The sequence below is a fragment of the Lactuca serriola genome, chromosome 4, assembly GCF_051521515.1.
Source record: "Lactuca serriola cultivar US96UC23 chromosome 4, Lser_US96UC23_V15, whole genome shotgun sequence".
NCBI lineage: Eukaryota > Viridiplantae > Streptophyta > Magnoliopsida > Asterales > Asteraceae > Lactuca > Lactuca serriola.
This window is the reverse complement of record NC_136411.1, coordinates 154839999-154912087: the sequence shown is the minus strand read 5'-3', so window position 1 is coordinate 154912087 and position 72089 is coordinate 154839999.

The following is a 72089-nucleotide window of genomic DNA, read 5'->3' as shown; positions in this document are numbered from 1 at the left end:
ACAAACGTAAATGCTCGGTCGGGCTAGGGCTAATTTGATTTGTTCAATTAGTCAGTCGTCATAAATCGGGAATTGAGATATAGTACAAAGAGAATGATTTGAAATCATATCTCATATGATATCTAGAATGGAGGAATATATGATCCCTTATCTAAGGACACGCGTATCTGATAGGATCAGAGTTGACAGCGGCTTTGGAAAGCTACGATTGCAGATCAGGATCTGAAGTCATACGCATAATAGTTGTTAGACTTATCCAAGTGGGAGACTGTTGGATTAGTGTCTAAGTCCATAACTATTTTGGTATGTACTTGACCCGATGGTGCATGGTCCTTTTGGGTTGCCTTCACCAAAGCAACTTGATTGGAGAAATAAATAGAGAGAGAGGTTATTATGATTTATTAATATGTTATAAGAATAATATATTAAAAGAGAAATCATATTTGTTTAATTAATATTGGTCAATAATTAATTAAGAATTAATTTTGTGATCAAGTGTAATTAATTAAACTAGAGGGGCTGAATTGTAATTATGTGATAGTTACAAAATAAGGTAAGGATTATCTTAAATATAGGGTGAACGAATTTAAGGTGATAATGCCTTAGAATTCGACTAGGATAAGGGTTTCTAAGACTTATCTTATGGTTACTTGGTGGGCAAGCAACTAGATAAGGATAAGGACTAAAACCCTAATCTTTACACCTATATAAACCCCCTAAGGCTCATGAATTCGTCTAAGCCTTCCCAAGAAGTCCTAAGGACGAATTCCTACCTCTCTCCTCTCTCTTTATACCTTCTCCACTTGCTTATGGTGTTTGTAAGCCATTAGAGGAGTGACACTTGTGACTCTAAGCCTTCCAAAGTCAATTCAAGGAGGAATTGGGATTGTTATTGCTACATAACAATCAAGGTAATATCCTAAACCTAATTATATGTTAATATCGATTTCCTATGCTAGAATTAGGGTTTATAGTCTTGGATTCATAGCATGTACAATAGAGAAACCTAGATCCAAGCATTAGGGTTTGTATGAGCACATAGGATGTCTTATGACCAAAACCCATCAATAAATAACCACATTCGCCTTCTTTAAACATTCACACCTTCTTCAATACCATTCCAATCTTCTTCTTTAGTTCCATTCTTTTTCTTTACAATTCCATTCCATTCAAAACATTTCAACAAAAATGAATCAAAACGTTTGACAAATAATAATGAAAGAAAATCCGTATGGTTAATCTTCAACCGACGAAGAACATATTGACGCTAAATTATGATATGCATTGTCTCGTGTAACGTCCGTGTTTCCTACTAGGCTTAGTTATCAAATATGTAACCATGTCGGTTAACTATTGTAAATTTTTTAGAATAAATAAAAGTAAATTATATATATATATATATATATATATATATATATATATATATATATATATATAGAGAGAGAGAGAGAGAGAAAGAGAGGTTCATTTGTTATAACTATCTATTGTGTGTATTGTAACATTCCAATATCAGGTATTTTTACATTTGCTTTTATCTTTATCAAAAGTAGCATAATTAGTCCCTTGAGGAAAAAGGCTTGCATTACGGACGTACGTAGGGCGTACTTAAGAGTACGCGCGACGCACTTAAGAGTATGCGCAGCGTACTCATGCAACATAGAATTGACCAGCTAGTACGTTGGACGTATGTATCGTACGCCAGGCGTATGAGCCCAGACTTCAAACACTAATATTAATGGTTTCTCCTTATTTAAACAACATTATGTCCCAATTTGATCATCCTTATTAGCCACCATTCCCTCCCCAAACCCTAATTTTGACTTTGAGTTGTTTGTGTGAGTTTTGTAAGCTTATTAAGTGTTGTGGGTGCATTTTGTTGAAGGAGTCAGGAGAAGAAGGAGAGAGTGCTTGCAAGCTTATAGATCCAAGAACCTTTTCTCTTGGTGCATCATTTTCTGGTATAAAGTTTATACCTTGATAAGTTTTACATTTGGTCTACATAGTTGAAGTTTTATGAACTTTTGTCCCCAAGATTGGACCTTTATGTGTTTGGAACACTCTATCGAAATCTGCTCCCATTTCCACATGGGAACCTCCAGTGGTTGCAACTTGTCATGCGGCCTCTGTTGCTCGACCTTGACCATCCTGCAGGTCAAGCACCTCTCAACATACCTAGCGATCTCTCTCTTCATGCACAGCCACCAATAACTTAGTCTCAGATCCCGATACATCTTGGTGGCCCCCAGATGGACAGAAAAGTGAGACTTATGAGCCTCCTCCAACACAACTTGTCTGACCCCACCAGACACAGGAACCTACACTCGACCGTAACGGGTCAAAAAAACCCCAGCTATCCGACACAAATATGGTGATCTCACCCCTGATCCTCTCAATCTTCCAATTCTCCTCTCGAACACCCTAAAACTGACCATCCCTAATCAAACCTACAAGCAGGGAATCCATATATATCCTCATACATGCCACCTCAACAAAAGGTGCAGCCAACATGCGGCTCAGGTCATCTGCCACCACATTTGCTTTACCCGGATGGTAAAGGATCTCGTAGTCATAATCATTGACCACGTCCAGCCATCTGTGTTGCCTCATATTCAGGTTCGGCTAATCCATAACATGTCTCAAACTATTATGATCCGTGTAGATAGTACAACGGAACCCCATAGAGATAATGCCTCCAAATCTTGAGAGCGAAAACCACCACTCCCAACTCAAGATCATGCATGGGATATCTTGTCTCATGCGACTTCAACTGTCGTGAAGCATAAGCTATCACTCGTCCTCTCTACATGAGGACTGCTCCCAAGCTGGTGATGGACGCATCACATAAAACCACAAAATCCTCAATTCCCACTGGACGGGTCAAGACTGGGGCCTCGCAAAGTCTATGCTAGGGATGAGCAAGGTGGGTACCCGCCTCAATTGGCGAGATCCGGAATTGGAATCGAAACCGGAACTGGCGGTTCTTAGAAAGTTATAATCGGAATCGAAACCGCTCTAGGCAGTTCTTAAATGTTTGGAACCAGTACCGAAACCGGCAGTTCCACTTCCGGGAGCGGGTAACCCGGTTATATTAATTTTGTTAACTTTTGTCGATAAAATCACAATTTAGGTCGATCTAAATCAAATCAATTTGGACCAAAAACAAACAAAATCAGACCCATATTTTCTAAACCGGTCTAAGTAACACACACATATTTATATGAAATACTAATATATATATATATATATATATATATATATATATATATATATACCAGTTCCGGCAGGTACCCAGCGGGTAGAGGTTCCAAAAAAATGAGAACTGGAACCGGAACCGCTTATGGCGGTTCCATAACTTTAGGAACCGGAACTGGAACCACATAAGGTGGTTCTAGTTCCAGAACCGGCAGTTCCGAAGTGGTGCTGGTTCCAAAAGTGGGTACCCGGTTCCGATGCTCATCCCTAGTCTCTACCAAAGTGTCTCAAATGTTGACTGGTGCTCAGGGCCCCACCAGAATTCTACCCCCTTCCTTGTCAGATGAGTGAGAGGTACTGCAATCTTGGAGAAATCTTGAATAAATCTCCGATAGTACCCTGCCAAACCCAAAAAAACTCCTGATATCTGAGGTAGATTTCAGAATCTCCTACTGCATCACCGTCTCGATTTTGGCCGGTTCGCCCAAAATCCATCTTGGTTAATGAGGTGTCCAAGGAATTGAACGTCTCGCAATGAAAACTCGTATTTCGAGAACTTAGCATAAAGCCATTCTCGCCTCAAAACCACCAGATGTAACATCCCAAGTCTTGTCATTTGTAGTTCCTAGGGATGGAAGGGTGAAGCCATGAAGAGCCTAAGGGCTAACTTGTAGTTATGGGACCAGGAGGAGTATGATGCGCATACATAAGGGTACGTAGGGCATACTAGGGCGTTCCCTAGTACATTGGGCGTACACTTATGTACGATGGGCGTACTCATAAAGGATGAAAACCCTAATATCCCGGGTTAGGGGCTATATAAACATCCTCATGGCTCATTTTCTCTTCTCCTTCTCAGCCTCCGTCTTCCAGAAACGTCCCCAAACCCTAGTTCTCGTGTGTGTGAGTGAGTTGGTGAGTATTTTGAGCTCTTGAAGGTGAAGCCATTACAACAAATAGTTGAAGAAGGAGATTGGCTGGTAGATCTGAGGTTGTGGTGTGCTCTAGAAACTCCAGAAGGTAAAAAGCTTCAAACTTTGTGCTTGTAGGTCATAGATCTAGCCTTTCTAGCATTATGGAACCATTTCATGTCCGAAAACCCCAATATGGTGCATGATGCATTTTGGATGAGATAAGTTGTCCTTTCTCGACCCTGAAGAGGTCTCAAGTGATAAAAATGAGGTCCCAATGGCTTAAGATGTCCCATGCATGATGTAGAAGGGTCTTAATGGATTAAGAGCTTCCTGGACGTCCAAAGTGATAAAGTTCGAGACTTTATGAGTCCTAGGCACATTTGGTCACTGGATCTGGAGTTTGGGCTTAAGTGCTTTAGTCATTAAGCACTTATTAAGGTTTTGGTGGACCCTTGCATACGCCCAACGTATGGTTCTGTACGCCCAGGGTACTAAGTCAATGGCCCGTTAATGCGAGACTCGTGTACACCCCGCGTAGCCTAAAGGTACGCCCAGCGTACGTCTTCTATGGACTTTTGGTGATTTGGGCTTTGGGTTTGGGCTACTTTTTGGGCTAGTAGGGTTTGGGCCTTGCTGAGCTTCTGACTAGATATGTCTTGGAGCAGTTTTGGTGATAGTGGATCATGGGGTTAAGCCTAATAAGGAAGTTGGGCCCAATTCAGTAAATTGGGCCAATAATGGGCCTTGCATAAAGACAATTAAAGTAATAGACTTGGAATTAGGCCTTGGCCCAATAAAAAGGAATGGACATGATGGATTGAGTGGACCCCTTTTTACCAATATTGTTATGTTGTGTAATGACTTGGTATTTATTATGTGATAGTTTGGAGTTTCCAGTGAGATAGCGGTTCAGGAACTCGTTTCTTCGGTTCAGATTAGCGTTGCGAGGTGAGTTATCCTCACTATATCACAGGGTCTAAGGCACCAAGGTCGGCCTTTTCTTGGATTGTATACTGGTTTGTTTGATTTGATTATTGATATGTTAGATCTGCATCTTGGTAGTTAGGATCGTATATTGTTAGTGACCGGTTAGGTCGGTATCCTGGTTAGGATGTTGCTATGCTATATGATATGTTAGATTAGTTTGTTTGTCTATGGATTGTTATGTGATTATTTGTTATATATGCACATGGTTGTTTGTTTGGGGTTGGGTTGAGGCGGGTCCTGCTTTGTGCTGTAGGCCAACATACCCAGGGCGGACTGGATAGACTGCAGACCCGAAAGGGGCACATAGTCAGACCGAAGTCCCAGCGAGAGGTCCAGATAGGCTAAAGGCCTGAGAGGGCGGTCCAGACGTGCCGAGGCTCGGAGAGTGGACCAGACAGACTGAAGGCCCGCTGCAGGCGGTCCAGTCATACTATAGACTCAGGGAGTGGACCAAGTGGACTCAAGGCCCGGTGCGGGCGGACCAGTCACACTGCAGACTCGAGTTGCATGGCTATTCTGTATTTGTTGATATGTTATGGTTATGGTATGGATGAGGTTGGTATTTTAGGGGTAACTCACTAAGCTTTCCGGCTTACAGTTTCAGGTTATTGTTTCAGGTTCAACGGATGACCGTGGGAAGGCAAAGGCATGACTGTACACTTCCTCGATTGATGATTATGATTTCTGGGAACTCTGATGTTTAAACTATTTTGAAAACAAATTGTAATAACTGAATGGTTTTATATGATTTAAAAAGTTTTAAATTTGCTTGAATTTTATGGATGTTACATCAGAAGCCCGCGAATGTGCTCCTCATGCTGCTCTCTGGTCTTGGAATATACCAAGATATCATCAATAAACACAATAACCGAGAGATCGAGCATCGGCTTGCATACCCGATTCATCAAATCCATGAATACTGCAGGCGCATTGGTGAGCCCAAATGGCACCACCTCGAACTCGTAATGCCCATAATGAGTCCGAAATGTGGTCTTCTCCACATCCTCCTCCCTCACCCAGACCTGATGGTATCCAAACCTCAGATCTATCATGGAGAACCAAGATGCTCCCTGCACATGATCAAAAATATCATCAAACCGTGGAAGGGGATAATGATTCTTCATTGTTAACTTGCTCGTCTCCTTATAATCGATGCACATCTGGTATGAACCATCCTTCTTCCTGAGAAATAAAACTGGAGCTCCATGTAACGCCCGGGTTTCAGTGCTAAGCATATTTGTCAATGTAATAGTCTAGGTCAACTCTTGTAACTCTTTTTGAAGTAATAAAGATGAAATATTTGAGTATTATGTGAATTATGTGTGTTTATGTGTTTATTATTTAATTATAAATGTATAATTAATAAAGAATAAAAATAAGCGTCAAAATTAAAGTATGAGATAAGCCCGATATCTTTATATAAAGTTGTAGTGGTCGAAACAAGGATTCCGGGGATATAAGGAACGCCGAAATCCGAGTTATAACGAAGAAGTTATGACCCGTCGAAGTTTCGCGACAGAACCAGCACGATACCGGGAAGCGTAAATAGTGAATTTACGATAGAGCGAGATTTAGCCTTAGCGATCTAAACGAAAGTCATAGAATATGTTAAACTAAGTGATGGGTTTTAGCCATAAGAACTTTCCTATGTGCGCATGCAAAACCCTAATGCTTGGATCTAGGCTTTCTAATAAGCATGCTTTGAATCCAAGACTTCTAATGACTAATTAGGTTAAATAACAACATTGAAACAGATCTAGAATCATACCTTTGAGTTCCTTGTTGATCTTGAGGTCTTGGAGCTTCTAGAGTCACAAATGTCACTCCTCTTATGGCTTACAAACACCAATAGCAAGGAAGATGATTTAGGAGAGAGGAGAGGGGAGGAAATCGGCCAGGGTTCTCTTGCTTTAGGAGAGGTGCCGATTTCCTTATGCCATGGGGTCTATTTATACTTGTAGACTCCTTAAGGGTTACAACCTAAACCCTAATTGGATATTCTTCTCTTAAGGCTATCCAAATCCATTCCTTAGATATCCATATGGACGATTTTGGCTATCCTAACACTCTTAGAATTCGTCCAAAGCATATCCCCAATGGATTTACAGTCTAAAGCTTAACTATCAAACAATTGACAGTTTATACCCCTTTATTTAATTAATCTCTTTAAGTCACCAAATTAATTCTAATTAATTCTATGACTTATATTAATCAAATAACAAATATATTATTCATTATATTATTCTCATAATATATTAATAATATTTACTCTCTCTTAATAAATCATCCTATCAAGTTGCTATGGTGAAGGCAACCCAAAAGGACCATGCACAACTGGGTCAAATACTTGCCTAATATAGTTGCAGCCTTAGACACTATTCCAACAGTCTCCCACTTGGATAAGTCTAGTAACTATATTCACAAGTACAATTCGGTTTGTAATCGTAGCTCTCAAAGACGCTGTCAACTCTGATCTAATCAATCTTGTCCTTTAGATAAGGGAACGTACAGTCCTCTGTTAGATATCATGCTGACAATCCTATGGAATGGTTAGTCAAGCATTTAGGTTTCTCGATCTCTGATTTATTTGACATAGAACTTAATCGAACACATCAATTCAGTTCTGACCGGGCCCGGCACATAAGTCAAATCAAATCATCGAGCGGCCGAGATATCGCTTTTACCTTCTTAGATAAAAGTTACAGATAAACTTCGACTTATATGCATTTACTTATTCATTAACCAATTATACACAACAATACGTTTTATAACACCGAGTTACTGATGCGTTTTCGTATTATCAATGTACAATCAATTAACAAATAACAAATCATATATCTAGGTTTTAAGACCATATGATATTATCGTCTTGCGATCACCTTTTATATCGTATTCCATAAGGTGATTCCAGCAAACGCGGGTTTATTCCAATGCTCAAAACTAGTTCATAAGCACTCATGAACGTTGCAACAATCCTTTGCTATGTCTAACACCATTTAGACATTCTACACACCAATTCATGAAAATCTTTATTCATATCTACTCCCAACATATGAACGATTGTGGACCATTTGAACAATTTCTATTATTCTTAATAATCTTAATTATTCTGGAAGTCAAAACATGCAAAATGAAACAATAGCTAAACAATTAACATAAGATAGTAACATTACTCATAAATAAAACTCCTTTATTTAATCATCAAATGTCAATTACATTTATCTATTACACGTTTCTAATACTATCTAATCTATGCTAATATCATCCTTCAGCCCAATACTCCTAGCATGCTGCAAGTGCTTAACCCTACTCAGTCCCTTCGTAAGCGGATCTGTTGGGTTATCTTCTGATGATATCCTCTTCACTACGAGTTGTCCTTCTTCTACACGATGTCTAATGAAGTGATACTTTCTGTCGATGTGTCTTAATCTACCATGATCCCTCGGTTCCTTGGTCAAGGCAACCGCGCCTTCGTTATCATAGAAAATCTCCATTGGCTCCTTTATGGCAGGTACAACTCCAAGATCACCGATGAAGTTCTTTAGCCATATTGCCTCCTTCGACGCTTCGCTCGCTGCAATGTACTCTGATTCGCACGTTGAATCAGCTACGGTTTCCTGCTTGGAACTATTCCATGTCACTGCTCCTCCATTTAGGGTAAAGACCCAGCCCGACTGCAAACGGTAGTTGTCCCTGTCGGTTTGAAAGTTGGCGTCACTATACCCTCGCACCTTCAAGTCATCACTCCCTCCGAGGACTAAGAACCATTCCTTCGTCCTCCGAAGGTACTTAAGGATGTTTTTCACCGCAATCCAATGTGCCTTGCCAGGATTCCCTTGATATCTGCTAACCATGCTCAAAGCGAAGGCTACATCAGGGCGAGTACAAGTCATAGCGTACATGATTGAGCCAACTGCGGAAGCGTATGGTACTCGGCTCATTTCTGCTATCTCAGCTTCGGTACTCGGACTTTGAGTCTTACTGAATTTGGCATTACTTTGTATCGGTAGTTCTCCCTTCTTTGAGTTTTCCATACTAAAACGTTTTAGTACCTTCTCTAAGTAAGTATGCTGACTAAGTCCAATTAGTCTCTTACTTCTTTCTCTTACTATCCTTATTCCCAAAATGTAAGAAGCCTCTCCGAGGTCCTTCATAGCGAAGCACTTCCCGAGCCAGGACTTAACCTCCTGCAGAGTCGGGATGTCGTTTCCTATGAGTAATATGTCATCGACATATAGAACGAGGAAGCTTACTATACTCCCACTGGCTTTGACATATACACAAGATTCGTCTTCGCTTCGTACAAAACCAAACTCTTTGACTTTCTCGTCGAAGCAAAGATTCCATCTGCGAGACGCTTGCTTAAGTCCATAAATGGACTTCTCAAGCTTACACACTCTATTCGGATGTTTTGGATCCACAAACCCCTCTGGCTGAGCCATGTAAACATCCTCAGCCAGCTTTCCGTTAAGGAAAGCGGTCTTGACATCCATTTGCCAAATCTCATAATCATGAAATGCGGCAATTGCTAGCATCACTCTAATAGATTTAATCTTCGCAACTGGTGAGAAGGTCTCATCATAGTCAACTCCGGGAGTTTGAGTAAAGCCCTTCGCGACCAATCGCGCTTTATATGTGTGTACATTTCCATCCACGTCGGTCTTCTTCTTGAAGATCCATTTGCACCCAACGGTCTTACGTCCGGGCACATAATCAACCAAATTCCAAACTTGGTTATCATACATGGATTGGATCTCGCTATCCATTGCCTCTTTCCACTTTGCAGACTCCGGGCCTGCCATAGCTTCCTTATAGCTATTAGGTTCATCAAGGTTTACTAGTGTACCATCACTAATATACGTGTCCCCTTCGGTAGTAATATGAAAGCCATAAAACTGGGGATGAACTCTAACTCTATCGGATCGTCTAAGAGGTAGGGATTCGTCAATCGGTTCAACCGGAGTTTCCTCCTTGGGTTGAATGCCAGCGGTAGAGGTTCCTTCATCTATCGATTCTTGAATCTCTTCAAGTTCGATTTGCCTCCCACTGTCTCCTTGGCTCATGAGTTCTCGCTCTCGGAAAACTCCTCTCCTCGCAACGAAGACAACATTGTCCTTCGGTCTGTAGAAGAAATATCCAAAGGATGTCTGCGGGTAGCCGATGAAAATACATCGCTCACTTCAAGGTTCGATCTTGTCGTGAGTATCTCGTCTTACGAAAGCCTCGCAACCCCAAACCTTGATATGTGCCAATGAGGGAGCTTTCCCTGTCCACATCTCGTGAGGTGTTTTGGCAACCTTCTTAGTAGGGACTCGGTTAAGGATGTGGGCGGCAGTCTCTAAGGCATACCCCCAAAAAGAGATAGGTAGTGAAGCACGACTCATCATAGAGCGAACCATATCTAATAAGGTTCGATTACGCCTTTCTGCCACACCATTTAACTGCGGTGTCCTAGGAGGCGTCAATTGTGAAACTATTCCACACTCCTTGAGATAATCGTGGAATTCAAGACTTAGGTACTCTCCTCCTCGATCGGATCGAAGCATCTTGATTTTCCTGCCCAATTGATTCTCCACTTCATTCTTGAACTCTTTGAACTTTTCAAAGGTGTCTGACTTTTGCTTGATTAAGTAGATATACCCATATCCACTATAGTCATTGGTAAAAGTCACATAGAAGCGGTTCCCATCCTTCGTGGTCGATCTAAACGGTCCACATACATCGGTATGTATTAGGTCCAATAGACCCTCGCCCCTTTCACATGTACTCGTGAAGGGTGACTTAGTCATCTTTCCAAGCAAACAAGACTCGCATGTGTCATCTTCCCTAAGGTCGAATGACTCCAACACTCCATCCTTTTGGAGTTGGGCTATGCGTTTCTTGTTGACATGTCCAAGACGACAATGCCACAAGGATGCTTTATCCATACTAGTGGAAGAATCAATATTTAAAACATCATTTCCTAAGTTATCAACAATCATAACGGTTTCATATATTCCATTACATGGTATAGCTTCAAAGTAAAAGACACCATTTAGATAAGCCAAAATAGAACCATTCTCATTATTAAAAGAAAATCTAAATCCTTGTCTATATAAACCATGAAATGAAATGATGTTTCTAGCCATTTCTGGCGAATAGCAACAATTGTTCAAATCCAAAACCAAACTATTCCTAAGCACTAAAGAATACACTCCAATCTTGGTCACAGGCGACGATCTTCTGTTCCCCATGATTAGATTGATCCTTCCTTGCTCCACATCCCTACTTCTTCTTAGTCCCTGCACATTAGAACAAATGTGATAACCACAACCGGTATCAAGAACCCAAGAAATAGCATGATTAGAATCGTTAGATTTGATTGTGTATATACCTGCGAAAGATGGCTTGATCTTTCCCTCTTTGATTGCTTGCAGGTAATCTGGGCAGCTTCTCTTCCAATGTCCTATCTTGTGGCAGTGGTGGCACTCTGCCTCCTTCGGGTTAGAGCAGGGCTTAGCGGGATCAACTTTGGTCCCACTAGAAGAGGCACCATCTCGGGCTTTCACCTTGCGATAGTTCTTCGATGAAGCTTTCCTCTTCTTTCCCTTTCCTTGTCCAATAGCCAAGACAGGAGCAGCGGGCGGATTGGGAGTAGGTGCAACAGACTTGTCCTTGAAGTTGCTCTCAACGACCCTCAAGAGACCTTGGAGTTTGCTTAGGGTGACCTCTTCTTTGTTCATGTGGTAGGTCATCCTAAATTGGTTGTACATCGGAGGCAAAGTGTGAAGCACCATGTCGATCGCCAAGTCCTCACCGAAGTCAACATTTAACTTGCGAAGGTGGTCGACATACCTTTGCATCTTTTGCAGGTGCACGGTAAGAGATTCTCCATGACCCATCTTAGCGGAAATCATGTTGGTGAAAATATCATAACGCTCTTGTCTCGCGTTTTGGTGGTATCTCTCCAATAAGTCTTAGTGCATCTCGTACGGGTACATGTCCTCGTAGGACTTTTGGAATTCGGAGTTCATGGTAGCGATCATGATGCAATGTACCTTCGTTGCATCTCGCTCATGAGTCTCAAAAGCGGTGATTTCGGCGGGAGTAGCAATTTCGGGGTTGATTTTCTCGAGCTTCTCATCGAGGACATACTCCTTATCCTCATAGCGAGCAATGGTGCGAATGTATCTTATCCATTCGCTAAAGTTCGTTCCATCGAAGGTGACCTTTTGGCAAAGGCTCATCAACGTGAAAGAACTAGCAGCAACGTTGTTTGCGTTCGACATCTACAATTAGAAAGGACAAAGATAGATTAGAATAAGAATCCCTAATTATCACCCAATAAGAAAAATTAGGGCTAGGGTCCAACAATAACATTTACATACTAGAAAAGGGATGTCGTAATCTAACATGCAAAAAAATTGAAGGTAAGTGAATGACGATTCACTAATTCTCCATCACAAAACTTAAACTATTAGTCCTAAGTGTTTTTGAGAATTCCTAGGTTCGGATGAGATTCATTGAAACTATTCAATGGCATGTTTAAATCTCAATATGCCCCTCTAGTTTGTGACTGGGATGCCGAGGATCACAAAGCGGGTGTGAATCACCATGCAAATTCACATGGTGCCTTCATTGTAACGATCACCTATTCGATGTGCCGGTAAACCACACACGCTCCATCGAACTATGATAAACAATGAATCACCCTTTTCCACCTTCGCTTAGAACCAATTAGTGTGCCGGTAAACCACACACGCTCCACTAACTTCTTAGCAAGGTGCAAAGTGTAATTTCATGGGATTGGATCAATTCACTTTTCCTAAAGTAACTAGGATTGGGAAATTTTTAAAATATGTGTAGTTACTTTATATTTCTTATTATACTTTTAATGAGAGGATGAGGTTGCCCTATCCTACCCGTTCGGCTAACGACCCTCCACCAATCAAGCAAGCGGTGGGTGTGAGTGTACACCCATTAAGCGCCATTTTATAGGCCGCAACCTTATACCCACCTCATAGATCGGCTTCGTGAATGAGGCCTACTAACGGTAAGACTAGCATTTAGTTATACATATATATTATTCTAGTAATATCATATTAGTATAGGGTTGTATTTTAAAACTTTTAAAAACTAGGGTTTGAAATTTAAGTTGTCTAAATTAAAACTTTTAATCACAAATATAAATTTCAAAACTTATGGGTAAGTTTTAAACATTTAAAACATGGAGGATCAAATAACAAATAATTCTAATTAACAATTAATATCCTAATTATCTATATTTGATTTTATTCAAGATTTCTTTGAAAGATAATTACCAAAATAATTAAAATAATTAATTAATTATCATATAAGGAAATTAAATATTTTATTAGTTGATAAATACCTTTAACTAGATCAAGATAATAGTCATATATATCAAAAAATCGGATTTAGATTGATCTATTATGATTAAGGTAAGTTTCCATAAGATAATTATGAAAAAATCCCGAATCTGGCCATTCCTGACGCCTGGACTCGCCGAGTGCACAAGGGGACTCGCCGAGTCAGGCCTACTCGCCGAGTCCACCTTGGAACTCGCCGAGTCCATGACTCAGAAACCTAAAAATCGAATTTTGCAGGTTTGTTTCAGTTAATCAAGCAACAATTTAAAGAAAACCAAGCTAGGCTCTGATACCACTGATGGGTTTTAGCCATAAGAACTTTCCTATGTGCGCATGCAAAACCCTAATGCTTGGATCTAGGCTTTCTAATAAACATGCTTTGAATCCAAGACTTCTAATGACTAATTAGGTTAAATAACAACATTGAAACAGATCTAGAATCATACCTTTGAGTTCCTTGTTGATCTTGAGGTCTTGGAGCTTCTAGAGTCACAAATGTCACTCCTCTTATGGCTTACAAACACCAATAGCAAGGAAGATGATTTAGGAGAGAGGAGAGGGGAGGAAATCGGCCAGGGTTCTCTTGCTTTAGGAGAGGTGTCGATTTCCTTATGCCATGGGGTCTATTTATACTTGTAGACTCCTTAAGGGTTACAACCTAAACCCTAATTGGATATTCTTCTCTTAAGGCTATCCAAATCCATTCCTTAGATATCCATATGGACGATTTTGGCTATCCTAACACTCTTAGAATTCGTCCAAAGCATATCCCCAATGGATTTACAGTCTAAAGCTTAACTATCAAACAATTGACAGTTTATACCCCTTTATTTAATTAATCTCTTTAAGTCACCAAATTAATTCTAATTAATTCTATGACTTATATTAATCAAATAACAAATATATTATTCATTATATTATTCTCATAATATATTAATAATATTTACTCTCTCTTAATAAATCATCCTATCAAGTTGCTATGGTGAAGGCAACCCAAAAGGACCATGCACAACCGGGTCAAATACTTGCCTAATATAGTTGCAGCCTTAGACACTATTCCAACACTAAGAACATCGATAAAAAGAACGCCCAAATCTGACTTCGTATGAAGAAGTTATGATTTTTTTTTCGAAGTTTCGAGTTAGCAGTGTACAGCCCGAAATTCGAATATTAGATCGAGCGGTTTTTAGCCGACATGACCTAAACGAGAATCGAAGATCTCGTTAAAAGTAGCGTAACAAGAAAAAGATAGGCGAAAACGGATGTCGGATGAAGAAGTTATGAGGATTTAACGGACCAATCCTGTCCCGGCCCGTTAATAATATAAAATTTAAAATCGAGTCAAAATTAGCCGACGAAATCTAAAAGAAAGTTGTAGAGTACGTTCCCACCTTCGCGTGGATATAAAGAATGTCAAAAATGGAGCTCGTATGTGGAAGATAAGAATTTTTGAAGTTGGGACTCGAAAATGCGAAACCTGGTGCGAGATTGATGACGTGGCTTAATCCTGACCGTCGCTTGCTGAACACGGTCCTCGCTTCAGATCTTGACACATGCCCTCGCTTTAGGCCCCGCGTCCGAAGTCGGTACGCCCCGCGTACCCTCGCCTTATCCGTCCGATGTATGAAGCCAGCTGTATCCGACCTGGAAGTCTTATCCGAACCATTACGCCCAACGTAGGTCCGAGGTACGCCCAGCGTACCCAGGCCTCGCAGGCTATATAAAGGGCCGAAGGCAGCTCCATTTTTCACACCTTTTTCACTTCTCTGTCTAATTACTTTCTCTCTCTACAACCCCAAACCCCCCCCCCCCCTAAACCCTAGATAAACCCCCTAGCACCCTAAGGAAGCCCCGAGGCTCCCGGAGTCCCGAGAAAAAGGAGTCTTTCGGTTTCGAAATGCTACTCCAATTAAGTTCCAGTTTTCGATAAAATTCGCTGTAAGTGTGCTACGCTTATGCAATTTTTAATATAGCTTTCAAATAATTATAGGAATGTTATTAGGTCCTTAAAAAAATTATTTGGGCTATTATTATGAGTTATATTGAGTGTTATTAACGCTTGTATAATAATAATAATAGTCAGACTATTAATTTGTCGCGGTTATCGTTAGACTAAACCCTAGTGGTATCGATACTAGGTTTTATCGAAGGAATATCATTTTGAGAGTATCGAAGAGCTGTCCGAGTGCTGAGTCACCACCTTTCAGGTGAGTGCATAGTTACTTTCAGCTTACACATAGATATGAAGTATTTTATATAAATTACGTGCTATGTGTGCATATTATCTGAATACTTGCTATCTATGCTGGATGAACATTGTTATACATGTTTTCAATGATTTAAAATGTATATGTATTTTATATCTACGAAAATGTTGGGGTAAAACATGGGTAGATGTAATAGGTGATGTGTGATAAAATGATGAGAGGCCTCGATGTTGATGTTGTTGATTCTGTCATCTAGCGGAGTATGGATGACGACCACGGACTCTTCTAGACAGTCCAGTGGAACACTAGCAGGCTCGCAACCTGTAGGTGTTTGTGAACAATGTGTTCACCGGTGTACTCCATCCCCCACATGGTTGCCTTTAGGACATTTTTTGCTGAGGAATCCCCTTAGCAGTGGTGCCCATCCCGATGATGATCCTTAGGCTAGATCCCTTATGATAGGTGTTTAGGGACGTAAAGTGAGGATAACGGGAATGGGTAATCGGGTTATTGTTGATTGATGAAATTAATAAACTTATTTATTGTGGGTTGAAAACCCTATGTGCTCACCAGGCTCTCAAGCCTGACCCACTCAGTTTTATGTATTACAGGTAGTGGCGCTTGAGCATAGATATGATGTTTGGACGAGGGATTACGGATATAGGCATGTAGATATGAAATAATGTAGTAAGGCTTATATTGTACTGTTTATGCTTTTGATATGTACGAACATGACATCCCAAGTCTTTTAATGAAATACATTTCTATGGAAATGCTTTTGATAAATCTATATCATATTTTGTTTTGGTACGAATTCTACAACACTTTTATTTAAAATGTTACTCTGATTTTTCAAACAAAGCATAAACAAAATCGGTCTTTTCTGGCCGCGAAAATGGGGATGTCACACTCCACATGGAGAACTGCTCGAATAGATGAACTGTTTGCCTAGCATCTCCTGCAGCTAAGATGATAGCTCCTGCATCTCAGGCAGTGCTAAAAAGTACGGGGCCTTGGCAATAGGGTTCGCACCTAGCTCAAGGTCGATCCTGAACTCGACCAGCCTCTCAGGAGGCACACCGGGTAACTCCTCCGGAAATAAATTAGCGAGCTCCCTAACAATCGGAACATGAACAACTGATACCTGATCCCCAACCCGTGTATCCATTACATAAGCCAAATAACCTGCACACCCGTGCTGAATATACTGTCGAGCCCTGGCTTCCGAACAAAACCCTGAACCTATTTTGGTACCCTCTCCATAAATAACTAGTTCTCCCCACTTGGGGTTCGAACTACCACATGCTGACCCTTGCAGCCGATCATGACACTGAATCGACTCAGCCACTCCATACCCACGATCACACAGACATCCCACATAGGAATCAGAATCAAATCAATCGGAAAGGACACCCCAAAGATCTCTAGAACACATCCTTCATAAACCGAAGAAGCAGAATCCCCATGTTCGTTGGCGACAGAAACTCGCAACAAACACTCCAACTCCCCCACGGTCAAAGAAACTCCCTACTGAAGGACTGAGAAACAAAGGACCGACTCGCACCCGAGTCAAACAACACTAAAGCAGGAAAACAGTTCACTAGGAATGGACCTAACATAGGTACAAACATATAAGCATAAAATAAACATAATCAATAAGATAAGGAATAGAATCATACCAGTCACAACATCAGGTGCTATCCGGGCCTCCTCGGCAGTAAGTTGGAAGGCGCGACCTCGAGCCCTCGGGGGCTTCGCCCTGCCCTGACTTCCGTCGGTGATCCTCAAAGTAGCCGACGTTGGAGCCTGTGCTGGTCTGGCAGCTAGAAGGGGAAACTGGACCTTCATATGGCCCACCTGCTCACAATGGTAACAAAGTATGATGCTAGAAGCTGGAGTCTGCTATCTACAATGTGGCCCTGCTTGCCACACTAGTGGCAACCTGAAGAAGACCGATAAACCCCATCATGCACCTTGCCGCACCCTCTGACTTCCCGATCTATAATCGGTGGCCTTGAACCGCTTCGGCGCCAGTTGCGATTGCAATGAGGTCTGCCTTTGCTCTCTCAATTGAAACTTTATCTCAAGCTCACGCTGCCTAGCGACCTCCTATAAGTAGAAACAAACTGTCTGATGTCTGCCTTGAGCATGCTCAGATAACGGGTTATCTGAGTCTGCTCTGAAGCAAACTCAGGAAAAACATTTTCCTCTCAGTAAACATCTGGGTGATCTCCATCACTAACTCTGATCCCTGCCTCACGTCTAAAAATTTTTGATTCAACCTCTGTCGCTCGACTCGAGGAATGTAGCGAGCGAGAAACATCTACCTGAACTGATCCCATGATACTGCAGCCCTCTGCTCATCTGAGTACAATCCCATAACAAGTCTCCACCAATCCTTCGCTCCAGACCTCAAAAGGTTTAGAGCGCACCTGACCTTCTGGTTAGCAGGGCATGAACACGTGAAGAAACACCCCTCCACATCAAATAGCCACCTCATGGCCACAATCGGGTCCTAGACTCCATAGAAATTCGAAGGCTTCTTATTATCGCAGTCCCAATACTAAAAGGCCTGACCTGTCCCAATACCTGCAGCTGTCACGGCTGCGGAGGCTGGAGCAGCAGCCGTCTCAGCAATGGCTTTATAGCGATCATCAAAGAACTCCATCATCACGATCTTGATAGACTCGAACATCTCCGGAATCTGACCCCGGACGATAGAAACCATCTCCTCACGGATGATCTCCCTGACACGGTCCTCTGCCAATGCTGGCTTACCTTGACTATCAGCTCCCGATCCCGACTAGGACCCGGTCTCGAATCGTCTCGTAACCACCATACTGAAAATACACCAGGAAGATATCAGATAATCCACATAGATAATAGGGAACCAACTCCCAACGAAGCCCTAGGGTTTGTTACTTTCTTGCTACGCATACGGGTCCTGTGCTTTCAGTAGTACGGACCCATACTACCTTCCACACATACCCGTGTTTGTCTCAAGGATCATCACAACACCCTAAAACTACTCATAAGTATAAACGAATGCGCAATTCTCACTTCTAGAGGAAAACTAAACGTCTCACTACTGGCCGACTGACTCCTCACGACTCATCCATGAAACTTCCACCAACCCTGCAGCACTCGTGTATAGCATCCATACATAACACTAACCCTATAGACATTCGAATATCTGATCCTACCCTAAGCCCTTCATCAAACAAGAACAAGAAATAAGGACAAACCAAACATTCTTAGGCTATAAGATCTTAGTTATATATAACCATGATGCATACACTAAGCAACTATAGTAATGATGTCAATTTCATAAAAGAAAGGCCCTAGGATATCAGGCATCATATAATCAGGAAATTCTATCATGCAATTTCTAAAGATCCCTAGCCTATCACTAGCATGTTGTTCTTACATATCACAATATCAAACAATAGTATAGTATTTTGGGGTCTACTTACTGGCTCTGGCTGATCGTACACATCACATCCTATTTTAGTATTTTGAAAACCGTTTGAAAATCATTTCCTTAGTTTGAGATTGGATTTACATGAGTGTTCCTCCAATTCACTCAAACCAAGGCTTTGATACCAACTTGTAACATCCATAAAATTTCGAAAATTCAAAAACTTTTACATAAACCCAAAAGCCATCATTTATTACATATTGTTTTCAAAATATGTTTCTCATAAGAGTTTTTTCCTAGAAATCATAACGTGAAATACGAGGAGGTGCACGATCAAGCCTTCGCCTATTTGCGATCATCTGAAGTACCTGAAACATAACCAAAAAATGTAAGCTCGTAGCTTAGTAAGTTCCCCCAAAATACCAATACAATAACAACACACATATAATAACATATTATGGGCCCAATCAACCATCGGGTTGGAATGCCAACATACTATGAGTCCAGTCAACCTTTGGGTTGGAATACCCCCGACCTCAACCATCGAGTTGGAATGCCAACATACTATGCATCCAATCATCCTCGGGATGGAATACCCTCGACCCTCAACCATCAAGTTGGAATGCCCCATCATGTTGGCTTATGCACAAAGCAGAAAAGCCTCAGCCACCAATCAAATATGTGCACATATTTGATTGGTGGCTGAGGTTTTTCCTGCTTTGTGTGTAAGCCAATAGGCTAGGGCATTCCTACCCGATGGTTGAGGGTCGAGGGTATTCCATCCTTAGGATGACTAGACCCATATTATGTTGGCATTCCAACCCGATGGTTGAGGGTCGGGGTGTAACACCCCGTTCCTGGTACATATTAGTTTAATTAATATTAATTTTTGTAAAAGCTACTCAATGAGTTAGTAGCCCTAACTCGTCGATTAGATGCCAGAAAGGACGTGGAGATTTAAATGGTCTACTCGACGAGTCCAAGCCTGGACTCGATGAGTAGGTTTGGCTGGAGGAAACCCTATTTTCGGGGTTTTGCACCCTATTTAAGCCACTTAAACCCCCTTTTGGGCCTCCCTCACCAGCCTCCCTATCCTCCAAAACCCTAATTCGTGTGAGCTTCATCCTTGAGAGATTATTGAGGTTTTGAGTGTGTTTTTGTGATATAGAAGAGAGTTAGAAGAGCTTGGAGCTATCAAGTTTGTGGAGAAGATCAAGATCCAAGATATCATGCATCTTTCACAGCCTTCTGAGGTAAAAAGTTCTTAGCTTGATAACCCATAGCTTAGATCTTCTTTAGTGTTGATTTATGGGTCTTTTTGACCCCTTTGAGAAGGATAAGTTACTCTCCATGGGTTGTATGCTAAGCAACCCCACTTTCCTGTGATATTTAGCCTCTAGAACCATAAAAGAGGTCTTGAACCTGTTTTTGTCCAAGCAATGGTCATGTTCATGGAAGTAGGTTGCTATAACTTGAGTTTGGGTCCATTTGAGGTGTGCAAAGCCATCAAGTCTCCAAATTTATAGAAATGGACCATGGAAACGATCCGGATCTATATTTTATAGCCTTAGAAGTGTGAAACCAGCTGTTTAGGTTAGATCTGCAAGGGACTCGACGAGTTTATATGGGAACTCGGCGAGTCCGATCAAGGATCCTCGATGATGTTCATGAAACTCGACGAGTTCGATATTTTTGTCCCTTTTCTGACTATGCTAGGACTCGGAGAGTCTGAGGACGACTCGACAAGTTAATTCGTCTAGTCGCAATGATGGGTAGCCTGGGAACTTGACGATTCATAGGTTGACTCGGCGAGCCGAGTCGCGATTCTAGGTTTCTGAGTTCTAGAACTCGACGAGTCACTAGGCTGACTTGGCGAGTTAGGTTAACCTGGAAAGTTGACTTTGACCAGAATGTTGACTTTGACCAAGGGTAAAAAGGGTCATTTTACCCTAAGAAGGATTATCAAATTTTGATTAGTGTTGTTATGGAGTTTATAGCCGGAGAGTCGCCGCAGCAGTGGACATGGATTCCTCACTCGAGTTTTTAGCAGTCAGCCTTGCGAGGTGAGTGTCCTTTCAGTAGGTACGGGTCGAAGGTTGTGACATCCCCAATTTCACGGCCAGAAAAGACCGATTTGTTTATGCTTTGTATTTAAAATCAGAGTAATCGTTTAAAGAAAATTGTTGCGGAATTTGTCCCAAAAACAAAATTTGATAACCATTTATCAAAATATTTCTCAAAAAGAATGTATTTTTATTAAATAATAAAACCTCGGGATGTCATGTTCCGATACAGATCAAAAGCATAAACAATATAAAATAGACCTTACAACAGTCATTTATAACCACTGATCTATAATCCAAAATCTCTCGTCAAGTCCACCAACTTATACTCTTGTGCCATTACCTGTAATGCAAAGAAAACTGAGTAGGTCAGGCTTGGTAGCCTGGTAAGCATATACTGTTTTCGACCCACAATAATATAATTATTATATTCAACCATCAAACAATCAACCCAATTACCCATCCCCATTATCTTCTTTATTTCTCAAGGTTTTACCCTAAGAATTCAACTATCATTCATTCATTCATTCCTAAGGATTGACCTAAGGAATTGACACAAAATCCATTGCTACATAAGGCGCATCTACCAACATCATCCTTTAAGCGCCTCTGCCAGGATTACGTCATACACTATGAGGCGCGACTGCCAGGTTTATGACATTCTCTTTTGGGCGCATCTGCCGACATTATCCTATAAGCGCATCTGCCAAGATTATCCTATAAACGCATCTGCTAGTATTATGATATTCTCTACTTGGTGCATCTACCAATATTATTCTTTAAGCATCTTACATACCTCGTCATTTACCTCATCATTTTATCACATACCAACTATCTCATCTACCCATGTTCTACCCAACATATTAGTAGATATAAAATACATATACGGTTTAACTCATTTAAAAACCATATAAAACATCCATTCCACACTTATCTCAAATAAACAATAGTATATAAACACATAACACGCATTTTAAAGCAAATACTTCATATTTATGTGTTAGAAGAAAGTAACCACACACTCACTCATATAAACAACAATATATATATACACATAACACGTATTTTATAAAATACTTCATATCTATGTGTAAGACGAAAGCGACTATACACTCACCTGATCAGAAGATAATCGGACAACACTACGACTTGTAGAAGTAGTATTCTTGGGTAGATCTGGAAGATCTTCACAAAAACTGGGCTCCTCGCGGGCAGAGCTTCGGCTTGAAAATTTCACTTCTCGGGATCTTCGGGGCTTCGGGACTTGCTTTGGGGCTCGGGAATGATACCGGGGCATCGGGATATTTCTTGTACGAAAATCGAGGCAAAAAGGGAGAGAGAAGAGAAAATGAGCAAAGAAAATGACTGATCTCGGTTTCTATTTATAGGTTGCTGGGTCTGGGATTACGCTGGGCATAATTTCCAAGTACGCAGGGCGTAATCTTAGTTACGCTGGGCGTACGCTTCGGATAAGCTTTGGTATGCGTGCCACGATCTTAAAAAATTCATAACTTTCGCATATGAGCTCTGTTTTCGACGTTCTTTATATCCACGCGTAGGTGAGATTATGCTCTACAACTTTCATTTAGACTCTATTGGCTAATTTTGACTTTATTTTTATTATATTATTTTTAGTAGGCCGGGACAGGAAAACTCCGTTATAAATTCATAACTTCTTCACCCGACGTCCGTTTTCATCTGTCTTTTTACCGTTGGACTAATATCAACAAGATCTTTGATTCTTGTTTAGATTGTTTCGGCTAAAAACCACTCGATCTCAAATCGAGTATTCGGGCTGCATACCGCTAAGTCGAAACTTAGAAAAATCATAACTTCCTCATACGAAGTCAGATTCGGACGTTCTTTTTATGTACGCTCATGGTTTAACGAACTCTACGCCTTTTGTTTAGATCGCTAAGGCTAAATATCAATCTAATGTAAATTCACTTTTTACGACATTCAGCGTCGTGCCGGTTCTGTCGCGAAACTTCAACAGGTCATAACTTATTCGTTATAACTCGGATTTCGGCGTTCTTTATATGCACGGAAACCTTGTGACATATACTACAACTTATTTAAGATTATTCATTCTAAATAATCTTCTATCAAAAATTCGTTTTTGACGCTTATCGTCTCTAAATTGACTAACCCTAATCTACGGGCGTTACTAAGGTGCCAAGGTCGGGCCATCAATGTGATATGTTAGTAGCTGAGTGAGGGCGGGGCCTGAATCTCATAGCAATCTAGTGTGGGCGGGGCCCGATTCTCATAGTATTATTCGAGTATAGATATGTCATTGTTTGGTAGATATACTTGTTTTCTGTGTGATACTTATATGCATGTTAGTAGCGGAGTGTGGGCGGGCCCAAATCTCCTAGACAACAGAGTGTGGGAGGGGCCCGAATCTCCATGAGAGTGGGCGGGGGCCGTATCTCCTAGTTGCATGTTATGTGTATGGTATAAGGTAGTTTGGGAAGACTCACTAAGCTTCGTGCTTATAATTTTCAGTTTTGGTTTCAGGTACTTCCGGTAGCAAGGGGAAGGGCTCGGGATGATCGCTTGGCATACACCACAGTTCCAGCCTAGAATGTTTAGACTCTTTTATTTCTCTCATATGACTTTGATACAGTACTTGTCACGATGTTTTGAGATACATGATACTTGATTTTCTTTATAACTACAGATGATTTGTGGTTTATTATTATGTTTCGAAACAAAATTTTTGGACCGTGTTTTTTGGGATGTTTCACGGGGGTATTCCAACCCGAAGGTTGACTGGAACCATAGTATGTTGGCATTCCAACCCGATGGTTGATTGGGCCCATAGTACGCTATTATTATATGTGTGTTGTTGTTTTATTGGTATTTTGAGAGAACTCACTAAGCTATGGGCTTATAGTTTTTGGTTATGTATCAGGTACTTCAAATGACCGTGGAAATACGAAGGCTTGATCGTGCACCTCTTCGTATTCCATGTTATGATTTCTGGGAAAAACTCTGATGCGAAATATATTTTGAAAACAATATGTAATAAATTATGGATTTTGAGTTTATGTAAAAGTTTTAAAATTTTCGAAATTTTATGGATGTTACACTAACGAAATGAAAGCATTTATGTGCTTCGTATATACTTCATGTCTTGACACTTTAGGCCAACGTACTTAGATATGACAAGTTATGATATGTAACCTAGTCAATTAAGATATAATAAGCGTTAAAAACAATTTTTTATAGAAGATTATCTAAAATAAATAATCTTAACCAAAGTAATACTTATGGTCAATAATTGTAACCTATTTGACGTAATAAAGAAGAATTATATGAATATTATCTGTTTCATGATTATTATAATATAATAATATAGGAAAAACCAGCCGAATTGTCCGTAAATCATAAAAGTAAGTTTGTCAAAACACACACACACACTGTCACACCCCCAAACCAGAACGGCGGACATGTTCGGGGGCGGAGGACGTCATATTCAGTATCATAACAGTTCATAGTAAGGAAAGTACACACCACCATACATATAAAGGTTTCAAAATGTTTACATAATTGTATTTGTTACATGTTCAAAAGATAAATACATAAACATCTTTCAAAAGAAGTAATTAACGTCAGAGCGTTAATCCCCAAAAGTTGGTTTCCAAACCTGCTTAGCGGTTCCCTGAGAATACAAGTTATTTCAAAGAAAAAGTGTCAACAATTAAGTTGGTGAGTTCATAAGCGGTTTTGAGAAAATGTATACCATTCCAAAGTTCGTGCGTTTTCCAAAAAAATCCCTTATTTCCTTATAAAAGTATGAAATGCATACGAATGTTCGTGTTGTGAATTGTAAATAGTTGTACCAAGAAAATCCCTTATTTTCCTAAAGTAACAGCCAGTTTCTAATGTCCAAGACCGAAAATCGCAAGCAACTGAAATGCTTAAAAGGTTGAGGCATAGTTTTATATAATAAAGCTATAAGAAGATCGCACTTGTTAGATAAAGAATAGTTTTAACAACTACTCGTTCATAAAATCAGAACACCATAATAATTGTCTATCTGATGAGGTTTATAACCATACTAAACATAATATGCCTATGGTGACGGTCTTCAGGCATCGAAACGTTATGACAAACTGTCACCCAAAGGACTGTAGCTAACAGCCAGGGCGCGGGATCATGATTTCCCGTAGAGATCTATACACATTTGACACGCTCTCTAAATGGGAAACTCTGGGTATAATAGACAGGACTTTAGGTAGTACCTTTTAACAAAAAGGTAGCAATGAAGATGTAATCGTCTCACGGATTCTCAACTAAGTCTGTATTAAAATAATAGTTTTGTATGCAATGTTTATCCCCTTTCACAATGTTTGACAAAGCATAACTCATAAGTTCTTTGAATGCATAAAATGGTTTAACAAGGATGGCTACCCTGGATACTATGCATTTTGTATAAATCTAATGCATGCAAAGTATAACAAGAGTTTTCACGTTTCCACTCGGGATCAACCGTGTGTTTACTTGTATTCTCCCCCGAAATGTACTAAAAGTACATTATAAAGTATTTGAAGGTGTATAAGAGGGGGTATGAACTCACTTGATTGAAGTGGTAGCTTGAAGAAGTTAAGACAAAGAATCGAGCAGAACTTCGACTAGAGAAAGCTAAATTCTCGGGAATTCTCGGGATCCTCGAGAGCGTAAGACTTCCTTTTGATCTCGAGTATAAAAACTGGAGCTTCGGGAAGGCTTCGAGAGGTATAGACGCAGAGCAACGACACTTAGATTGTTGGGTCAAAATATGGTTTATACTTTACTTTTCTGGGCAATTCTTTTTCTGTAATATTTATGAATTTTTATGGCCTAGTTTACGGCTGAGTTTACGGCCGTAAACACCTTACGGCCGTAAACTCATTTACGGCCCATTTGTTTTGTCTGACCCATATTCAAGTATAAATACAGGTGTTAGGGTGAGGAGTAGTGATTGATGAACTCTAAGTAGTTTACGGCCTAGAGAGAGAAAAACGAGTGTGTGAGAATCTATTGTAAGGAATTTCATTCGTATCATCAATACAATCAAGATTCTTATTCTTCTTCTTCTTCTCTTCTTATTTAATCTGACATCATCTGTTTGATTGCGATTCCGCACCATCAAACGGATCTGACTGATACACAGGCAGATTAGGGACTTACAATTGGTATCGAAGCCAAGTTGTATCAGTCAAAAAGATTTATTGTTTCATCCAAAAATCGAATATTCTGTGTTTACGGTCCAAGCTTACGGCCGTAAACACCGAGTTCTTGGGCCGTAAACTCTATTTTGGAGCATTATTTGATCTCATTTTCGAAATATTTTTGCGTTTTTGGATAGATCTCGCAAAAATAAGGGGGTTTGTTCTTTGTGTTTTTCATAAAAAAAGTTTTTGATTAAGTTTTGGAGCTTCAAAGTCGAAAAATCGCTGTTTTTCACGTAATTGTTGAAGGGTTTTCGGCCGGAGCTTACTGCCGAAAACAGTTCACGGCCGGCGGCGGAGTTCGTGTTTGCGGGTAGGGTTTCAGAACTTGCGGCTCGGCTCGGACGTGGCAGCTCGCGACTTGCGGCTCGGCTTGGTGAATCGCGGCTTGGAGATCAGATCGGCTCGGTGGATCTCGGCTCAGCAGCCAGCTTGCATTAGCGCTTCAGCAAAATAAAGGACGCAAAGTTAGGGGGAGGCGGGGATCGAACCCACGACCTCTTGCTCACAAACCAACCGTGCTTACCCAACTCAACCAACTGAACTTTTGTTTCAATCCCCCGAAATATTAAACTTAACCTCTACCAGTCGCAGCGAGTTTCGCTTTATTTACACTTTCTGCCCAAAAACTAAATTTCTTTTATTTTTAAATTCCTTTTTCATCCAAAATAAAAAAAATTAAAATAAATTAATAAATAAATTAATTAAATAATAATAATAATAATAATAATTGTTTTTTTATTTTTTATTTTTTTTTTAACTTTTGACTTTAAATTTTGATTTTCAGGTTTGACCTTTGCTTTTAAACTTTGATTTTTTCGTTTAACTTTTAAAATTTCAAATTTAACTTTTCGGTTTGACTTTTAAGTTTGATTTTTTTAAAGTTTGACTTTTTCAAGGTTGACTTTTTCATGTTTGACTTTTGAGTTTAATTTTTTTTAATTTTGACTTTTAAGTTTTATTTTAGCTTCTAGTTTTTTTTAATTGATTTTAAGGTCTACGAGGGAGTTGAAAACATGAAAGAAAGTCGTCAGGATATGTTAAGACAAAATTTCAACTTTTTCGATTATGTCCCTGGAGAAACGCTCGAAACTCAGTTGCAGCGATTTACTACACTCACTACTGAGATGAATATAGCTGGAATCTTTTTGACTAAGTCTGAGATAAACAAAAAGCTGCTAAATTCACTTCCGAAATTGTGGGATATGAATGTGGCCATCATCAAGAAGACAAAAGATCTCAATCATATTAGTCTTGCTGATGTAATTCAAGAACTTGATGCTTTGAAGTGTAGAGAAACAATGAGTTCTGAAAACATTCCAGTCACTGAAGTTACATGTACTCCAGCTTGTGAAGCCACGATTAAATTTCTTCGGGAACAAATTAATATATTTAAAAGAGAAGTTAAGGACCTGAGATATGAAGGATATCAACTCAGGAAAGGACAGAAACCCCTGAAGGCTGAATTAGAAGCTAAAACCAAGGACTTTAGGAAACTTCAGGAAGAGTACAACAACAAGTGTGAAAATTATGATTATGTTAAGAGTCAACTTGCTGCTGTAACTGAAGAACTTGACGCTTTAAAAATCAAGTGTGGAAAAACTGATGTCAGTTTCAAAAATTATACTGCGTCAAGTCAGACAGTCGAGTCCTTATATGAAACCCAATTAAGATTCAAAGAAAATCAAAACAAGGGTCTAGGGTATGATAGTGTACCTCCTCCTTATAATCATAACTACACATCCATCCCTATGACACAGGACGAAACTGACAGGGAGCCACATCTTCAATATGGAAAACGAGTTGGATTTGTGTCAAGAGGAGTTATTAATATTGAAGATTCTAATGTTGCTACTTCTTGTGCAGGCAAAGTAACAGAGGATGAGAACAAGGAGGGTTCTTCTGAACAAACAAACGACCCCTTGAACTCTAAATCTGTTGTATCTAATCAACCTGCCGTTGGTAAATACAGGCCACCATTTCAAGCTAAACAGAGTGCCTGTCGCAACTGTGCGTATGGGAAAAATAAGAGACAAGCCAAGGATACGCCACCAGGGGCAGGAAGAAACAACTTCCAGTGAAGAAAAGGACATGTTTTCACTGTGGAACACCTGGACACATTGCCAGAAATTGTCCTAATCGCGCGTATGTTCCCTACTACGCACAAGGATGGCAAAACGCGCCAAGTGGGAGATACTTCAAAAGAAACCGTTCCAGGTCACGTTCAGACAATGGTGACTGGAACGCGCAGAAGGCCAAGAATCAAACCCAAAAGGCCAAGAATCTGAATCCCAAGGGCAAGAAGGGAATGTCGGCCAAAAAGTCAAATCCAAGAGATGCTCTCGTGAAGCCAAAATCAAAGTCATCTCAACAGCCGACATCAAGTTCAAAATCAAGTGTCGAGGCACCCATCGGATCGAACAACAAATGGGTTAAACCTGAATATAGATGGGTACCAAAGGTGAAAACTCCCAAATCTCCAAATGCTTCTAACGTTTCTACATCTTCTATTTGTGATAAGCAGGATATGTCATGGGAGAGAGTATCATGCGTTGATGACAAAGGTCGACCCAGTTTCAAAATGGATTGGGTTCCAAAGACCAATTAATCTCGCTCTATGTCGGAGCAGCCATGGAGGCATATCATCATACTTCGGTTTGTTGGTAGTGGCTGTTCCTGGCATATGATTGGGGACATCTCTCAACTATACAACATTCAGACATTTGTTTGAGAGTATGTGTCATTTGCGGGAAGAGAAGAAAGGAAGGGATCACTCATGGGGTTAGTGCTTAATGATATGAAGAATTTTCGGATCTGTTCTGAGATTATGCTTGCTATTCTCAGACCTTCTGAATGCAGATTCAACCAGTGAATTACGGTTTGCGTTTTCTTCTCTATACTCCTGATTTTTTTCTTAAGCTGATTCACTTTAAAGACTAATTTTTGTTTTAGGTTAGTTTAAATTTGCGCATTTACTTTCGTTTCTCTCCTATGCACAAATTTAGGGGGAGAAATAAAAACAAAACAAAGATTAGAAAATTTTAAAAAATCCAAAAACATTAGAAAATCAAAAAAAATGTGGGTTATGAAGTGTGCTTGAGGGAGATGTTTTGGGAAGTGATATTATCAAGTGATAACAGGCAACCTGAGTCTGCGTAACGTACCCAAAGTTGAAGGGTCTATGCTCTGGTTTGATGCGTCGGTAGGCACGAAAATTTTTAAATGGACTTGACTAGGGAGAGTTGAACTTAGGAAATTTATAGACATGACAAATCTTGACCTAGTTAGATAAGTTCAGCCTGACAATACGACACTCGGATAGGTTGAGCAGGGAGATATATATGGGAATCTACTCGTCACATTAATTGAACCCGTACTTGGAACCGTGGTTTAACTTTTCCTCGATGTGCGGATTTTGTCCTTAATTCCGGTTAGATGGGGCGACTAGTAAATTCCGATAAATTAGGTCTGTAGAATATCATTTTCTTTCTGTCTGTCTGTTAGTCATATGTTGTCTCATTTGCGTGACTTCTAATCCGACCTGGTACACAACATATGCAACTCTATTTCTCTGCAGGCTATATATATATATATATATATATATATATATATATATATATATATATATATGTGTGTGTGTGTGTGTGAAATACTTCTTATCTGTTAGCCATATGATGTCTCCTTTGCACGACTTCTAATCCGACCTGGTACACAGCATATGCAACCTTCTTCTTCTCAACCCCTTTGAAGTAGTTAGCAATAGAATTCTGAATCTCTTCTCTCTCTGGATGGTTGTCTGCTAACCCGGTGTAAGGAGTACTCTGGAAGTTCTTGATGGCTGGGGCATATCAGGAAGCGGGAAACACGTTCTAGTACACTTAAAAGTTGAACACATACAGATTGTCTGTAGATCTCGCTGCTAAATTTAGGTGGACAACAATATCCCTGGTCGTCGTCAGATGAATGGTCCTTAAGATATAGTATCTAAGGAATTAGGATCAGATATAATTTTTAGGAACTTAAGTTCACCTTGTCTTGTATCAAATAGTATGTCCTAATTTTGTCACAATTTTTCGTGTTTAAGTGGACCACAATACCGACGATCGACCAGACAAAGATGTGAATATGGAGGTACCGACAAGTGGATAAAGGCTTTCTAAAAACTTTGATCCCAAATCTCTCTTAAAGTTAGATATCATTTTATTTTTGTTAAATTTGTCATAGTTTCTTCTAATTTAAATATTAGGGGAGAATTAAAAAATAAAAACAATAAAAAAAAAATCAGAAAAATTCAAAAATCAAAGAAAAATCAGAAAAATTAAAAATCCAAAAATAGTGTTATTTCTGTTTTATTTCTTGTTCAGAAAAATCAAAAAAATCCAAAAATATTTTTTTTTCTGTTTTAATTTGTGTAGTAAGTTTTCTTTTAGTTTTGTTTTGTCTTGAAAAGTGATTTCAGGTATAAATAAGACTCATGGAGTTTGTGTTGAAGATTTCTGAGCCAAAGCCTCGTCCGTGAGCATCGAAGAATTCTCATTCGAAGGAGCAAGAAATGAAGATTATTCTTTCAACATTCAATCCTTCAACCCCAGAAGCAAGGTGAAGCAGAAACTGAAGATTATGTGACGGATTGCATTGAAGCCTCCTCAATCAGTCTGCTGCTATTGTTGTACCTGCTGAAGTGATCCAGAAGATTTGTTCTCTCTGAAGATTCTCAAGCTGAAAGCGCCATCTTTCAAGAATCAGTACGTAAAACCTCCTCACCCAACGTGCGTTCAATGCCAAATTCTGAAGGAAAACCCAACCGCTCAAGATGAAGTCATTCATTGAAGATTCATCAAGTTCATCCTGAAGTCGTGAAGAATTTGAAGATTAATGCTGAAGCCAAGTTCCCAATGAAGATTATCAAGAAGAGCCAGCTACTTTTTAGGGGGAGCTTGTTGGGTCAATTAAGAAAAGAAAGCTATAAACCAAGGGGGAGATTGTTGGGTCAAAATATGGTTTATACTTTACTTTTCTAGGTAATTGTTTTTCTGTAATATTTATGAATTTTTATGGCCTAGTTTACGGCTGAGTTTACGGCCGTAAACACCTTACGGCCGTAAACTCATTTACGGCCCATTTGTTTTGTCCGGCCCATATTCAAGTATAAATAGAGGTGTTAGGGTGAGGAGTAGTGATTGATGAACTCTAAGTAGTTTACGGCCTAGAGAGAGAAAAACGAGTGTGTGAGAATCTATTGTAAGGAATTTCATTCATATCATCAATACAATCAAGATTCTTATTCTTCTTCTTCTTCTTTTCTTATTTAATTTGACATCATCCGTTTGATTGGGATTCCGCACCATCAAACGGATCTGACTGATACACAGGCAGATTAGGGACTTACATAGATGGAAAGAAATGAGCACTAAACCCGGCACCCCTAAGCTTCTATTTATAGGGAGGGTATTGGGGTCTCACGTCGTGAATATAGCCTTGTTCATGTCGTGAGGCTGAGTCAGCTCTATCCCCTTTGACGATTTGACGTGGCTGACACTCTGGAACCCATCAATCACAGTCTCACGTCGTGAATATGGAACTGTTCACGTCGTGAGGCTGAGTCAGCCTCGGTTTTGTGTCCCGAACTTGTAAAATCCCTAACTTTTGTGTACGAGCTCCGATTTCAATGTTCTTTATATGCACCCGTAGGTGTGAGAATGCTCTACAACTCTCGTTTGGACTTCGTTGGCTAGTTTTGACTTTATTTTTTATTATATTATTTTTAGTAGGTCGGGTCAGGAAAAGTCCGTTTAAATTCCATAACTTCTTCATCTGATGTCCATTTTGTCATTCTTTTTACTGTTGTATTCCTAATGTCGAGGTCTTTAACTTTCGTTTAGGTTGTGTTAGCTGAAAATCGCTCGATCTCTAATTCGAGTTTTTAGCTGTCTACTGCTAGGTCCGAAACTTCGAAAAATCATAACTTCCTCACATGAAGTCAGATTTGGGCGTTCATTTTATGTATGCCCGCGGTTTAATGATATCTACGACATTCATTTAGATACTTAAGGATAAAATTATTTTATTGAAATTTCTCGTTTTATGCTTAACAACGCTTTACCGGTAGTGGTACGAATCTTTGATTGGTCATAACTCATTCGTTATAACTCGGATTTTAGTGTTCTTTATATTTTTGGAAACCTTATCACGATATCTACCACATAGTGTACTCAAATGGAGCTTTTTGAACATTTCATTTTCGATGATATTCTTATTACTTCACAAAGAGATTATAAGACTCGACTTTTAGACATTACATTGACCTTAAATAACGGGTTGTTACATCATCCCCTCGTTAGAGGGAATTTCGTTCCAAAATTAATTACAAAATAAGTGTCAATGGACTAGGGAATAGATGCGGGTGCTTTTGTTGCATCTGATCTTCTCATTCCCAAGTGAATTCAGGTCCTCGCTTAGCGTTCCAGCGAACCTTCACTATTGGTATGCGACTCTGTTTAGTTCGTTTGATTTACCTATCCATGATCTTGATGGGTTCTTCCACAAAGTTAAGATTTTCGTTAAGTTCAATTTCGTCGAGTGGAATCACAAGAGTTTCGTCGGACAAACACTTTTTCAGGTTCGATACGTGGAACACTGGATGTACTTTGTTAAGCTCGATTGGAAGTTGAAGTCTGTAAGCCACTGGACCAATCCTTGAAGTAATTTCGAAGGGTCCAATGTACCTTGGATTTAGTTTTCCACGCTTCCCAAAGCATATCATGCCCTTCCATGGTGAGACCTTCAGTAGAACGCGGTCACCAACCTGGAATTCCAAGGGTTTTCGTCTTTTGTCGGCATAGCTCTTTTGCCTATCCCTAGAGGTTTTCAAACGCTCTCGAATTTGGACGATCTTTTCATTTGTTTCCCTAATGATCTCCGGACTGGTGAGAGTGCTATCAGGGACTAGACCTTTTGCCAACTGCATGTCGCCCACTTCCGCCCAGCACAGAGGTGATCTGCACTTACGGTCGTAAAGAGCTTCAATGGAGCAGTCTTGATACTAGTATGATAATTGTTGTTGTAAGAGAAATTGACTAATGTAAGTGAACATCCCACGCTTTACCAAAGTCGATCACACATGCTCGCAACATGTCTTCTAGAGTTTGGATCGTTCTCTCACTCTGTCTGTCAGTTTGTGGGTGATAGGCTGTACTCATATCCAACCTTGTTCCCATGGATTTTTGCAACGATTGCTAAAATCTGGAAGTGAATATACTGTCTCTGTTCGAGATGATAGACATCGGCACTCCATGAAGTTTCACGATCTCTCGGATGTAGGTTCTCGTTAGCTTTTCCATCTTATCAGTTTCCTTGATCGGTAAGAAATGAGCAGACTTGGTTAGTCTGTCGACGATCACCTAAATGGTATTGTGACCACCCTGAGTCTTGGGTAGTTTTGTTATGAAGTCCATGGAAATCTGTTCCCATTTCCACTTAGGTATTTCGGGTTGATGGAGTAGACCTAAGGGCTTCTGGTGTTCTACTTTTATCTTGGCGCAAGTCAAGCACTTGCTCACACAGGTAGCAATTTCTGCTTTCATGTTTGGCCACCAGTAGAGTTGTTTGAGATCCAGATACATCTTATCTGAACCTGGTTGTACGGAGTATGGAGTCCTGTGTGCTTTGTTCATAACTATCTCTCTGAACCCACCAAACTTTGGTGTCCCGATTCGATTCATGAGGTAGCGCACTCTGTCACTCTTGATCTCTAGATTCTTGTCCATCCCTCTAACGGTTTCACCTGTCACGTTTTCGGGTTTCAAGGCTTCTATTTGAGCTTCCTTGATTTGTGTTGACAGATGCGAATGGATCGACATGGTTAGTGACTTCACTCTTCGACCAGAGTACTCCTTACGACTAAGGGCATCAGCCACTACATTCGCCTTTCCCGGATGGTAACGAATCTCACATTCATAGTCATTGATCAATTCGACCCAACGTCGTTGTCTCATGTTTAACTCCTTCTGGTCGAATATGTGTTGAAGGCTCTTGTGGTCTGTGAAGATGGTGCACTTGGTACCGTATAGGTAGTGCCTCCAGATTTTTAGAGCGAAGACCATAACTCCAAGTTCTAAGTCATGAGTGGTGTAGTTGACTTCATGTGTTTTCAGTTGTCGTAAGGCATACGTAATAACCTTTCCTTGCTGCATTAGCACACATCCTAACCCTTGATTCGAAGCATCACAATACACCACAAAATCTTCGATCCCCTCTGGAAGAGAAAGAATGGGTGCACTGCATAGGGCCTGTTTCAGAGTCTGAAATGCAGCATCTTGATTTTCTCCCCAGTTGTAGGTCACACCTTTCTGAGTTAGGGAGGTAAGAGACTTTGCGATGCTGGATAAGTTCTGAATGAACCTTCGATAATAACTAGCAAGGCCTAGAAATTGGCGAATCTCCGTTGGTGTAGTTGGTGCAGACCAATTTTTGATAGCCTTGATTTTAGATGGGTCCATGTTGATTCCTTCTTCACTGACCACGTGACCTAGGAAGTCCACCTTCCTAATCCAAAACTCGCATTTTGAGAACTTCGCATAAAGTATCTCAGCTCGTAATGTCTCTAAGACTTGTCTCAGATGTTGACCATGCTCTTCTTTACTCTTTGAATAAATGAGTATGTCATCTATGAATACTATCACAAATTTATCCAAGAATGGACGACATACCCGATTCATTAAGTCAATGAACACGGCAGGGGCATTGGTTAGTCCGAACGGCATCACTACAACCTCGTAATGCCCGTATCTTGTTCGGAAGGCTGTCTTGGGAATATCACTCTCCAGGACTCGCAGCTGGTGATATCCCATTCTCAGATCGATCTTGGAGAAGTAGTTGGCTCCTTGGAATTGGTCGAATAAGTCATCGATTCGTGGTAAGGGATATCGGTTCTTGATGGTAAGTTTGTTGAGCTCTCGGTAGTCGATGCACATCCTAAATGATCCATCCTTCTTTTTCACAAACAACACTGGTGCTCCCCAAGGCGAGAAGCTCGACCTGATGAATCCTTTGCTGAGTAGTTCATTCAGTTGGTTGGATAGCTCCTGCATCTCCGCTAGGGCTAATCGATAGTGCGCTTTGGCTACCGGGGTAGCTCTGGGAATCAGATCGATTATGAATTCGACTTGTCTCGCGGGTGGTATTCCTGGAAGACCTTTGGGAAAAACATCGGGAAACTCGCATACATCAGGCACGCTCTTGATGTCCTGGAATTTGCGTTTCACATCCACGACATGTGCTAAAAACGCGTCGCATTCCTTGCGTAGGCACTTTTGAGCTTGGATACACGAGATAATACGAAGAGTGGTACTGGGTTTGTCGCCATAGATAATGAGGGTTTCGCCGGTTGGCAGATTAAGGCGAACGACCTTATCGTAACATAAAATGTCCGCATGATGAGAACTCAGCCAGTGCATGCCTATGATGACATCGAAACTCTTGGCATGAGGTTGATTAGAAAGGGATTATCTTTTAGAGTTAGGGTACAAGTATATCTCCTTAGTGCCTTCTGTTTTACCATTGGCCATTTCTACTATAAACGGTTCACTTAATGATTGGGGTGTTTGTTTCAGCAAGCCTTTAAAATTATGACTCACAAAACTCCTCTCTGCTCCACTATCAAACAAAATGCATGCATACGAGTTATCGAGAAGAAACGTACCTGTAACAACAGTGGGGTCTGCAACGGCTTCATCCAGTCCCATTGCGAACACTCGGCCCCTTCCGTCGGTATTCCTGTTGTTTGCCTTTGGGCAGTCCCTACAGTAGTGCCCCGTGGCTCCGCACTCAAAGTAGGCACGGCTTACTCCGGCATTAGCAGTGGGGGAGGCTTGTTGGGCTGGCTCCTTGCAGAAGCGGACCGTATGCCCCTTTAAGTATAACTTATGTTTAAGTTCTTTATCGTTATTATGAACCTAGCTAAAACCTTGTTGTAAATGAGTTATGTTTACCCCATTTTAAGTATAACTTATGTTTAAGTTCATTATCGTTATTATGAACCTATAAACAATACATGTACTAAGTATTATAAATTATACAAAAATGTTATAATAATACCTTTTACTGCTCACTGTACGGGGAATCTAGTTTGAAGGGCCGCATAGAGTTGTTGGATTTCAGAACAACTTAAATGCCAAAATGGTCCTTCCCTTTAGTGTTTCATGTGTTGCCCCTGTCTGTACATAGTAGTTGAAAAGTATTATTTAACACTAATATAATACAAGAAAAAACAATATTGCTCGTAGACCTTGAGTTAATGATAAATCTAGACAATAATTAGTCTCAGTAAATATTAGACTAAAATCTAGTGATAATGATACTAGGTTTTGTCGAAGGAAAATAAAATTGTTAGAAACAAGCGTTGCCCAAGTTTGGAGTCATCACTTTAACAAGTGCATAGTTACTTTCATTTTACACATAGATATGTAGTATTTAATATTAATACATGATATATGTGTTTATTATCTGTGTTCCTGATATCTATGCTAGATGAACGATTTATACATATTTTACTTGATTTAAATTGTATATGTATTTTTATACCTATACATATATTGGGTAAAGATGGGTAGATGAAAGATGAGATGAATGATAATAGATGAAATATGATATTGATGATTAGAGGTGAAAGATGATGAGAAGCCTTGACGTTAGCGATGGACTTCATGCCTATTCCTTAGGGTAATCTGTTGGTATGAATGGATGAAGAATAAATGATTCTTAGGGTACAATAAAGAAAATAATGGGGATGGGAAGTTGAGTTAATTGTTTGATGATTAAACATAATAATTATATTATATTAGGTTGAATACCCTATGTACTCACCATGTTTTCCAACTTGACTCACTCGGTTTATTTGTATCACATGTGTCGATGCGATGATACATTACACTGAGAGATTAAAAGAGATGTAAATCATTAGAATACATGAATGTAAGGACTATTTATGTTAGGTTTCTGTATTGACGATGACATCCCAATGTGTTAATATAAACAAAATACATTTTTTCGAAAATGCTTTAATAATATCTTTATCATGTTCTCTGGGAACAAATTCCGCAATATTATTCTTTAAAATGAATACTCTAATTTTTAAATAAACATAAATAAAATTTTTAAAATGACCGAGAATTTGGGGATATCACATGCTACATGAAGAAAGTATGGAAGGACAAGACTATGGAAGAATAAGCAAGTAATCAACCATCCATTGCCCATGAGGGTGTCCTCGGTTTTAAGAAGAAAAAGAAAGGAGTGTTTAACACCCCTTCTTGATTTTATAAAACCATCTCTTTATATTTTATAAAACTAAAATCTTTTTAGTCCAAAAGATATATATTATTTTATTTATCATTCCTAATGATATAATTGATACTTTTATGTTGAAAATTATTATTTTCACAAAATAATTATTTTCCTATTAATTACAAAAAATATAAATATTTATCAATAATCAAATTGCTACAAATATTCAATTTACGTCAAATTGTTATTAGTGTGGCCCTATAGGATCATATGCTATTAGAAAATATCATTCTACAATGATTATTGGGCATATAGATCTTTTAGTGATGACACAAACTAATCAACAAGTTGAGCACTATATCAATAGCCAACTCTTGAGGAAATGCAACACCTAGACGCTCAACTATGTTAATGTACCCTTTCACTCTCAGAATGTGAATACTAACAAATCCTTCCTCGTGAAGCTTTCACCCTAGAAGAGACTTCATGAAATCGAATCGCTCATGTCTGGCTTGCTCTTGGAACATTTCCTGGAGCTACTCATGCCGACCACCCCAAGGTTCTCAAAGTTCTTTTGGAGCTCTAAACCATGGTCGCCAACATAAGAACCATGGTCGCCAACATAAGACATGTAACTTTAGTTGAGTGATTATGACGTTTCTCATAAACTGCAATCTCTTCAGGTGTAGCTTGTTCATATTGCTCCTTAGGGATATCCTCATCCAAAACATACTCTGGACCAGTGAGTTTGTTTGTCGAGAAGAGTTGGAGTAGTGAAAAGTTTGATGAATAGGTAGGTGTAGGGGAACATTCGCACTTGTACTAGTAGACATTTATAAAATGAATTTTGTATTAATCTAATTAATTCCTTAGAAAAATAATTACATAATACATCAAAATTATTTAATCAAAGATAGGACCCATGTTTCACTCTTTGATGTGAAAAGGTTTACCATAATTACACCAAAGACCTATTAGGTAGGTAGCTTATTTCTCAGTTTTAATCTTATGAAACTCCTAGATCTTCCTAGATTTGTTACCTTATGTCAGTAACATGTTAATCTCTATCACGCTCATCCAACATTTATGACTGGTTTGCCAAGTATCAAGAATTTAAATGGTAAAACCACAATGCAATAAACAAATGGTCTTCAATAGAAGTTACACTAAAGACCTATTTAGGTAGGTAGCCTGTTTTCTCAGTTTCAATCTTATGAAACTCCTAGATCTGTCTAGATTTGTTTCCTTATATCAGTAACATGTTAATCTCTATCACGTTCATCCAACATTCATGACTGGTTTGCCAAGGATCATGAATTTAGATGGTAAAACCATAATGCAATAAACGAATGGTCTTCAACACAAGTTACGCTTGAGTTATCACGAATACCATGTCACTTCGAATATAATTAGACTTACGTGTTAGCTACATGCATTACCTTATGGTAGCAAACTATAATGATAAGTGTTTATTCATGGGTAGCATGTGATTTACATTTTTATTAAAACAGGATTGTGTTTTTACTTTAGTTAAAACATTTTAACGTTGAAAGCATCAATTTCAAACTTTAAATAAACATAAAATTTAGAAACATGCAATCACACACATATCAAATGCAAGTAACAATACCACCAACCTTGATCTTATGTGTCTCCTATATGAGTCATCAAAGGAGAGACAAGCCATACTAAGGAGAAAAGGGACTCTTCAAACCTCCTTTCGATCAACCACCAAATCTTGATGCCATCTCGAACTCCATGGTACTCCAAACTCCTAAGCCCTTTACTTGGTCTTCGGTCTTCACAACATTACAGTTTTATATTCTAATTTATAAAATTCCAAACTAAACTTTTACATTTAAAAGAAGGATTGCAAATACAAAATAGAAACTAATGTAGCTCACAAAGAGCAAAAGTACAACATAAAACAAGCAACACATAGGTCAAGTCGAGGCGCATGGTGTATCAAATCCATACAATTCAAACAAACAATTATTTGAACTTGGATTACAACTTTTAGACTAAATTAATAGTCATGAAGTTGAACACAACAGACTAAATTTTGTTTCAATGATCTCACATGAACGAAATCACCGATACAATAAAGTCTCAAATATTGACATTTATCAATAATAAAAAATTACAATCAAAACATTAAACAAATTATATCCATCTCTTGTAAACTATTTGGTTTGCCAAGTTCACTGATCTGAATCATATGCTTAATGCAATAAAAAATATTCAGATTTAATCAAAATAAGAAAAATCGAATATGTGAGCAACATAAGTGTGTCGCATCTATGAATACGCACAATGTTCCAGAAAGACACTTTATGCATTAGAGAAAGACACTTCGTGCTTTACAGTTAGGGTTTCAAAATTGATCGAAAAGTCGCACTATGGCTTATCGAGAAGAAAATATTTTTTGCAAATTTTAAAAACCTAAAATGATTTTGGTTTAGAAAATGCTTAAACTTTAAAACAATTATCATGAACCAATCAAATGAAAACATAATTACTATAGAATGGAAATCACATGTGTAAAGACATGAACATGATGTCTTTGATACCACTTTTAGTTATGAGGATCTTTGGTCACAAAGGCATATATACATAAGAAGCAAAATAGTAACTCATAATCCAAGTAAGAGTCGTATGTACAACCAATCGATGCAACAAAATTTAACTTAAGAGAGTGGGAAAATAAAAACTTACTTTGTAGCCGCTGATTTCTTATTTCTTACTAGTTGATCTGATGGATGGGAACCCAATGTAGGATTCCTCTTATGTGATCGCACCCAAGATGTAGTAGACCAAACAAGACACTTTTGGAATCAAACCTCAAAACCGATTATGAATATGTTCGTCAGACGCTCCGCGACAGGCCGGAGACGCGTCGTGCCCTTTGATTCCGGAAATTAGATGGTAAGAAGTCTTTGATTTCGGAAATCATACCCTTTATTTTTAGGGCAGGTCTAGGAGTCATTATCAGATAATAACTTGACCACTAAGTAATTATCTATAAGGAAATGTATATCCAGATGATTTAAATTTCATTTGATCCTTTAATTCTATAGGTTTCTATTAATTAACTAGTTGTGAGACGGATGTATTACATTGGTTAATCTAAAACAAGTTAAATATAAAGATCTAAATATTTAACAACTTTGAATTTATAGGAAAATAAGAAAAATAATGAATTATTATAATGAAAATGTTTTTTTATCTTTTAAATTTAAACAAATAATTTAAATAAATAAACAAAAAAAAATAATAAACTTTAATTTTGAGAATTTTGAAATTAAAATGTATGAGATTAATATCCATATATTACTATATGTATTGCAATTATTACATTAAAATATTATGTGAAATTTAAAAAAAAAATAGAAAAACTTATAAAATGACACGTGGAAAAAAATTAATACAAAATAACCACAAAATCAGATTTAGCAAATTAAATAAGAATATAACAAGTAGAAAAAAAAATATTCATTTATTAAAGTAAATTATTCACATAATTAATTAACAAACTAGATCCATATATTTCTCCGTGTCTATAATTGTTCAATATAGTCATTACATGTAACCCAATGACATTTCCATTAATAGTAATATTACCAACTTCCACTATCCTCCAACAAATAAATGTTATGATAAATGGGTTTTGAATTTTTAATATGGTTTCCAATAGAAAAAAAATGGTCTGAAACTTGAGGCGTTACAGTTACGCATGCAGTTGTTTATTAACATTTTTTAGGGAAATGACACGGTTGGACAGTTATAACATAACCTCTTGCATGCAAGTTTAAAGACTTTTAATATTTGAGTTGAACTCATTTCTCACATTATGATCATATAACCTGAGTCTTGACTTCCATGTTTTTTATGTTATTTTGATTTTTAAATAATTATACTTTAATGACATCATGGAAAACTTCAATGGCATGTTAATTTGGATGTTTGCTTTACAAATGCTTTACAAATAGTTTTAATTATTAAAGGTCATGATTTTCCAACAAATAAACTCTCATAATTATTTTGGAAATTATTTAATCTTTTTAGTAAGACCGATACTTCGTTAAAATATTTAATAAAATGACGTCAACGATATTTCTTTTACAAACGATTTTAGATATAACAATTTATATTTTTAATAAAAATATTTTTTTAAGTTCCTTAAGAATTATATGAAAAAATAAATAAAATTAAGGTGTTATTTCTAGAAGTACAAATATAGTTGAAACTTCGGGGAAATCCTTCTTACCATTTTATCAAACACCATGTCGGCATGAAGAAATGTTGTTGAATTCATTAATATAAGCTTCTTATAGATAAACAAAATCATTCAAAATAAATTTAGACCCCCTTGTCCTTGTGCACATACAATAGAAGAACCAAAAGTAACGTAAATACAATTATGCTCTTCTTTCTCTCCTCTCCAAAGTCCAACCAGAAATTTTTGTGATATATGTGGGTTCTTCATAGAATCCGGTTCAAAATGGCTACTCTCCTAATTAAGATCAAGAAGAAGAAAGAGAGCTTGGAGCAATTTTCTAATATCATTCATAATCTTAACCATATGATTACGGTGAATTAAATATGCCACTAATCTAACATACATGCAACAACTAAACAAAGGTGGGAGAAAGAAAGAAAATCAGGGCCTACTAATGGAAAGAAAATGCTAATAAATAAAATAAAAAAATAACAATTGAAATTCTTTTCTTTGAGACTAAGTCATCTCTCTTTCATGCATGGACTTAACAAGAAAATTGATGTACTACTGAAACATGTCTATATCAATACTATCCTCCTAAACATTGACCTTGTCCTTAAGCCGAAATCGTGATGTGCTTTGGGAGTCCATGATGGGTCGGTCTCCGATTGAAGAATGAGAAATTTTAGTGGGTTGCAGTGGTGACCAGATTGGCATTTTGTGGGACAATTGTAGCAAAGACTTTCAACCCGTCGTTTTTTTCATTTCAGTTGGGCTTAGCTTCTTGACCAGAAGTGTTGGAGTCAAGTGATGAAGAGCAGCCAACAAGGGTGTTGGTAGAGGTTTGGAGGTACCATCGAAAAACGGAAGTTGAGCATGGATTTTGTCTTCATTTAGCTTTGCTAAGTCGTAGATGTTGTGGGTTGTGGAGAGTGAGTTTGGATTGGATGTCAGAGTATAACCCAAATATGAAATAATTGTGTAAGGCAAGAGGGTAGTGATGGATGACGCAATTTCTAACCTTTTCGAACTTCGTTTGGTATGCTGAAACGGTTGTTGTTTGATGGAGTTTGAACAATGTTGTTTGGTAATTCTAGAACGTGGAATGACCGAAGCGTAGTTCAAGAGCGCATCTGAATTCGGGCCATGTACCAAGAAAATTGTTGTTTGCTAAGTCTTTGTACCAAATTAAAGTGTCGCCAGTAAAATAGAAGACAACTAGGGAGATATATTGTGGTGGTGGAACGAAGTAATATGTAAAGTAGTTTTTGGCTTGAAAAATCCAATCGAAGGGATTGGAGCCATCAAATTTTGTGAATTGATTTTTTAGTGGACGGTGGTTGTTGTTTGGTGGCAGTGGGGGTGCGGTGGTAACGGTGGTGGTAGCGGCAGGGGTTGCTTTGGTGACCAAAATGTTAACAAGTTGATCGAGATTATTGGTGGTGTCAATGCAGATACGAATGAGCATTTGCATATGATCATGGCAGATAGACGTGCGGTGGTCAGAGGTAGAGTCGGATTTCACTTTTGGAGGCACCGAAACGATGATGAAAAAACCAAATGATAGAAGCCGGTTAGAAATTGCTAATCTACTAGGATCTAGAAGAAGAAACAAAGTCTTGGAGGAATTTTCTAATATCATTTGTTGAGCATCAACGCTACCGATTGATCTAAAACCAATTGGTGTTAGAAATGGCGTAACCTTACCCATATAGCGCATTCAACCCTCCAGGACCAGGCATTCGATTGCGGCACTCCAGGTCATCGTGCGAGGACTTGGTCGATGTCATTTCTGACCCCCAACAATCCCCCTCAGAAATTGTTTCCTGAGAGAATCGAAGTCTCGCCACTAGCTCTGATACCACTTGTTGAGCATCAGCGCTACCAGTTGATCTAAAAACCAATTGGTGTTAGAAATGGCGTAACCTTGCCCTTCAGGACCAGACATTCGATTGCGGCACTCCAGGCCATCGTGCAAGGACTTGGTCGATGCCATTTCTGACCCCTACATCATTCATAACATCAAACAGTGAATTAAATAGGGAAATCAAATATTCTAACCATTATAAATGATGGAGTTTTCAAATAAAATAACTAACTTTTTTCCGTTTTTGAAAAACAACCATTTTCTCCTGAATGCACTCATTCCGGAGTAGTATTCATATTCCAGAGTTTATTTATTTATTTATTTTCAAAGAAATCTTTTTTTAAGGGGATTTTGAATGCTACATACATTTTGAAATGTTTAATGTCAACATTTTTTAATAAAATTGGACATTTTATGCATTAATATCATATATAGTTCATATTAATATGTTTGTTTAACTTTTTGTTAAATTTAAGTTAAAAACTTTTTTTTTTCTCGAAATTCCGGAATTGTTGTTGAAATTCTACAGTTTTTTTTCCTAGATTCAAAATGTTAGTCTGGAATCCGGAATGTTATTATTTTTTCTAAAAAGAATTGTTATTTTTCTCAAATATACATTTAAAAATGGTAATGTTACTTAATTTTCCAATTAAATATGCTTCTGTAAACTAACCTAAGTGCAACAACCAAACAAAAGTAGGAGAAAATATAGGAATTCTACTGCCTAGTGGGAAAGAAAAAGGTAATAAATAAAGCAAACAAATAACAATTGAAATTCTTTTCCTTTGAGACTAAGTCATCCTGAGCAGGTCTTGTTATAGTCTTAAGGCAGGGCAAAGGAGGAATGCCGGAGCCGGAGAAGACAGCGCTGGAGCCAGAGGAGTGAATTGAACTCGACGGTGTCGCTAATGTCTACGATCTTCCGACCTCCGGTGCCCATTTGAGGCAAGGATTTGAGAGCAGAAGGTCGGGTTCAGATAGCTTTTGGAGAGATCTGGTTGGTTGAAATTTGTTTATGCATCAGGTCGGAGAAGAGACGAAGATTAAAGAAAGTTTGGATCGAATTTTATTACTAAAAAAAGCTAATGTACGGTTTTTTGTTTGGTTCAGTTTTTATTTTTCTGGACATAGATGATAAGTAAGCAGTAAGCTTGTGAATTATAAGAAATAGCATACAATATATAACACAAAAGAAATACAATATTTATATTGCAAATCAGTCGTATGCCAAATAGAAAATGATAAAAACACATTAAACCCAAATAGATTAAAAGGTAAACGAAAAACAACGACATCCTCCAAACAAGTTGAATCATCCATACTACTAACGTTTGCCACGAAGGTCAGAGAAGTACGCCTTAGGGTTAGCTTCAAACTTATCCCTTGGCATCATAGTAGATCTACCAGGAGCTTTCATCATCTTTGCCGCTGATTTTTGGGAGTCTGTGTTGTCGGAAAGCAGGCTAGCAATGCCCCAAGCAGCAACAGCAACGCCAGCAGCAGCTACCGCAATGGTCGTTGCAACTCCGGTGGAAGTGGAACCTCGAGCGGATTCTTGCCGAAGCTCCTCTTTACCCTTGTTCTCCGTCCCGTTTAGTCTTTCAGTGCTTTCAGAGGCACCCATGTTTTCTATAACTTTTTAGGACTTCAACTCACAAATGATATATTGAAGAAGAAGAAGGTGGGTTACAATCTTTATGTAGCAAATGAAAAGTCGGTCTTTCGGACTTTCCCAACAAAATCAAACTTCATTGGATGCTGTAAAGTTAAATGCTTTTTAAAAGAAATTAATAAATGTTTAACAAAAACCATTTATATTTTCACAAACCCCAAAATGCTAATTACATAGTAGCATACAAATTGGAGGTACTCAAATTTATGTAACGACTAACCATTTTAAGATTAAAAGTTGTACGATTCGAACCTAACACTCACGTTATTTTAGAATGTTTAAATCTTAGATACTCGTCAATAGAGAACATGGACGTTAAATAATTATGCTACACAAATAAATCCAAACTATGTTACAATCTATGAAAACCATGGATAAAAAAGAAAATTAATATTAATATTGATAGTTTAAAATGGTAATGAAAAATCAAAGATTTATAAAAGGGATAATGACTTAGGAGGGTAATAACGCTTCTTGTTTGTCCATTTTAGGTCCCTAACGTATTTTTTGTGCGTATTACACCATTAAGGTTATTATAACCGTTTACAAATAGTCATTTTAATAGGAAGAAGCCGGTAAAAGGATTATTTATAAACGGTTATAACAACCTTAATGGTGTAATATACACAAAAAATACGTTGGGGACCTAATATGGACAAACGGGAAACGTTATTACCCTCCTAAGTCATTATCCCATGAAACTATAAACCCCTGTAATAAATTTTTACTTTTTAAATAAAAAACTTGTAGGTCTTGAGGTTGGTAGTTTGGATGTTTCTAACCTCGACGTTCTTTATAAATGGAAGTGGCGGTTTCTTAATGACAATGGAGCTCTTCGAGTTAAAATAGTCAAATTTTGTCATGGGGAAGGTGGTGGTTTTTCGGACGATTCGAGAATAGGAATTGGAGGGGGTGTTTGGCAAAAGATTGTAGGATCCATTAATCACCTACATGAGAATGGTAGTTTTCCTTCTAATTACATGTATAGAGTGGTGGGGGTGTGACTCAAACGAGGTTCTAGAAGAATGTTTGGTGCTTGGATATTCCTCTTAGGGAACGGTTCGGGAGGCTCTTTGCTTTGGCCTTTAATCAAGATGCTCGAGTAAGTGAATAATCGGATCTGGAGGGATGTAATTTTCATTGGCGTCGGGGGATTAGAGGAGGGGTTGAATCGACCCAATTTGATTATCTCGTAGAAGGATGTTTGGTGCTTGAATATTCCTCTTAGGGAACGGTTCGGGAGGCTCTTTGCTTTAGCCTTTAATCAAGATGCTCGAGTAAGTGAATAATGGGATCCAGAGGGATGTAATTTTCATTGGCCCCTCCTCTAATCCCCCAACGCCAATGAAAATTACATCCCTTCGGATCCCATTATTCACTTACTCAAGCATCTTGATTAAAGGTCAAAGCAAAGAGTCTCCCAAACCGCTCCCTAAGAGGAATATCCAAGCACCAAACATCCTTCTAGAACCTCGTTTGAGTCTCACCCCCACCACTCTATACATGTAATTAGAAGGAATACAACCATTCTCATGGAGGTGATTAATGGATCCTACAATCTTTTGTCAAACACCCCCTCCAATTCCTATTCTCGAATCGTCCGAAAAACCACCACCTTCCCCATGACAAAATTTGACAATTTTAACCCGAAGAGCTCCATTGTCATTAAGAAACCGCCACTTCCATTTATAAAGAAGGTCGAGGTTAAAAACATCCAAACTACCAACCTCAAGGCCTACAAGTTTCTTATTTAAAAAGTAAAAATTTATTATAGGGGTTTATAGTTTCATGGGATAATGACTTAGGAGGGTAATAACGTTTCCCGTTTGTCCATATTAGGTCTCCAACGTATTTTTTGTGTATATTACACCATTAAGGTTGTTATAACCGTTTATAAATAATCCTTTTACCAGCTTCTTCCTGTTAAAAGGACTATTTGTAAACGGTTATAATAACCTTAATGGTGTAATACGCACAAAAAATACGTTAGGGACATAAAATGGACAAACAGGAAACGTTATTACCCTCCTAAGTCATTATCCCTTTATAAAATTTTATAAATCTATTACAACTATCAGTCCGATCTTGCTTGCAACCATGATTTTGCATGAAAATAAATACAATGGTATATAAATAAAGCAAATAGTCACTAATTAAATGTTGGAATCACCCATGAAGTTAATAGTTCTACTACCTTCACATAAATGTAACTTCCCATGCTTCTCCACTACAAAAATAAAAGGGAAGTTCTCATATTAAAAAGTTATAATAAATATTTATGAAACTTTATAGCAACATACATTACTAAAAGGTATTTTTTTAAAGATATAAACATGTTACTAATTAGTAGGAAAACAATAGCAACATACATTATTCAAAGGAAGAATAGAAATGTACTTGGTAGAAACAACTAAAAATATAAAAATGGTCATATCGATAGCCATAGAATAGTAATGTACTTTTTTACCGATTCTATCAAAAAAACCACTGTTAGAAACTTGAATTCTTTGTAAAATATTATTATTTACCTATCTGTATCTAAGATTAATGAACATGGTAAGAATCAATATGCAAATACAAAGTATTCAATAAAACAAACCAATACAAATATGCAATCACTGAGGTTTGTTGACTGGTCCACTCCCACTTTAGCTTGCAGTATAACATGACTGAAAGTCAAACGAATCTTATATGTGCTACAAGTAGGCGTGTTCAAAAATATCCCAATCTGAAAATTCGGATATCCGGTTTTTTCGGATTCGGATATGGATAGTCATTTTGGAAATTTTCGGATAGTTCGAATATCCGATATGCGAAATTTGTAATTTTTTTATATTTCTTTACGTAATGATGAAACGATGGTCTAAAGTTATATTCTTATGAGTCTTTTAGATAGATTTCTTTGTTTTTATATAAAAATGGATGATGTATGAATGAAATTAATAAGGGTCGTTGCTAATATATGCTTCATATAATATCATCCAAAATTGGTGACAAAATCGGATAATAACCACCACTTCAATTTGTCATCCAACAATATATCATTTATTTTATCTTTCGTTAATTAACTTGCTACTTCATTTAATATTATTGTTATTTTATTTCCTTTTCCATTTCCATGTTAAATGACTTTTTACTTTAAAATTAGTGTATGAGAAAATAATGTTTATTTATAAATATACTAACAAACTTATAGGTGAGAAATATTTAAACTTCCATTATGAAATCTAAAACCATATATATATATCAATAATAATGAAAGGTGAATACAGTTTTTAAAATAAAATTAAGAAGAATTTAAAACATACCAAATACCAAATCAAAACATGTAGTTGGGATCTTATCCCCTGCACTTACGTGTTCGAGTTTCTTATGATTTCTAACATAACTGAACTTGGACCTCATTTGCAACCAAATGTGGGATAGGAATAGAATTGAATTCCAATTCCAATCAATCCTATGGAATCTAAAAAAATTTGTTGGCAAACGACTCTTAGTAATTGGTCTATAAAACAATAAAATGAATTCATGAATAAGTTAATATTAATTCGTTGTTTTTTTAACTGTAAGCATTTGGATCATTCTAGCCACAAGCAATAAGATACACACAAATGCTATGAGCATAAAGACGACGCGTAGAGTGTTGGGTTTAGTTCAAAAATATTTTCCAAAAACTCATAACAATAGCAACAGAAGTCATAAAAATTTCGAGCATAATAGCATTTACAACCCACCAACGATCTACTTGCAAGTTATGGAAAGATAAAAACACAACCATAAAAGAAGGAAGATGATAACAACCTTTGTTGTCTCTTGAGTCCTCTTGGGAGGATTGAGTTTTAATGAAGAATGTGAAACCAAAAGACACCAACAATTGATCAACTTCGTGTGATGTTAGTTACAACTCTTAAGCTTTAAGTCAAAACAAAAGTATGACTTAAAGAGAAAATGCAAATAACTCTTCAACACTTTAGCACTTTGCAAGAAGGTAAGATAGTGATAGAGAGGAGCTAGTTTTCGGCCATTTCAAACATTGAATGAATCACAATGAAAGCTTTAAGACTAGTAGTAAAGTAGAAACAATATCTTAAGGTCTTTAGCCATTTAGCTCTTTAGACAAGCATGTCCCCCATGCATGCACCATACCCATTTATTTTGATTAAACAAATCAAAAGCCCTCACCCCATATCCTCTTAGGCACTCTCGACCTAAAGAAGAAAAAAGAAAGATGATAATTTAAGTTTTATAAACTCTGATTTTATAAAATATAAACTTTGTCGTTAAGTAAAAGACAAAAATGATTCAACTACTCAAAAGGTTGTGCATGACTTATTAATTCACATCATATGAAATAATGTGTTACTTGTAATTGTAAAATAATTATTTACATGAAATAAATATTTTCCCAATTTATTATAAGAGTTTATGAATATTTATTAAAATCAATTTCTAATAAATAATCAATTGTATTAAGTTGTTGTTAGTGTGACCCTTAGTATCATATGTTAATTAACAATATCATTCTAATATGACTCTTGATCATATAAGATCTTTCAGTCTCCTACTTACACAAGACTCATATTAGATTGATATAAATAGTGGTGAACGTCGAGCAGTATTTCACTGCCTCCATCAATATACCACTATGTCTCATTCTATCAACACCCAATTCCCCAGAAGTCAAAGGCTACAATTGGTGTATAAGGTAAGTTTGTCATTTATCCCTTTGATACACACATCATGTTGAACATGAGATATAGATCGCAATCAATCTCATATAAGTGTTCAACTTTACATCATGCCTTATATGTTTAACTCTCAATGAATAAGAGGAACAAATTTGTGACATCCCCAAATTCACAGTCATTTTAAAAATTTTATTTATGCTTATTTGAAAATCAGATTATCCTTTTTAAAGAATAATATTGCAGAATTTGTTCCCAGAAATACATGATAAATATATTATCAAAACATTACTGAAGAAATGCATTTTGTTTATATTAAAACTTTGGGATATCATCGTCAACATAGAAACATAAGCATAAACAGACCTTACATGCATTTACACTAGTGAGTAACATCTCCATTAATCTCTCAGTGTAATGTAGCTTCATATCAATACATGTGATACAAGTAAACTGAGTGGGTCAAGTTGGGAAACCTGGTGAGTACATAGGGTTTTCAACCCACAATAATAAAGTTATTATGTTTCATCAGCAAACAATCAACCCAATTACCTATCCCCATTATCTTATTTACTTCTTACGGATCTACCCTAAGAATCATCTATCATACTCATTCATTCCTAAGGATTTTGCTAAGGAATAGGCACGAAGTCCATCATTGCCTATGGTACAGCTGCCAATGTTATCTATTAGGCACAACTGCCAATATTATCATTTAGGCGCAGCTGTCAGGATTAGGACGTTCTCTATTAGGCGCGTGCAACTGTCGATATTATCATTTAGGTGCAGCAGCCAGGATTATGATGTTCTCTATTAGGCTCAGGTGCCAATATTATCCTTTAGGCGCAACTGCCAGGATTATGATGTTCTCTATTAGGCTCACTTGTCGATATTATCCTTTAGGCATAGCTACTAGGATGTTTAGAGTACATCGTAGTTCAAAAAAATCTACAGGTTGTGGTGTAGCTGCCAATATTCATCTATATCATCTGTCACCCCTCATCATTCATCTACCTATGTTCTATCCAATATATTTGTAGATATAAAATACATATATAGTTTAAATCATTTAAAACATGTATAAATCATTCATCCAGCATAGATATCAGGAACACAAATAATATGCACACATAGCACGTAATTTGTATTAAATACTCCATATTTATGTGTAAGATGAAAGTAACTATGCACTCACTTGTTAAAGTGGTGATTCCAACTTAGACAGCGTTTCGCTTCTTAACAGTATGATTTCCTCCAACGAAACCTAATATCATTACCGCTAGATTTTAGTCTAATATTTATTATGACTATTTACGAGTGATATTGTTTTATAAGTGTTAAACAATACTTTTCAACCACTATGTACAGACAGGGTCCAGACATGAAACACTGGATGACAGGACCATTTTGGCATTATAGCACTTCTGAAATCCAACAACCCTATACGACCCTTCAAACCAGATTACCAGTACCGCGAGTAGTTAAAAGATATTATAATAACACTTCATATATTATATTTTATAATATTTTTATTGTTTATAAGTTCATAATAACAATATTAAACTTAAACATAAGCTATACTTGAAGTAGGGTAAGCATAACTCACTTACCGTGAGATTTGGCTAGGAACCGGGCTCTGTGGGGGCAGAAATTCCGAGCCGAAAAGCTCTTTTTCTCGGAGCCTTCGGGAGCTATGGGGATTTCCTCTAGTACATTGAGGTTACTAGGGCTTTGGGAGGGTTTTAGGAGGCTTGGAGAGAAGTTAGAGAGAGGAGTGAAGGGGTTTTGGTGTGAAAAATGAAGGCACTCTTGCATGGTATTTATAGGCTGAATTTTGGACCTACTCGTCGAGTTTTCGCCTCCAACTCTTTGAGTTGGTGCCACATGTCACCATCTGGTGGCAAGGCGTGGGGAGAAAGCAATGGCTCAGATCGCGCCACGTCACCCATTTCGCAGCAGCACCCTTCTGACTTCTAAACTTCGTAAATTTCACATACGAGCTCCGTTTTCGACGTTCTTTATATACACGCGTAGGTATTGACAATATCTACAACTCTCCTTTTTACTCCATCAGCTAATTCTTGACCGATTTTAAATTTAACAGTATGAGAAGGTTACATTGTTTAACGACTGTGTAAAATTCATAACTTCTACATACAGACTCTGTTTTCGACTGTCTTTTTATAGTTGAACTCCTATTAATGAGATCTTCAATTCTCATTTAGGTTGTGTCGGCTAAAAATCTATCGATCTAAAATTCGAATTCTGGGTTGTGCATTGTTATGCTAAATCTTAGAAAAATCATAACTTCCTCATACGAAGTCAGATTTGGACGTTCTTTTTATGTACGTTATCAGTTTAACATATAATACAAATTTCTTTTAGATTACTAAGGCTAAAAGGTAATATATCATAAATTCACTTTTTACGTTACGAAGTGTCGTGTCGGTTTAGCCATAAAACTTCGACGAGTCATAACTTCTTCGTTATAACTCAGATTTCAGCGTTCTTTATATGTACGGAACCCTTGTGACATATACTATAACTTAGTTCAGATTATTTATTCTAAATAATATTTTAACAAAAAGTCATTTTGATGCTTATTGTCTCTAAATTGACTAGCCCAAATCTGCGGGCGTTACAAAATCCCATCTTGACTACATACACCTCTTGCATGGTTCACATCATACCTAAAAATAACTTTCATAATTTCTTGGTTAAAGAACAGTGTTTTACTATATCAAAGCACATCATTCCCTACATTCAAGACCCATATATGTATCTCGGGTGTTAAGGATATACAAATATTACCTTTTATCAAGTATCGATCATGACAACGATCCATGATCTGATCTTGAACGATTCAATCCAATACTTGTTCTTTATCAAGTACCTATGAAACTGGTTACAACACTTTTTCAACCATTCTAACTCATATTAGCCTTATTTCATTAATTCTCCCACAATAATAACCCACTATGGATTTTAGAGTGAACAAATATACTCAAGGATTAAACATGTTAATAAAGAACTCAACAAATATTTAATGAAAAGATCATATGACATATATATCATAGTCATTACAATAGATGATGCTATAAAATGTTCCCATATTCAATACTAATACATATATCAAATCCAATCACTAGAATAGCAAAGTCTAATCTCTCGAGCATGTCCTTCAAACCTTGCTTGAGGAAGGGGCTTTGTGAAAGGGTCCGCCAATTTTTGATTAGTGTGAACTTTGTTAAAAAAAAATTCACCATCCTCAACTTTATACCGAATGAAGTTGAATCTCTGGCTTATATGTTTGGTCTTCTTGTGTGATTTAGGTTCTTTTTCCAAAGCAATTGCACCCACATTGTCACAAAAGACTTCTAGGGGGTCCTGAATGGAAGGAACCACTCCTAGATCTCTAATGAATTTCTTCATCCAAGTAGCCTCTTATGCAACTTCTGAAGTAGCGATGTATTCTGACTTTGTAGTGGACTGTGCTGCAACACTTTGCTTGGAGCTCTTCCAAGTCACTACATCCCCATTGAAAATGAACACATATCCTGATTGTGACTTACAATCATCTCGATCTGTTGTGAATGAAGTATCAGTGTAACACTTTACACTTAAGCTTTCATTAACGCCTTCATAGATGAGGAACATATATTGAGTTATACGTAAGTACTTAAGGATGTTCTTCACAGCTATCCAATGACTCTCCCCTGGATTTTGTTGGAACTTGCTTGTCATGCTCATAGCATAAGCAAGATCAGGTCTAGTTCAATTCATGGCATACATGATAGATCCAACTGTCGAAGCATATGGAATATCTTTCATATTGTCTAGCTCGACCTTTGTGTTAGGACATTAGGATGAACTTAGTATTGTGTCATGCACCATGGGTACAACTTCTCTCTTATAGTTTTCCATCTTGAACCGTGTCAAGACTTTGTCAATGTATGTACTTTGTCTTAGACCTATTAATCATTTTGATCTATCTCTATAGATTTTGATTTCAATAATATATTGAGCCTCGCCTAGATCCTTCATTTAGAAGCACTTTCCTAACCAAGACTTTACACCTTGTAAAGTCAGAATGTGATTTCCAATGATAAGTATGTCATCCACATATAGGACCAAGAAGGTCATCGAGCTCCCACTAGTTTTCATGTAAACACAAGATTCATCTTCGTTTCTAAAAAACCATAATTTATGATTTCATCATCAAAACGACGATTCCAATTTCGAGATGCTTGTTTTAAACTGTAAATGCATCTCTTGAGCTTACACACTTTACTAGGATGCCTTTGGTCAAAAAAAACCTTCAGGTTGAACCATATAAACATCTTATTCCAAGTGTCCATTTAGAAAAGTGGTTTTGACATCCATTTGTCATATCTCATAGTCATGATATGCGGCTATGGCAAGTAGTATCCTAATAGACTTAATCATATCAATTGGTGAAAGGGTTTCATCATAATAAACCATGTGGGTTTGAGTGAATCCTTTAGAAACAAGTCTTTATTTGAATGTGTGTAAATTGCCATCCATGTCAGTCTTCTTCTTGAAGACCCACTTACTCCCTACAGTCTTACATTGGGGAGGAAGTTCAACCAAATCGTAGACTTGGTTTTCTCCCATGGATTGCATCTCTGCGTTCATGGCTTCAATCCATTTTTTCAGATTTAGGATCTGCCATCCATTTTGGTAAGTAATAGGCTCGTCAACATTCATCATCACGAAGCATTCGTCAATGAGAAATCCATATCTCTCAGGTTCTTAACAAATTTTACTGGATCTGCAAACACCTTGTGTTTCAACATGTTAAAGAGTAATGATCTCTTCATCTTGAGTTTCATGAGGTTGTGGCTCTTGATCTTCTTCAAGTTCCACGCGCCTCCCACTTGCTTCATCCATTAGAAACTTGCTTTCCAAGAATTCAGCTTTTCGTGAAATAAAGATCTTATTATCACTAGGATGTAGAATATCCTAAACAATATTTAGTATATCTTACAAAGATGCATTTGGTAGACCTAGGCTCGAGTTTGATAGAAGCTTCTTGTCTAACATAGGCTTCACAACACTAAACTTTTATATAAGATATGGATGGAGCTTTTCCATACCATATCTCATAAGGTGTCTTGTTTACCTTTTTAGTTGGTTCCATATTCAAGATACAGGTTGTGGTGAGTAAGGCATAATTCCAAAACGATAAAGGGAGAGTACTTCTACTCATCATGGATTGAACCATTTCAAGTAAGGTCTTATTTCTTCTCTCAGACACACCATTAAGTTGTGGTGTTCTGGGTGGAGTAAGTTATGAGATAACCCACAACTCTTAAGATGATCTTGAAACTCTTAGCTCAAGTACTCATCACCTCTATCCGAACGAAGGATTTTGATTGTTTTATCGAGTTGATTCTCAACATCACTCTGAAACAATTTCAACTTTTCAAATGCTTCATGTTTATGTTTTGACAAATACACATAACCAAATTGACTAAAGTCGCCAGTGAAGGTGATATTGTAACATCCCAAAACAATGACATAAAATTTTTGTTATTAAATAAATAAAACATTAATACATATCATTTCCACAAAACCAAGGTAATCAAGATTTAGCAAAACATCATTGAATCAGAGTAAATCACAGAATGTGGAACATGTAGTGTGTGCTCTGCAATCATCCGGAGCTCCCTTGTTTGAAAACCATAGAACCTGAAACACAAACTGAAAACCGTCAGCACAAAACTTAGTGAGTTCTCCCAACATACCACATACCAAAACAAACATACTACTGAGCATATCTGGGTGCTTGACCTACCCTGCCGAGCATATTTGGGTGCTAAACCTACCCTGCCAAGCATATCTGGGTGATGGCCTCCCCTTCGAACTATTTCAATCGGATAGAGGGTCTATTTCACCCCTACCACTACCACATAATATCATAAGCAAATAATCATAGAAACCTCAACAAATAGTGGCATAACATACAATTATCACAAAGACAATCTTCTTACTATAAACATCAACCAATGGGCCGATATTGGTGCCTTCGACCCATGGATACAGGGAAGGTAACTCACCTCAAAAGAAAGACGAACCCTACAACTACTTTTGCTGTGAACCGGCTCCAAACACTAAACCAAAACCCCAAAACTAAACTTCATCAACACACATGTCTAAACCTAAGCACTAGGCCCACTAATGGCCCAACTAACCAAGCCCACAATTGTCCTAAGCCCATTAGTCCCAATTAAGGCCCAACTCCATTGGGACCAATAAGGCCCGATTCACCATCCAATGCCCACTAGGGCAAGCCCAAAAAGGCAAGCCCCAACAGAAGTCCATTACTCTAAAATCCTTAGTCCATTATGAGCCAAACCAAAGGATAAGTCCAAGACCAAGTTAACCAACAATCAAAAAGCCCAAAGTTGCACATGAGGTTCTCATGTCGTGAGAACCTATGCTCATGTCATGAGGTCGTGACTTTTACCCAGAAACTTCCTCGAACACGATCTCATGTCGTGAGTCCAGATCTGACCAAAAATGAACATTAAGATCCTAATCCAATATGCCTTAACATGGGACATTCTAGAGGGTCTCCCTTGACCCCAAGGACCATAAAAATCAAAGCTTTTTAGTCATGTTTGCCCAATACATGACTCAAACACCAACTTAGGTCAAAATGGGGGAAAAAGGACCAAGACTCCAGCTTGGAGTCCAAAACCATGACCAAAATCCATATATAAGACTTATGAGACTTAAGATACCACCATGATCCATAAAGTTGCCAACTTTATGAATCCCATGCATGCTAACCAACATTACAACTTACAAGCCTTAATATGTATGGAAACTTAGATCTAGCAAGCAAGGAAAGGAAAGGCATGAGCTTTAGGACTTACAGAGGTCCAAAAGCTCCACAGCTAGCTAATGATAAAGCCAAGATGCTAACAAATGCACCACCAATGATCTTCTTCTCCCTCAATGAGCTTCAAAGACCCAAAAGCTCTTGAATAACACCAAGAATGACTAAGAACTTCAATGGGGGATGAGATTAGGGTTTCCAGAGGTCATGGGAGTGAAGGAGGCTGAGGAGGAGCAACCCTAATCATCTCATACCTTTAAATACCCGAAAATAAAGGTTTTAGGGCATCAAGTGCCTCACACATCGTGAGCTCTACATGCTCACATCGTGAGCCTTAAATGAGCTTGGTCAACAAGTCAACGATCACTCACCCGAACCACTCCAACTTCAAACGGCCATAACTTCTTCGTTTCAACTCCGATTTCAACGTTCTTTATATCCATGGAAAGGTCTCGAAGAGCTCTACCTTTCTATCAACTGGACCTTCCCATAAAACTTTCCAAACAAAAATCTAATTCCATAAAAGACCCAAACTGCCACTTTACCGATATACCCTTGGTCTCTAAAAACACAAACCGAACTCTCAGATCATCTAAGCTACAGTCAAATGGGTCTAAAACTTTCTTCCCCAAGATCTGAAGCCTATTGGTAACATATATTCGGGTCACGGTCCTGAATATGAATCGGCTTAAAACAGGATGTTATAGAAATAATATCTTTCACCATATCTTGACATTGTTTTGAAGGGACCATATACATCTGTGTGTATGATGCCTAATAAAACATTTGCCCTTTCATTAGTTATAGATAAAGGAGCCTTTGTCATCTTTCCACATAAACAAGATTCACATATGTCAAATGACTGAGTGTCATTTGCCCCTAAAAGTCCACTCTTTTGGAGTTGGGATATGCGCTTCTTATTTATGTGTCCAAGATGACAATGCCATAGATATGTTTGGTTCAAACCTTGTTTGGTCCTTTTTGTGTTAACATGATAAAGGGACTTATCGTTTGAAGTATCATCTAGATTTAATTCATAAATTCCTTTTATTGGTCTAGCCTCAAAATAGAATATTCCATCCAAGAAAGAATGAATATTATCATCAATAAATTGAAAATCAAAACCAGGTTTTCTTAAACAGGAAAATGATACAATATTTCTAGTGATAAAAGTAATCAAACACGCATTGTTTAATGTTAAATACAGACTAGATGGTAAATGTAAATCAAAATTTCGTATTGCTTAGACTGCAACCCAAGCTCCATTGCCCACATGCAATACCATCTCATATGTCTTTAGTTCCCTACTCTTTCTAAACCCATGCAACGAATTACAAATATGAGTTCCATAACAAGTATCAAATGCCCAAGTGTTAGATGAAAAAGTAAATAGTCTCATTTCAATCATGAAAATGGATATACCTGAAGGGCCTTCCCCGACCTTCTTATTCTTCAACTCAACAAAGTACTTAGGATAGTTCCTTTTCCAATGTCCCACAACACCACACTCAAAGCATATGTTATCTTTAGCAACCTTTTACTTCTTCTTGGGTGGTGGGTTTTGTGGAGCTTTCTTCCCATTGCCCTTTCCAGCTTGTGGCTTCCCTTTGGAGTTCTTTCCTTGATTCTTTTTCTTGACTTTTCCCTCTCGAATCATGAGCACATGGGGGGTTTTCCTTGGGATGTTTTTCTCTGTAGTTTTGAGCATCCCATGCAACTCATAGATTGATTTATTCTACCCATTCATGTTGTAGTTCATGATGAAAGTATCATAGGACTTGGGCAATGAATTCAGAATTATGTATGTGGCCAAGTCCAATGGATATGGAGAACCCAATCTCTCCAATTGATCCAGATGGCTTTTCATCTTAAGAACATGAGTGATCACATATCCAGTTTCTTCCATCTTGCAAACATGAAAGGCTCGAACAATTTCAAATCTTTCAGTCCTAGCTTGTTGAGCAAACATCTGCTTGAGATGTTCAATCATGTCAAAGGTAGTGAAGAGTTCCAGATCCTGCTGAAGATTAGGAATCATGGTGGCAAGCATAAGGCATAAAACATCAAGTGAATCATCCACATGCTTAAGCCAATCATCATGTGTAGTCCTTGGGACAAAAGGTGGTTCTTTAGGGACTTATGATTTAAGGACATAGTCTTTATTTTCTTGTTTTAAAACAATTCTCAAATTTATGTGCCAATCCAAAAAATTAGAGTGGCCTAATTTTTCTTTTTCAAGCATGGATCGAAGGTTCATGGGGTGATGATGGGTTATAGTAGTTGGCAGATCCATCTACAAAAATTAACAAAGTTTTATTTAGTATTTAATTCTTTAAAAATAATACCCTTTGTTTTCAAAAACATTATTTATTTAACGTATAGGATCCAAGTTACAAATTAAATAAATGGTTAGGTGACCTTTATCCCACTTACTCAATTTTAACAAGGTAGATAGTTTTTATTAGTTACACCACTTGTAATTCCTAGATGTATGAGACCCTTAACAATCCATTTGTTAATTTGACATGGTTTGTCTCATCTATGCCACACTCTTGCTTAGGTGACCATTATCACAAGAGGTTTCCAATCAAGTCATCCATGTAGAGAAACTTGTATAATTGGCTTATAACTTGGTTATAGAAATCGTAAAAATACTTTGGCCACCAAAAGATAATACAAATGGTTAGGTATCATTTATCCCACAAACATTATACGAATGGTGTACCAATGTTTCTAAAGTTGGATGACATAGACTTGACTTTTGAAAAAGGGATTTGTATGTTTTATTATTCTATTTTAAAACATGTGATATCGTGATAATTGCATGCATCCAATTAATCATGGTATCGATTTTGCAAAAAATCACTTTTAAGGTTCAAATATAAAACCCGATTTTTATATTTTGACCGTTTCAATTTTAACAATAATATACAAATATTAAGTTTGAGTTTGAGCCATGTAGAACCTTTTAATATTGTTTAATAAAACTTCCTTTCATTAAAAAAAATACTTGGAGTTTGTATAAGTTTCAAAATCACAATTTTTAGACTTATATTTTACTATTTCAAAATTTGCCATAATTAACGTTTTTAATAAAACTGGTTTTTATTTTAAAGCATTAACTTGTTACATCTTACGTTCAACTTTTAAATTTCGAAAACCAAACTCCATGTGCTGTTTATTTTGACCAAAAAATAGTTTTAGTTTGTGAAAAGCTAAATTATCAACCACACAAAATATTTACTTGAAAAATAACAACACAAGCATGCATTTAACATAAACAAGCCTTGATCTAATTAACATTTTTGTGAGCCAACACAAAAGTGTTAAGTCCTTCATAAGGGACAAATGGACCAAATAATACAAGTTTTTCTTCATGTGATTCTTCAAGCGATCTTCAAGCTCCCACTTGCAATAACAACCAACTTTGTTAAAATTTTATAAGATTTTTATAAAGGTTATGAAATTTTATAAAAACCTTATAAAACCATGGCCTCCACTTGTAGTCTTCAAAAATGGCCTCTGTCGTCATCTTGTTATATTTTTCATGAAATAATTTTAGTCTAAAACTAATATATTACATAAATTTGACAAGAATAAAAACTAGCTACTTTTATTTCATACTTTCATGAATAAAAGAATATAACAAACCATTTTGAAACAAATCACACAAACAATAACACAAATGGTCCAATGCTTGTTTGTGCACTCTAAAATACGTATAAACATAAAACAACCTTTGTTTTTCTAAGACAAATTTAAGTGACAAAAATGCATGTGAGTTTTTGTCATAAAAAAATAACATTAAAAAGTTGTCAAAAAATATGTATGAACTTGTTTTTAAACAAAACCAAGTTATACATATTCTCCAAAAACTAAGATTTCCATAAATCAAAAAATCTAATCAAACTTGCAAGATGGTTTTGATACCAATTTTTGGGGTTTAGTGTTGGGTAATCTTGACATGGATGGGCTGACTTGAATAATGGGTATGAATCAAATGGTTAATTTATGGCTTATTTTGTTTAATGTTTGAATAAAAGAGGTTTGACCAAGTTCAAATATGAGAAAACATGTGTGGGTATACTTGGTCACTGTATGGTCCTTTTTTTTAGGAGTAGTGGTCACTGTAGGGTCCTTTTCTTTAGGAGTAGTGACTAGCTTTTAGGATGGTATTGTTTCTTTTTGTTGGGTTTTGTAGGCTATTTATATCCATTTGCTTTTGATTAATAATGCAGCCTTTGAGTCCAGATTAAAGCACAATCTCCATCTGTTTTTCTCCCTTTTTATTTTCGTGTGTAGCAACAACAGGAAACATCTCCTTGTTTTCTTTCTTATTTGTTCAGGGGTTGTTGGAGCTGGTCCAACTTTTGGTATCAGAGCCCTAGGCTCGTGGGATCTGTGGAGAGGGTTCTATGTGAACCATAATAGAGTTCAGAGAAAGTAGAAGCTATGTGTGAGCCGAACAATGTTCTGTGTGAGCTGAGTTCATAGCCCGAAATAAGTGTGATTGAGTTTTGTTTTGATGATCAATGTGTGTACTGAGTAAGTGTTGTGTGTTGAATTCAAGTTCTGGGTGAACAAAGAAGACAGGAACTATGTAGTGAAGCTAATCTATGTGAAGAAGCTAGTAAAAGTGAGAAAGAAGATCATAAGACAAGTTTTTGGTACACCTGCAAGTTTGTGTGGGTGGTTTGAAGAAAGGAATAAGATCTTAAATAATTCAGATCTGTGTGATCTATGTGTGTGATCTGTGTGGTTGGTACTTTACAAGAAGAAAGGATCGAGTTAGGAGCTACAAACTATACAAGTTTGTCAATTATGGTGGAGTGAATCCTACAAGCATATGGTTTATGTGAAGCGGTTGATCCGGAAACAGGAAGGGCGGTGGAGGCAAAGAAAAATATAACGACAAGAGCATTTGTGGAGTGAATCCTACAAGCATATGGTTTATGTGAAGCTGTTGATCCGGAAACAGGAAGGGCGGTGGAGGCAAAGAAAAATATAACGACAAGAGCATTTGTGTTTCAAACTCTACCTGAAGATATATTGCTTCAAGTGTCTAAGCATAAAAATGCAAAATATGTGTGGGAAGTGCTTCGTGTGTGGTATTTAAGAGTCGAAAGAGTTCAGAAGGAAAGACTTCAAACACTTAGAACGGAGCTAGAGATGTTAAAAATGAAATAGGGTGACACGATTGATGAGTTTTCTGGGAAAATTAGTGAGATTTCATCCAAATTCAAGAGTCTCGGGTCTAGCTTGGAGGATGAGATAGTGGTAAGAAAACTACTAAATTTGATTCCTAAGAAATTTTTGCAAATTGTTGCATCTATTGAGCAATACTCAGAGATAGAGGACATGTCACTTGAGGAAGCTGTGGGAAGGTTGAAGGCATATGAAGAGAGAATCAAGGTTCTTGATGAAGATGAGAATGATAAAAATCAAAATAAGGTTTTAGTGTGAAAAGAGGAATGGGAAGAGAGAACTAAGCGTTATAACTTCAGTCGAGATCAAAGAAGAGGTCGGGGTCAAGGAAAGGGTCGTGGTAGAGGTCGAGATGGTTGGTTCCAAAGTTATGAAGATCAAAGGGAACAAGGTATGTATCGAGACAAAAGACATATTAAATGCTATAGTTGTCAAGAATATGGACATTATGCAACTGGGTTTCCTAAAAAGGAGTTAAAAGAATAAGAAGTTCATTTGAATGAAGATGATAATGAACCTGCAACACTGCTTTGAAGAATCAAATTATTGTCAAGATTAAGGGGGTGAGTGTTGGGTAATCTTGACACGGGTGGGCTGACTTTAATAATGGGTATGAATCAAATGGTTAATTTATGGCTTATTTTGTTTAATGTTTGAATAAAAGAGGTTTGACCAAGTTCAAATATGAGAAAACGTGTGGGTATACTTGGTCATTATAGGGTCCTTTTCGTTAGGAGTAGTGGTCACTGTAGGGTCGTTTTCTTTAGGAGTAGTGAGTAGCTTTTAGGATGGTATTGTTTCTTTCTGTTGGGTTTTGTAGGCTATTTATAGCCATTTGCTCTTGATTAATAATGTAGCCTTTGATTCCAGATTAAAGCAAAGTATCCATCTGTTTTTTCCCTTTTTCTTTTCGTGTGCAGCAACAACAGAGAACATCTCCTTGTTTTCTTTCTTATTTGTTCAGGGGCTGTTAGGGCTGGTCCAACATTTAGTTCAAAAATAGTTTCCAAAAATAGCAACGGAAGTCATAAAAAATTTCGAGCATAATAACATTTGCAACCCACCAAGGATCTACTTGCAAGTTATGGAAATACAAAAACACAACCATAGAAGAAGGAAGATGAAAAAAACCTTTGTTGTCCCTTGAGTCCTCTTGTGAGGCTTGAGTTTTGATGAAGAATGTGGAACCAAAAGACACCAACAATTGATCAACTTGATGTAATGATAGTTACAGATCTTAAGCTTTAAGTTAAAACAAAAGTATGACTTAAAGAGAGAATGCAAGTAACTCTTCAACACTTCAACACTTAAGCACTTTGCAAGAAGGTAAGAGAGTGAGAGAGAGAGAGAGGGGGGGGGGGGACTAATTTTCGGCCATTTCAAACATTGAATGAATCAAAATGAAAGCCATAAGACTAGTAGTAAAGTAGAACATTACCTTAAGGTCTTTAGCCATTTAGCTAGACTTGGTAATGGGGCGAGTTTGGAGCGAATCGACCTTGATCCAAACCCTTTTAACAAATTTCAAAATCTGATCCAAACCCGCTCCGTAACCCGTAGGGTTTTGAATAATCAAGTCCAAACCCTTATCCACCGAATCAACGGATATCCAAACCCGCCCCGTAACCCATAAGCTTTTTGAATTATCAAACACATTTTACTTAATTCATAAAATAATATTTCTTAAATAAAACAAATGTTGATTTAGAAAACACATTACGTACTCGAGGACTTCCGATTGGAACTAAAAATCACTAGTGTAGTAACTTCTGATTTATTTTTTACTGTCATTGTTGTGATAGAGAATAGCAATGACAAACTATCTTTCAGTTGGTGAATGAAATTATTGATTTATGAATGAAATATGATGATTGCTTGATGAAATATAAATGAAATGACATCATAATTCTTAGTAGAAGACTGGAAGTCTAGAAGTTGACCGCTTGATTCTTATGTATAAACAGTTTGGACTTTGGCATTTTCCCTTTGGACTTTCGATTGGAATTAAAATTAAACTTTAAGCAATATAAAATATAAACCAATAATTCAAAAATTATACGGGGCGATTTATAATCGGAGCAGATCAATGATGATCCATACCCGACCCTTTTAATAAAAGGGTTAGCGGGTATGGGTCGTTAACGGGTAAACGAATCAAAAACTATGCTCCAAACCCATATAATTCTTAAGGGTTTGGATCGGATCAGGGTCAAAACTCGCTCCATTGTCAGACCTACATTTAGCTCTTTAGACAAGCATGTCCCCCCATGCATGCACCATACCCATTTCTTTTAATTAAACAAATCAAAAGCCCTCACCCTATATCCTCTTAGGCACTCTCGGCCTAAAGAAGAAAAAAGAAAGATGATAGTTTAAATTTTATAAACGCTAAGTTTATAAAATATAAACTTTGTCTTTAGGTTAAAGACAAAAAGGATTCAACTAGTCCAAAAGGTTATGCATGACTTATTAATTCATACCATATAAAATAATGTTGTACTTGTAATTCTAAAATAATTATTTCCATGAAATAAATATATTTCTAATTTATTATAAGAGTTTATAAATATTATTAAAATAATTTCTAATAAATAATTAATTGTATTAAGTTGTTATTGCGACCATTAATATCATATGTTAATTAGCAATATCATTCTAATATGAATCTTGAACATATAAGATCTTTCATAGAGATGGGTCATCAATAAAGAAAAATATATAACAGTCAAGATACTTTACATTGACATTATTTTTCAATGTTTAATCCATGCATCTTGATTTGTATCCACCTTCAAAGAAAACAATAGTAGGTTAATGTTTAAAAAAATCCATAAATCATTAACAATTGTTCATATATATATATATATATATATATATATATATATACATATATATATATATATATATATATATATATTACATTTAAAAAACATAGATATATTTATTATTAATAAAATCTTATTTACTTTGGTAATATTTCGTATCATTGTATTCTTTCGCCTTCCGTATTCGTATAATCGTGTGGCTAGTTTTTGAAGTGCCCTAATAAAAAAAAACACACATACTCACGGGTTACAAATAAAACACGTACCCACCAGACCACCACTGGCTGGTGGCCACTCCTCACGTCCTCAATCGCTCATTATCGATTTGCATGTCTCCTGCTATCCCACCTTTCGTTGACTCGTTAATGACTTTAATCACTTTATGTCTTTATGTTGAAAAACCCTAATTTCTTTGAAAATTTGTTGCTTATGTATTAAACGGGTTACGCGGCTTAGGTTCGACTCATTACCCTATGAACCCACAAACCCATATACTTAAACGGGTTATATGGGTTAGGTTTGGTTGAGGTTTCCAACCCGCCAACCCGTGACCCGCCAACCCATATTATATGGGTTGGGTTGAGTTTATATTTTCTAACCCGCTAACCCACCAACACGTGACTCGCCAACCCGAACCCTACCCGATTTCCAGGCCTAGATTTGAACAAGCTATATTTCTAAATGAGTTCAAATACACTTTTAAGACTCAAATATTTTTCTATTTTTGATAGAAAAGTACGGATTTATAAAAGCTGGTCAACTAGATAAATTTTATAAAACACTTTTGGTTATAAAAGTACTTTGTGTCAAAACCTGTAGAATTCACCAATAATTTTTGTTAACGTATCTTAATGCAAGTATTCTCAGGTTTTTTAACAGGTTGGAATGGTTCACATAGAAGACTTACCGATATTGTAGTATACCATTGTAAACACCAAATTGTTAGGCATGTGTGGTGATTTAGTAATAGTTATCATCAATGTAATTTCTATTTCAGTAATAATAGAATATTGTATTTGTATTTTTCAATATATGTTCAATAACTATGATTACTGATTTACGTCGCGCACCTCAGCGTTTCCATGGTGACCAGGGGTGTGACAGTTATCCAAGTAAATTTTTCGTATTAACATTCTCCCCACAGCTCCTATAATTATTAAGGGTTTAATACCTTGGTGATTGGAAAGTATCGGATCGTGATGACTGAACTCGATGTTAACCACCCTCCGCTTCTTGATCAACTGATTGCTAGCTTCTCCTCCTCGTATCATAACAGTTTGAGTGTCATATAGTCATGCTTCTTCCTTTTTTGGAGCGCGCTCTACTCCCTCTTTAGGTGTTTGATTCTTCCCTTTTTCTCTCTTCAGGCTTTCACAATCTTTCGTTGCATGACCTAGTTTTTTGTGGAAATCACAATACTTGTTCGGGTCTCGAAGATACTTCTATCTTCGGTCAGTATTGCCTTCTTTATTTGAATTTATGGGAGTATACGCTTCATATGTCTCCTGTCGGTATGGTTGATATCGGTCATGCTGCGTGATTCTTCCTCTTTGTGTGAATCCTTGATTTCGACTGAACCGAGGGTTGTTATTAACAAATGTCACATGAAGTTGTTTGGTCCTCTCTTCTTGTTTTTCACCTCTTGTGCCACAACTAGCATTTATGGGCTAGGAAATTCTGTCTACATGTAATCAACTCTTGTTGTATCTTGTAACTCCAAGTTGACGTTATACATATTATTCATTCAGAAACAACTATTTGAATCAAAACTCACTCATGAAACTCTAAACCAAATTCAATATACTACACTCACTCAACTATATGTTGCAACCCTAACTTTTCCCGGTTCAAACCTTTATTGGGTCAGGAATCATTTATTGGGCCTAATAGACCAATAAACTCACAACTTGATTCTTTTGGGCTGAGAATCATCATTTGGGCCCTAATTGGACCCAAATTCATTAAACTATAACATTTTGGGCCATAAGACTTTTATGGGCCTTATTGGACCTAAAATGTCTTACTTGGGTTTCATGGGCCTTATTGGGCCGTAAACAACTTTCTTGAACCTCATTGGACCGTAAACCCATTTCTTTTAACATTTTGGGTCGTAAACTCATAAGAGAGCCCAATGGGCTGAAGACTTCCATATTAGGCCTTATAATTTCGAGTATACCCAAAACTAAGCCCAACACCTAAATTTCATCTCCCCCCCCACCACCCCTAATTCCCGGTTTTTAATAAAAAAAAAAGAAAAAAGAAAACTTTTTTGAACAAAAACTTGACACCTCACCATTAACTAGAGGATTTCTATGCCATATTATACCACATACTTCTAGGATTATTACACTAATCCTTCATGTATTACCCAAAAACTAACCCATCTCTTTCCTCTTTAAACTCTCGGTCGAAACCCTTCAACCATCACCCATATTTCATCTCAATTCCAACTTCCATCTCTACTGACTATATGTTCATGATAAATCACTGCCTCGCGGCACACATGCTACCTGATACTCTGGTGGAAAATCATCATCAATGACAACCTGCAGGGTTTACCCCCAAACCCAAAACTTAAACATCATGCTCCTCATGTTTTGCACACGAACATAGTTAGTACCACCCAGATCATAGAAGGTGACATCTCCTCTATCGACTGATCGCTCAACTCAAACCGAAATTTTCCCTTCTCTCTAACTCCTTACTAAAATACTCTGAAAGGCTCTCGATCTCCCTTTCAAGGGACGCCTCTTCGAACTCAATCATTACCGGATAACAGGAGAACCACAAGCATCATTCACTACGAACCATGGTACTCATTCCATGACATCTCTTCTCAATATGCTCCGGTGTATGGTACCCGAACCATAACATCGCTCCTCAATCCGCTCCGATGTACGGTACTCGAACCATAACATCACTCCTCAATCCGCTCCGATGTATGGTACTCGAACCATAACATCGCTCCTCAATCCGCTCCGATGTATGGTACTCGAACCATAACATCACTCCTCAATCCGCTCCGATGTATGGTACTCGAACCATAACATCACTCCTCAATCCGCTCCAATGTATGGTACTCAAACCATAACATCACTCCTCAATCAGCTCCGATGTATGGTACTCGAACCATAACATCACTCCTCAATCCGCTCCGATGTATGGTACTCGAACCATAACATCACTCCTCAATCCGCTCCGATGTATGGTACTCGAACCATAACATCACTCCTCAATCATCCGCTCCAATGTATGGTACTCGAACCATAACATCACTCCTCAATCCGCTCCGATGTATGGTACTCGAACCATAACATCACTCCTCAATCCACTCCTTAGAACCTCCAGAATACTCCTTGTATCAAGTATGGGTCCTCTGCTTTCAGTAGTACAGGCCCATACTACCTACCACATCTACCCATACTTTCCACACGGACCATCCGGAGCTCCTAAGTAGCTGCTCGACCTGCTCTTTCACCTCGCGCGTGCTCGCTCTCTAGCGAAATTCTCTACCCTGCCAGCGCACTCATCTGGCTAAGGTTACTCCCTAGGCTCTTCCTAGATTCCCACACTTCTCTGCCATCAGCTGCTGAAGAGCTCCTAATGATGCCAACCATCTACCTCCTGAATATCGTCATATTCACTTAGTAGCTGACTCCCATCATCGAGAGTTCCACAAAGCACGAAGCAAGCAGCATTTGGGCATTGAAGCGTCCCCTTCAGCACGAAAAACCTCCTTAGGTTATTATCCACTCACCTTCCTCATTCGTGATGGATATCACTAAACTCTAACAACTCCACCCCACGTGGGCATCTGGCTACCCTCTCGGCAAGCTCCTTATATGCTCATATAGATACCTCTTCCATATTACTTCCCTGCACAAATCCCCTAAAAATTTCCTGCTGGACACTCTCGCTCAGCACATACTCAAAAGCACATCATATATATCAGCAACCCTAGCCTAAGGCATCACAAATCAGGCCACTCTAGTCCTAAAATATGAATTGCCTAGCCTGCCTCTAGCATGCACACTATCTCATAAAATATATCACAAATATCTCATAACACAAAATAAGGGTGTTTTGGGGAAATCACCGTTCGGGCTCTGGCTGATTGTACACACTGCTCTTTTTGCTTTCTCTTCGAAGCTCTTATTCTCTTTATAAAAGCACATTTCTTTTTGAAAATTTTTTCTTAAATCCTCAGTTTGAGTCCAGATTCACCCGAAGGTGCATCCGAATCCCTCAAACCAAGGCTCTGATACCAACTTGTAACACCGTAAATTTCAATACAATTTTTTTCATTTAAAAATAAACGTTGATTCTTAAAAACACTTTTCTTAAAATTCCAGTCATAATCGAATTACAAAAACATAACTCCATTTTTACTTGCTTAATAAACCAGGATCCTCAAAACATGACTCTTTCTCTGGTGTGTACAATCGAGCCGGTGCCGTCCCGTGATCCTGAGAGAAACCTGAAACACATAACACAAAACACTATAAGCACGAAGCTTAGTGAGTCCCCCAAAATACCACACATAACACATATTAGCCACTCGAGGCTATAACTCTGTGGGTCCGTGGACCCTTCTCTATGAACCCTCTGGTTCTAACTCTGTGAACCTTCCGGTTCTAACTCTGTAAACATGCACAGCATAAATCACATAGAAATAATGCAGTACAACACATAACATACATAGCATACAAATACTTTGTCACATAACTCTGGTTACCTACTCAAGGTAAAGTATAATGAGAAGACTCACCTGGCAAGCAGAAAGCAAATATCCCCACACTTGAATCTCGAACTCGCCACCGCCTAACATATAAGGCAAATACTCTCATGAATATAACTCTCGAGACTAGAATCAACCCTCTCTTGGCACCCTCTTAAGGGTAAAAGACCGTTTTACCCCTTTCTTGGCCCAAAGCCCACATCGCTGACCAAACCCTAAAAGTCAACAAAAGTCAACGGTCAACGTTGACCGGACTCAGCGAGTGCACTAGGGCGACTCGGCGAGTCTACACGTGTCCACTGACTCCCTTGGATCCTCTCTTGACACGTCGAGTATTTCTCTGACTCGACGAGTTTCACCTGACATAAATCGCGGGGCCACCACGACTCAACTCGCCGATTCTCAAGAACAACTCGGCGAGTTCCAACTTGACTCAGTCCACCCGTCAACCCTCTCTGACTCTCCCTGACTCATTGAGTTAGCCCCTTAACTCGGCAAGACCACTCGCTGAGTGGTTATGGACAATCTTCATGCTACTCGCCGAGTCTGTTCTTTGGACTCGTCGAGTCTATGCCATGCATGAACTCAAACTCACTCCTGAGGTCAGATCCGTTCCAATAACTCCTAGATCCAGTCCTTCCAAGCACATACATCACGTAAAGTCACAATCTTGGTGCTCATGCAAAGGTCCAAAGGCCTTATTTGATGATATGGTCTCTAGAGTGCTATTCTAAGCTCATGGCATCCATTAACACTCATAAAGCTTGAGGGAAAAGGGTCTCTGGACCTCTTTGGGTCCAGATCTAGAGCACCAACACAAGAAGAGGCCAATTACTCCCATGGATCACTCCACAAAGAAACCCTAACTCTAAGATTCACATCAAGGACTGAGAAAGGAACGAATGGATACCTCAAATGAAGTCTCTGAGCTCAAAAATCACTGGATTAGCACCTTCTTTGGTCTCCTCTTGCCTTGATCCCTTTCTATGTGCAAAAACACCCACAAATAGTCAAGGATCCTCCTCTTCTCTCTCACAAAATGCTCAAAGACTCTTTAGGGTTCTCTCTGGGGTTGGTGGCCACAAATGACGGCCATAAGCCCCCTTAAATAGGTCTCATACCCTGGAAATTAGGGTTTCATTAAACAGCATGGACTCGCCGAGTCCAGACGTGAACCCGCGTCCAACTTACGATCCTACTCGGAGAGTTTGAGCTCCAACTCGTCGAGTCTCCTCACAAAATACCAAAAATACAATAATAATAAATACATAGGAATTCGGGCTGTTACACGACGCCTGAAAAACGTCATGACGGGCAGATCCGTCATATCAAGCATGGTTATAACGACTCACATAGAAATTAACTCCGCTGTAAAAATTTACGGAATACATAAATGATTCAACAATCACAATTCTATGCAAACACCATGTAACAGCCCGAAATCTCAGGTATTATTAAATTATGTTTTTGGGGTGATTTAAGAGGGGACTCGGCGAGTTGGAGCCTAGACTCGCCGAGTAGGATCGCAGACTTGGTCGCGGGTTCGCGACTGGACTCGACGAGTCTACGCTGTTTAGCGAAAACCCTAACCGTTCTGGTTTGGGACGTATAAAGGAGACTTATTGGCCGTCATTATTCATTTTAGCCTTCTGAGAAGAACCCTAAATCGATTGGGTGCATCTGGAGCAAGGATCATAGGCCATTGTTGATTATAGAAGGGTGATTGTGCAAGGAAGGGAAGAGATTGGCTAAAGGAGCAGCAAGGGGGTCACATTCTGAGGATTGGGGACACAGAGAATACATCATCCAGGTAAGAATTCGTGTATGCTCTGTTATATTGATGTATTTATGGATTTAGGGTTTATGGAGCCCTTGTATGATTAGATTGACTGTTACCCTAGTCCCATAAACGAGTGTAACCCTGTATTGAGACCCTTGGAGGTCCAGAATGTCCCATGTCTATGCATTTCGGGAATTGATAAAGGTTTTGGATTGGAATCCTTATGCCTTAGGTCAAAATGTAAATTATGAATCACATGGTGTATCATGAGCACTGAAATGAGGGCTTCACGTGGTGGATCATCCTAGGAAGGCCAGACCTAGGAATGGTCGAAGCAGTTCTGACCTTAGGATGCAGTTTGAGCGGTTGCATGGCATGGACTCGCCGAGTTCGATGAGCAGACTCGGCGAGTAGCTTGAAGATTAACTGGGACTCATCGAGTTGTTCTTCAGACTCGGCGAGTTGAGTCGGGGTGGCCCCGCGATTCTTCCAGGAGTAACTCGTCGGGTCAAGGAGGATACTCGACGAGTAGATAGGGAATCCCAGAGAGTTGGAGGACGTCTAGACTCGCCGAGTCGCCATGG